At 38.6% G+C, this 72,089-nt stretch overlaps 2 protein-coding genes across 4 annotated transcripts in view; one reads left to right on the top strand and one right to left on the bottom strand.

Annotated features, from left to right (window-relative positions):
* LOC148015523 (pentatricopeptide repeat-containing protein At5g39350-like) overlaps positions 1-4,118 on the bottom strand; it is a 4,646-nt gene extending 528 nt beyond the window's left edge. Inside the window, exons 1-3 of one of the 3 annotated variants that reach the window (XR_015688379.1) lie at positions 862-4,118; positions 728-785; positions 1-561 (exon numbers count right to left, since the gene is read on the bottom strand). The exon at positions 1-561 is cut by the window's left edge and continues 528 nt beyond it. Coding sequence is in view for 1 of the 3 variants with exons in the window: in XM_087665574.1 (XP_087521700.1) it covers positions 900-3,812 (2,913 nt within the window). In the remaining 2 variants the exon portion in view is untranslated. The other 2 variants (XR_015688378.1, XM_087665574.1) reach the window with 2 other exon arrangements.
* A 32,365-nt stretch (positions 4,119-36,483) lies between these two features.
* On the top strand, positions 36,484-52,921 carry LOC148015522 (uncharacterized). Its single transcript, XM_087665997.1, has 7 exons — positions 36,484-39,420; positions 39,713-39,948; positions 40,028-41,048; positions 41,514-42,561; positions 42,713-43,931; positions 49,649-49,779; positions 49,972-52,921. Exons 1-7 carry the CDS (start codon positions 36,921-36,923, stop codon positions 52,808-52,810), a joined length of 8,994 nt encoding a protein of 2,997 aa, XP_087522123.1. The 5' UTR covers positions 36,484-36,920; the 3' UTR covers positions 52,811-52,921.
* The last annotated feature ends 19,168 nt before the right edge of the window (positions 52,922-72,089 follow it).

Below are 72,089 nucleotides of genomic sequence, written 5' to 3'. Positions count from 1 at the left end.
TGCATCTATGCATCACACACTTAATCATGCGCCAAGATGTTTCTTCTCCTAATGCTATCCATCTTCAACACAGTAGTAGCTTGCAATGGTGCACCATGATCTACATCACTACTATGAGGAGTCATCATTGCAGTATGGACCGCTAAAGGGAGCTGAGAAGCCATAGAAATGTGTTTGATTGCTTTCTAAGGAAAATTCGAGTTGTGTCAAAAGGGGAGTCACTGTAGGATGGCATTCAAAGGGGTGTTCTCAGTGAAGCAGCATTGGTGGGAGTAGTTTATGATGGCCTTGAGGGTTTTGTATATCCATCTTTCTTCAACAAGGAGTCACCTCCACAATTGCTTCGTCTCTCACACTTCCTTGTTGCTCTTCCCTTCTCTGCTTTGTCTTATCCCCCCAGTTATTGTGCAGGGTCTCTTTGGCACCATAAGTGACCCAACGGTCCAAAAAGACTCAAAAGCTAATATTAGTCCTTGTAATGCTTACAACTCCAAGGTGTCAACATTTTATACCTTTGCTGGTGAGACACCTATAGAAGCTAGGAAGTTCAATCCCTGTCACCTGCAATGGCGATCAGATTTTGATATGAATCATATCCATAGAGCAAAATAGCATACAGTAACAATTTAACATGGGTTGTATGTGTTATTTTAAGGTAGTAATGGGACAAGAATGAATAGGATACCCTCACAATACTTATAATAGAGAATAGTACCCTCATAATTACCTGCAAGTATACTAACCCTGGTCAGCAGCCACAGATTCGGCCCAAGGATGGCATTGTCCTGCAATCAATAGAAGTTTGCAATCATAGAATGATAATTGCCTCAATCCACAGGTCTGAGTTGAATCCACATTTACCTCAATGCTGTTTGACTGCCCATGGGTTCAACAGACATCTAGCCAGGCGTCATGTCGAGCACTTTCTTTGTGCCCTCCTGCAGACCAGCAGCAGCATAGATGTTTGACATCAGAGTGTATATGGTCCCATCCTTAGGCTGTAAACTTTCTGCAGAATCAAAAGCCGCTTGTGCAAGTTCCACATTGCCATGTGTACGACATGCAGCAAGAAGGCGCAACCAAGTGGACATATCTGGTTGCATTGGCATTTGCAATAACATACATTGCAGGCTCTCAAAGTCCCCTGCACGCCCAAACAAGTCTACCATAACTATGTAATGCTTCAGTTCTGGAAATAAGAAATATTTTTTGCACATGGACTCAAGATACTGAATGCCTTCACTCACAAGCCCAGTATGGCTGCATGTCGAGAGAAGAGATAGAAATGTAACTTCATTTGGTGAAACAACTGACAGTTGCATCCCCTCCAACATAAGCATGCTATCTAGCAAGTCTCCTTTTTGTGCATAACCATCAATGCATGCATTCCAGGACACAACATCGGGATCATACAGCTCAGCAAAGACTACTAAAGCATCACTTCTGCTTGCACAAGTGCCATACGCATGAATAAGAGAATTCACTAGGACAGGATCCCTGTCATAGCCTGCAAAGACAGCAAAAAAGTGGAGGTCCCTACAGATTTCTACCATCCCCATTTCACTGCAGGCTTTCAAAAAGCGCATTATGGTTGTCTCAGTCAGAGTTGCGCATTCCACTAGCCAAGCTTTGTAAAGTTGAGAAGCCTTCTCTGAATACCCCTGCTCCACAAGTGCTGAGAGCATCGTATTCCATGATACGACGTCTCGCTGAGACAAGTTCTCAAAAATGTTCTCTAACTCCAAAATGCTTCCACATTTGGCATGCATACTTAAGAGTGTGTTACCATAAAAGATCCCAGAAAAACCCTGTTTTGATGCATCAGCATGTATAGCTTTCCCAATCGCCACAGCCATCACTTTCAGTTGATCCTCCTCTGCTGAAACTCTATTATCTTTCTCTAAGAGGGCACTGCATGCTTGAAGAGTTATCACAAACGTCTGCTCTTGGTTTGAACTCACCCCTTCTTTTTGCATTTGCATGTAAAACTGCAAAGCTTTCTCATGATCCACTTGCTCAAAATATGCAGAGATCATAGCAGTCCATGTCACCACATTGCGATGAGTCAATCCATCAAAGACAAAAGCTGCCTCGCCAATTCTTCTGCATTTTCCATACAAACACACAAGGTTGTTGGCTACAAACACATCTGACACAAAGTCCTTTCGCCGAGCATCAGCATGCAATGCTTGTCCAATTTCTAAAGACATCACCTCTGTAGGCAAGCCCCATACAAGCACACTTTGCTCCCTCTCAAGAAGGGAGTGACATGCATGAATGGCAGCTGCGAAAGTCTGCTTATCTGGCTTGACGGCTTCCTCTAGCATCTGCCTAAACAACAGTAAGGTCTTTACTTGTTGGCCTTGCTCTATATATGCTGAGAGCATTGCACTCCAACACACAACATCACGGCCTGACAAGCCATTGAACACATTCTCTGCCTCCACAATGTTTCCACACTTTCCATACACATTCACAAGAATACTACCGATAAAAACATCTGAATCAAATCCATTCCTCCAAGCATCAGCATGTAATGCCAATCCAATTTCCAATGATCTTACTTTCAGGCACTGTCCCTCCTCAAAAGTAGATTGTTCCTTCTCTACAAAATTAGCACATGCTTGAAGGATAATTGTACATGTTTGCCGGTTTGAGCTCACTCCTTCCCATTGCATCTGTGTGTAGCATAGTAGAGCTCTATCTCCTTGGCCCTGCTCAAGGTATGCAGACAGCACTGCATTCCATGAAACTGTATCGAGTTGGGATAGTTCAGTAAACATGCTTTCTGCCTCCACAATGTTTCCACACTTGCCATACATACCCACTAAGACATTACCAATAAAAGCATCAGAACTAAAACCCTTTCTCTGAGCATCACAATGAAGAGCTTTCCCAATATGTATGGACATCTGCCTGACTGTTTGCCCCTTGACAGCAGCAACTTCTTCATTCTCTGCAAGTGCAATACATGCTTGAAGTGTTATCAAGAACGTCTGTTCATTTGAGTTCAACCCATCTACTTGCATTTGCCGGTACAACAGCAATACCTTACCTCCCTGCTTGTGCTCAACATATGCTGTAAGCATTGCATTCCAACAGACAACATTACGGTTGGACAACTTTTTGAACACACTTTCAGCATCCGCAATGCTCCCACACTTGCCATACGTGGTAACAAGAGTGCTCCCAATAAAAACGTCAAAATCAAATCCTTCAATAAGGACATCGGTATGAAGTTTCCTGGCCTCCCTAAGGTCACCTAAGCTGGCACAAGCTTTAAGGAGACTTAAAAAGATGCTGCGATTGCGAATCACACCATCTTCTTCCATGCTTTTATACATTTTCAATGCCTCGCGACCAAGTCCAGACCTGACAAAATTAGAGATCAGAGCTGCCCACAAATAAGCAGTGCGACATTTTAAGCAAAGCAGGACATGCCATGCGCCATCCAGGTCGCCACAATCTAACAGAGTGATCAGAAGGTGATGCCCGAGGGGTCCTGTGAGCTCTACATGGTGTCGGGAAAGATGTGCATGGATCTGCTGTGCACCTGCGAGGGCCTGTCGCATGCCGCATGTCGTCAGCAGAGCAATGTACACATGCGTGGGGGCACTTAACCCGAGCCGGTCCATGTGGTACAGGACATGGAGGGCCTTGTCCAGCTGCCCTTTCTGGCATAAGGCTGGAATTTCCCTTTCAAGGTGGGAGGCCCATTCTGTGGTACTGTGCTGGAGGGCCTGAGCAACCCTAGCCGAAGACCTTGTGTGTGTCCCTTCTGTATTGCTGTGCGGGAGGGCCCGATCAACCATTGTCGAAGACCTTATGCGTGCAGGAGATGCTGATGTGAAGGATCTCCCAGCTTGGATGTTCCATGGCTTTCCTCGAGCGATGGCTTTCTGCTGATCGGCTACATCCTCGCGGGCAGACGTCTTCCATGCATCTCTTCATGAGCCTATGATTGCGTACTGGACAATGCAGTCTGGTTTTATGCGATTGAGGGTGCTTATAGGGCTTCTCGAAGACCTACTAGCTGGCCTGTGGCCGGCCACGCTGGCTATCATGCTTCGCAAGGATTTTGGCGAGCCAAAAAACGAAAGCAACCACATGATTCCATGAATTGCATTCCACACCCTTGAAATGCATGCATGGCTACATGCTCTTTAAATTTCTTTCCCCATCGATCAAGATTTTGCTCTAATCCTTAACAGTACTCTTATTTTGATTCCAACCGATAAGAAAGAATTTGTAAGAAGGGTAAGTCATGCAAGCAGTGAATCACTGATTTGCAGAGGTAACCCATTTTCCTTATTGATCATGCATATCATGAAAGGCCCAATCCTCAATTTGTAAATGCATATCATGCTCGTTGTTTAATAATAAATGTCTGTCATGTATATTTCGGGTAATGAAAAGCCCCATGCCAGGCAAGGTGGCAAGACAAAAGAGAGGTGACCCCCCCCTTGCCATCAAAGACCTTGAAGGGGTGCACAACCCGGCCCGGGGCAGGGGGGAACTTTGCCCACCTCCCGGTGATCCGGAGCCCAGAAGTTCTTGCAGGTGCAAGTACACTTGAATGAATAGCCCGAGCCCTGATCATTTACATCCACAACCTTGTACATGTATTGTCGCTTTCTCTTTGCTCATTCATGCCTTTTATATCTTTATTTTTATGAAACCTTTACATGATGCATCCATTCATATCACATCCTTAACAATGTTTGTGGCGGTATGGAAGTTAGCACTCCTATCTTCCATTAAAACTTTGATTGAAGTACAATGTAAAGTTCACCATGGGAGAAAACCAGTGTTTTGAGTTGAACCTAGATCCATCAATGTTTGATCTTAAGACTTATTAATTGTCATTGCAAAAGATAATTGTATGGGAAATTGTCTTCTTCTCATTACAAATAGCAATCCTATTGATATTGGAATAAATGTGACCTTAACTATGAAGAGAATTTCACCTATATTCGTATATGCAATAATTTCAGCCTCCAAGACCTTTCCATGGAATTATTTGCATATGAACATGGTACCATTGTACAAGCCCATTGCAAGGTTCAAGTTTCTCAAGAGTATCACAGGAGCTTTTTTTTTCAACACCAAGCAATGAGGAGGAAAACCACCACCAACATCAATGGAGTTAAGATGCTCAGTGGAGTAAAGGAATGAATTTGCATCATTCTTAGCTATGGAGTCGATATTATAGCAAAAATGAGAATCATCAAGCATTGTCTACAAAGTAGCAATATTCAAGAAACCAACATTCTTGTTTCTCAAGGCCAAATCTACATAACCATAGAAAAAATGACACATAGTCAAGCATAGAACGCATATTCATATAAACATAAGATATAAGATCATCCATGGTAGCACCATGCAAACTCATGTCTATAGGAATCACAACACAATTACTATCAACCAAGTAGTTTTGACCGTTGCCAAGAGATAGAAGCCAATTTACAAAGTTCATATTCACATAATCATCTCCTTGCATGGACACGAACATATTTTGAGATAATTGCAAAATGTGCATATGTTTCCACAAGGGAGAACAACAAAGTGCAACATCAACTATCTCTTCATGGCTCCCCTTTGGGATCACATGTAAAATCTAATGAAAATCTCCTCCAAAAAGAATTGCCTTTCCTCCAAATGGACTATTGCAGCCTATGATGTACCTGAATGGACCTTCCTCCAAATGACGATGAAGGTTGGGCTTTTCATTGCACCACTTGTATTGTACATGAAGAAAACACAACATAAATTAGCACTCAAAACAAAAGGTAAGAGGTTAGTTCATTTTAGTTTTGGATAGTAGAGTTTAGAAGTGGACCTAATAGGGAAGGAATGGGGTTGCAAAGTCGAAGCATCCATGCATGCTTCATCTTATAGGGCAAGGGTAACAACTCATCAAGCAAATTACACGTGGAAAGGCATTAATTCTGTAGTGGCTCTAGCTCTAATAAGTGCTATATTATTGTACTATCTCCTTAAAAAGGAAAATGTTTGAGAAACTTAATGTTCTCATCTTTTGTTTTTTTGTCCTTTATTGTTGCAAAATATGAAATCAAAGGCTTTTCTTCAAAAATTTTGATTTCATCAAATGATGTTGGAATCTTTTATGTTTTTCTTTTTTTTTTAATCTATTCACAATGAGTCTGATTTGGTGAAGTTTGGGAGCAATCCTATAGTTCCCACATAGGATCTGTATAAAGACTTGTGGAATTCGTGCATTGTAGATTCTCAAGGGGAATTTAGAATACAAATCAATTGTCACCCATATATCTATCATATTTGTTTAGAGCGAGACATCAATATCTATTTTTAGTCTCTTATATTATATCTTTTTGTAAAATATATTTTTGACATTGTATATATATTTTTGTAAAAAAAAAGCCTCTTATATTCGTGATTATGACATTCTTTGCATTAACAATATGCAGTCTCCGTCACTTTTATTAATGATATGTTTGGATTAATGATAATAACATGTTTAATCTAAATTCAAATTAGTAAAAAGCTTGGCACTTATTTTTTCCCTCCTTTCTTTTATCCCTCTTGTGTTTTTCCCTCCTTTGTGGTAACTTAGCTCTCTCTCTCTCTCTCTCTCTCTCTCTCTCTCTCTCTCTCTCTCTCTTTGTGCCATGGATACAAAAATTCGACCTTCAACAAGGCATCCGAATCACATCCATATCAGTATTTAACTCATTCCAAAAATATGGAAGATGGATTCCTACAATCATTAGCAAAGGCAGTTGGATCGCCATACAACAAGCAAAACATAGGAAAAGGTGAAGATATGAGAGCTTGTTCATCTTTACTTAGAAGGGTAGAATCTGAGATTTCAAGCTTGGAGTAAATAAGAATAGCATAAAACAGGTATTGGTGCAACATGTGTTTATGCATAGAGAGCTATATTTGGAACCTGAAACTTCAAATCTTCCAATTCATAGACCAAATTATAAGGATTTGATTCTTAAAGTCTTTCTTTTCTTGAACTTGGTTTAAGGTTTTCCGTTATAACATTTATTCGTTTGTCTTATAGATGTCTATCCCTCTAATCTTGAGGAATGGCAACCAATTGAGTCTGTTGTTGATCTTATTGATGTGATACATGGTTCAATTGGAGAAGAGATGTACAAAGGTAGAAAGAAAATAGAGCTTGCAAAGAATTGAATATTCTTCTATGACCATTCTTATATTGTCCCCATATAGCGCAACCAATGGGGATCAATATCCCCTCTTCCTTTGCTTGATTTTTCGAGCTTTGAGTGGCCTTTGCCAAGTCTAGCTACTAGTAAGGGCTATAGATGTAAAATATTTTATAAGATACAGAGAGCATTAAAACCTGATATCTCAAGTAGGCTAAGCAAAGTTACTTTGTTCATGCTTATTAATATATTTGTTGACTTCTTTTCTAATGCTAAGATAAGGAAATCAAAGGCCATACTTTCAGTGAAGAGACTAACATATGATCATGTCACACAATTTGTTGATGAGGGATGGGACACTAGGACAAAAGGAAAAATTATATGTAATATAGATCAAAGCTCTATAGCTTGTAAATATATGATTGCTATTCAAAATTTCATCCTTAGCTTTTATTATAGTAGATAGCATTATGTTGGTGGTAGTCTGGTTGCTTAGCCCAAAATTTTGATAATTTTAGCAAAGATCTTATAGTGGATCTTGATGTTTGGTTCAATGAAGACATTATTGCAATCCTAAAGGTTAGATTATCATGTACGCTAAGTCAAGTGAGGATGGATTTTTAGAATGAAGATATTGAACTACTATGCTTATTTGTGTTTCAACTTAATAACAAACAATTAAGGTTTAATATCATATTATATCCACTTAGATATATATCTTATTTCACTTCTTGATTAATATACATTTGTAACATGTTTAAGATTACTGCTTGGCAATCCTTGTAGCATGGGGTCAAAATGATAAGAATTTTATAAGTTATGAATAGAAATTGCTAGTAAGTATTGATATTGAGGGAGAGAATTTTCAAGACTTCTCTGTAGCCTTGCATTCATGTATTAATCAAATCGTGGAATATGAAAAGGAGATATACCTACAAAGGAAAAGTTCTTACAAATTTAGTAAAGACTTGGTATTGATAACATGGGGTATGAAGAGAAAATGAAGTCTCCATTAGAGGAGAAATCAAAAAGTTCAATAAATATTTACGATGATATTCTTCTTAAAGAAGATGAAAACCCTAAGGTATGAAGGATAATTCTAAGATATCCATTGTGGTTTATATTAGAGTATGTTATGCATTATATACAAATATTATTGGATATTTATCTACTGATATCTTATACTATTGTGCTTTATTATGCATATAGAAATTGAAGATGTAGACAACTTTCATGGAAGAGCCAAGGGCTCAAGGCCATTGAAGCTTGGTAAAATTTAAGGCCTTGGTCATTATATTGGAAGCTTAAATAATCAAATAATTGCAATTTATCTTAGCAAGTTGTCAAGCTCTCCAAGCTTGCCAATGATGGCTTTGAAAGCTATCTCCAAGGTGATTGGATCCCAAGTTTTCAATAGAGATTCAAACAATATAATTTTGGTGAAGAAGGAAGAAGATGTAAGAGTTTTTGGCTTCATGCCTAGATATAGTGGATCTAGGGCAATATACTTTAGAGTTCATAGCTCTTATTTGCTCTCCCATGTAGGAGATGCCAAGAAATTGAAGCTCCTTCCAAGTTGCTATAGGAAACAAGAGTTCTTGAAATGTAGATATCTCATTGAGTGGGATGAAACAAAAGTAATGCAAAGCTCTAATGGAACAAGATCTCATGAATGTTCATTGATTTTCGTGCCTTTCTCTTATTTTGTGTAGTAATTCTTTTAGTTTGATTTAGTCTTACATATTTTATTGTAAATTCTCATGTAGATATGTAGTTTGCCTACAATAATTTTGCAACCCTTTAATATTCAAGGTTAGAATTAGGGATGTAATGATAGCTTAGTTTTAATATGACTTGAAATATGTTTTTTGAATATGTTTGTGATGTGACATGGGTGGTTGTGAACAATTTTTCATGGATTATTCACATATCATGATGCACATGAATAGTCTTGATTCATGGCACCTTAACTAACTCCTTTTTCTTTACCCAATATGCTTGGTAAAGATGTTTCATGGCCTTAGCTAATCTATTCTAGATATTATTGAGAGTATTGCCTTGGGGATCTAGAACTAATGAGAAGGCTCCTAAGCCTATGTGGCACAAGAAGAAGCAATTTAGTAGTGAAGAAATAAAGATGGTTTTTTCTTGAAGGGTGAGTGGGAGTCATATTCATTTTCTATCATTTTTCCTACCCAATAGAACACACTTACACACACACTCTCTCTCTCTCTCTCTCTCTCTCTCTCTCTCTCTCTCTCTCTCTCTCTCTCTCTCTCTCTCTCTCTCTCTCTCTCTCTCTCTCTATATATATATATATATATATATCTATATATACATATACATATATATGTGTGTGTGTGTGTGTGTGTGTGTACATATATGAATTTTCTTATTTAATTAGCCATATGAAATCAATTTATATTTTAATAGTTGAACAAGTATATGCAATGTATACATACTCTAAAATTATCCACAAATTCACATATACTATTTAAAAGATAGTTGAATTTATTTTTTATTGAACATTATAGAATGGGATAATAATTTTTATTGTTAAGCATGTTTATGGAATGTGTACATACTCTAAAAATATCACAAATGCACATAGACTATAAAAAGATATGAACAACACACACACACACACACACACACACAAATACATACACATGTATGTATATATGCCTACATACTCATACATATGTAAATATATATGAGTGAAAAAAATGGAGAGAGAGAGAGAGAGAGAGAGAGAGAGAGAGAGAGAGAGAGAGAAAGAGAGAGTACATATGTAAACATACATATCCACAAATATATATATATGCAAGGCATATAAACATGTGAATATACATATATACATGTGTATACATGCATACATATGAGGTCAAGTAAGATGAGATATAATAGGTAGAAAAAGAAAGAAGAGAAAATAAAAATGATAAGAGAGATAGAGAGGGCACACATGTACAAGACCACAAAAATAAATTCACAAATATTAAACACACACACACATATATACATACGCATATGTATATACACATATATGCACATGCACGCACACACACACACTTATTTCAACAAGCTCCTTTTGTATCTCTATAAGTATGATATAGTCAGGACAATAGGCCATTAAGGCTAGAGGAGAGGCCAGTGACTAATAAGGGCGAGATTATGATAAAAAACCAATCCAATAGAGGGAGCCTTTCTTGCCTAATTGAGGAAAAGGTGGGTTCTTTGACAGGACCAGAAGCCCAGAAGAGCGAGGATTTTCTATCAAAATATCCCTGGTAAAGGGCACGCCGGCTGGCCAATGGGAGGACTGGCCCATAGAACGTCTAGTGGATGAGGCCAAAATCATATTGCAAAGGGATTACTCTATCATGGATAAGGTAGAGGAGGTATATGAATCTATAGCAAAATTGCATACCGTCAGCATTTAGCTACCACCCACGCTGGGTCTTTCAACCACCATGGATGGGTTAAACTACCTGCTGGCCCCAGCCTTAGAGCAATCTATTGACCAATTAAAGGTATCTCAATCGCAATTTCAAAGCCTTTTCGACCTAATAAATAGGGTAGCCTCCCCAATAGTTGACACTGTTTATATGCTATTTAGGCTATTTAGGAGGCAAGGCAGCACTTATTTTAATCGTTGGTGCCCTATTAAGAGGCTATTTGCCACCTCTTACACACAACTAGGGGGGTATCCAAGACTAATTCCCCAAGGTGTGGACGGGGCTGGTGTTGAGAATCTGTCAATCACACCTTGTGTATGCCCCTTTGTATGGAACAACTAGGCTAGGAAGATGCAGTTCATTCTAGGAAGAGAGACAGATCCCATAGGCACAGTGATGAAATGTGCTACCAAGCAATCCTATATAATGATGTACTTGACTATCACTTTCATATGATGATAATGCAATAGTACTTGTCTCTTTGTGTCAAGTCTCTGTGTCATTGTCAGTCCTACACAAGATTGTGTTTATGAGTTCAAGTCTCAATCTTGAAACCTAATTCACTTGTGTAACAATCTTGTCTTCTTTGTCTATGTCATCATGAGGTTTATCTCTACCTTCCAACCTCCATAGCTTTTGCCATGCTCTAGATCCCGCATTTCTAACTTGGTATCAGAGCGCAGCTGAGCATGGCTTAGCATGTTTCAGGTCCTCTCTCTGCTCCCTCAGTCTCTCATAATCTCTATCCAGCTCAGCTCAAGTGTTTGACTTAATCTCCAACTCCATTTTCACTCTCTATCCCTTGGCAGCCATAGCCAACCTGCAACCTACCTCTGTTGGAGGAGCTGGATCTCCACTTACAGGGCATATCTTCACTTGCTTCCTTCTGGGAAAGTGTTCCCCTACTTCCAGAGCTTCTTCTTGACACATCAATCACTGACATTGGGCTCCTATAGCTTTAGCATTGTCATTCTTCTGTGGTTCTGTCCTGTGGCCACCATAGCCAGCCTGGACATACCTCTGATAGAGGGCTGAGATCTCCCTCTACAGACCTTATCTCCTCACGCTTTCTTCTGAGAATATCTTCTACAGTTCTAGGCGCAACTTCCCAGCATGAAAAACGTCAACATTGTGCGCAGTATGGCGTGCCATTGCTGATCTCCCCAATCTGGCGCAGATTTTCGCAGCTGCCTAAACGACCTGCTGTAGCTCAGCATAGGGGCAGCCATTGAAGGGGCTTTTATGGGGCTTTAGTAGGCCATATAGTGGGCCAACTCCAGCTAAGAGGGTTCTTAAAAATTTTATTCCTACGTGCTGCTACAGTGAAAAGAACAGTCGGATCTAGGAACCTTAAACTCAGGCAGCCATAGCTTTGAGCTTCAAGCTCAGAAATTCGTCAGTTACTCTCTCCTCAGGACTCAAACAAAGCTCTTGCCACTCAGATCTGACTAAACACTGAAGATTCTAACAAGGATTACTCATCAAATCACATCAAGGAGGGGAGATTTGTGCTTGGAAGATTTGAAAGAGTTGAAGAAATCAAGCAGCTCAAGCAACAACCACATCAAGCTCCTCTTCCAACTCATACTTCTCACTCAATTGAAGGTTTTGCTACACTTATCTACTCCAAAACTCAGTCTTCAGCAAGAAATCAAAACATCAAAATCAACAAGAAGAAGGTTCAAGAAGATCCAGCATCAACATCAGGCTCATCAAGAACAGTATCTATTGATACTTATCAAGTGTTATTTGACACTATTCTTCTTGTATCCTTTGATACACTTGAGTACAACACTCTTACTGATTTATATCAGATTTGAAGCTGATTCTTGGTCATATCAATGAAAATCAGGAACATTTCTATGTGGATACACTTCATGAAGAGTAACATGACTTGTGTTGCTTATCTACATGACATAGAAGATGTTCTTACTCTACTTGCAGAAGGAAATGGAGCTACCTACACCAAAGAGAAATCAATGAATCCATTTGAAGATTCTGAAGACATGTCTACCACTTTGCTTGAGGGGGACAACTGGAAGAGCAAACTCAAAAATGCTACAAGCAAAGTCAATAAAGGAACAGACCAAGAAGATCATGAAGAAGAGAAGAAAGATAAGAAGATTTTCCATGATGCTGACAAAGAAATAGCATATGCTGAAAAAGACCACAAGGGCCTATCGGTCCTTGTCTCTCATTTTCTGTTTTAAAAGCATTGTACCTGCCTTAATGTTCCTTTCATAAGCTTTGTAAACTCCTCATGTAGCCTTGTACTACAGCCTCTGTACACTTTGTGAGGCCCCTGTTACAGCCTCTGGATGTCCACCATGTTTATGGTACCCACACTTAGCCTTTTCTGCGACAGCCTCTGGTGTTTTGCCACGTTTGTGGTATGCCCACACTTTGCAGGTGCTGCTCTCACTAAAGCCTCTACACACTTTGTACTTTCAGGTTGTGATTGAGGAGGGGTGTTGAGAATCTGTCAATCACACCTTGTGTATGCCCCTTTGTATGGAACAACTAGGCTAGGAAGATGCAGTTCGTTCTAGGAAGAGAGACAGATCCCATAGGCACAGTGATGAAATGTGCTACCAAGCAATCCTATATAATGATGTACTTGACTATCACTTTCATATGATGATAATGCAATAGTACTTGTCTCTTTGTGTCAAGTCTCTGTGTCATTGTCAGTCCTACACAAGATTGTGTTTATGAGTTCAAGTCTCAATCTTGAAACCTAATTCACTTGTGTAACAATCTTGTCTTCTTTGTCTATGTCATCATGAGGTTTATCTCTACCTTCCAACCTCCATAGCTTTTGCCATGCTCTAGATCCCGCATTTCTAACTGCTGGCACTATCTCTTGTCTAAAAAGGGAGTGTAAGAAGGTTCTCAAAGAACTCCTACAAGGAATAGTCATTCCGCCTCATCTGGCTATTGAGGAGCTAGATATGGTGGCCTGTCACACGGGTATCTATGCGGGTCTTATAGGGAGGGGTTTAGCACCCAATACATTAGAGGCCTACAAGACTGGCCATTTTTGGTCCTTCATTATGTCCAAATGGGGAGACGATACCCCTAAAAAACTGTTGAAGTCTCTTCTTTATGCCTGTTTGAATGGAGCCAGTCTTACAGGAGCGGGGGCCATACGAGAGCAAGTAATGGATTTCTGTATGGATTTAGACGAGCCTGAAAAGGATGTTTATCTACAAAGGGTTTTACGCCATCCCATTCTTCAGGAACTTTCTCTATTTCAGTCGTCGTTAAACAGGAGAGAAAATATCTATCTACCCTCTCGTGTACTGCCATACTACGGGAAGGTAGAAGAAGAGCTAAGCGGGAAGCATGGGAGCAGTCAGTATCACGGGGGGTTGCTTTTCTCCCGTGTTTTAGCCACTCACGAGATAGTACTTCTTGCCTACTTGATAGAGGCGATCTATCAAAAGAGGCAATGTATTCCCCTTTCTCTAGAAAACGATGGTCTCTTAATTCTTACCCAAGCAAGCCAACGAGATTTGGTGTTTGATCAACTAGATAGTTTCTTAAAGCAACAAAGCACTAGCTTCTTAGGAGTCAATATCTCATTAGAGAGAAAGGATATGGGCACTTAGCCACTTGAAATTGGGATAGAGCTAAGTGGCAAGAGGAGGAATAACCGTTATGGTTGTCATAGTCGACATGGTTGTCATATATATATATATTTTTCTTTTATGGAATCTCAAATTTGGTCCTGCTTTTTCAATTTGGCTCTTCCTTACCTATTTCACTAATATCTTTAATAAGCGAAGGATCTTATGAACCACCTGGCCACCTTACTTGGTACCTTCGGGGTAATGAAATACGTTTTTAATCAGGTTTTAGTGCAATGCCCCCTTATTTTCAAGAATCCGTCCGCGATTCTTTAAAACAAATTAAAAAACTCTCCTCTGATGAGAAGCACCTTATTGCAATGGATTGAAATTGCAATTGAGATACCTTTAATTGGTCAATAGATTGCTCTAAGGCTGGGGCCAGCGGGTAGTTTAACCCATCCATGGTGGTTGAAAGACCCAGCGTGGGTGGTAGCTGAATGCTGACGGTATGCAATTTTGCTATAGATCCATATACCTCCTCTACCTTATCCATGATAGAGTAATCCCTTTGTAATATGATTTTGGCCTCATCCACTAGACGTTCTATGAGCCAGTCCTCCCATTGGCCAGCCAGCGCACACTTTAACCAGGGATATTTTGATAGAAAATCCTTAGTCTTTTGGGCTTCTAGTCCCGTCAAAGAACCCATCTTTTCCTCAATTAGGCAGAAAAGGCTCCCTCTATTGGATTGGTTTTTTATCATAATCTCGCCCTTATTAGTCACTGGCCTCTCCCGTAGCCTTAATGCCCTATTGTCTTGTCCCTCCACCTTTTCCTCATTGTCTGCCTCAAGTGAATTGATTATGGCCATCTAATTCCTTCTACTATATATATTGTCGCCTGATTCCTTAAGGCCGTCGTGGTCGTCATAGTCGTCATGCTCGTCATAGTCGTATTTCTCTCCTCATTGGGCTCCTCTAAGGGTGAATCCTCAAAGAATCCTTCCCAGGGTTCCCTCTCCATCAAGCACTTAACAGTGTCTGACCCTGCTGGCTCCTTCTTATAGGCTCTCCCTCTTCTAAGCTGATTCCTTTTACCATTCTTCCATTCATTTTCTTTTTTATGACGATATCCCTATATCCCAGTGATCTTAGAGAGTCGTTGAGCACTTCTCCAAATGAAAGGTAAATGACTGGCTCAATCCCATTTGCTTCTGTGTACTGGATGTATGAATTGTACAGCCCACCTGGTATAGGTATCTTTCTAGCGCCTAGCGGCATTTCACTAGGGGGGTGATAATTTACGCAACTAAACAACCATTCCAGAACACCTGATACATCTCGCCCCCCTCCGCTTAGGTCATTTTTCTACACTCTGCCCTATTCGAGCCCATTTAGCTGGTATATCAAGTGCCCAGTTAACCAATCCGCTCGCATCCCTTTTTAGTTTTGTAAGTAAATACGGGTCTCTTCGTATAGCCGCCCTGGGCATAAGTAGGTATAGTATATGCCACCTAAACCTGCTGGTTTGGTCCTAAGCCATCCATATAGTGTTGGATGTCACTAGCAGTAAACCTGTCACGGGTGCGACATAAATGCCCCCGTTTTTTATTTCCACCACAAGCTTATCGCCCGATATCATCTTTTTTATAATGGAACACTGGGCGTCGTTTACCTTTGTAGGTATATTTGGGAGCGCAATGAATATCTTATCCTGTATTATCTTCATTTCAAAGAGATTAATCAATCTAAGTAAATCCAAGGAACATGCTGCATCCCCTAATATATGCTCCAAAAGCTACACAAAGGTAGACTTCCTGGTCTCCCCTAGCCCCCATAGGTATAAACAAAATTGTTTGCGGTTATCATTTGTAAAGAGTAATCACAAAAAGGCCCTGATCACATTAAGCTTAAGTGGATCTCCTCCTGTCAAACTAAGTAGAAACTTTTTGTGCGTATCAAACAATGGTGTACACAAATCTAGCTTTATGCCGCCTCGATGGAATAACCATAAGCTTGGATTGGGGGGCTGCAACATCTTATGGTCGTTTTTTACGACTAACATGCCATTAGTAAAATGTACCCCCCTTAGAGGATGAACGACTTTGTGCAGCTCTATCTTTAGGCACTCTTCCATAAGTTGGTGTACACACACACACACACACACACACACACACACACACACACACACACACACACACACACACACACACACACACACACACACACACACACACACTTACATAAAGCATAGAAAAAACAAGAATAAGCAAAAAGAAAAAATGTGTGCAGGTGTATATGCGTGTGTATCATTCATACACACACCCACACTCACATCCATATCCACATACATACACATTGATTACATGTTAGTCATTAACTATTAACTCTTATTATGTAAGTTTATACTTACTTATAATCAGTATGTATACTTATAGTTGATATTTATATTACATATTTAATCTAAATTATTATGTATTGTTATCATTACTTTATTATCTAAATTAATTGTAATTAAAATATATAATAATTAATATGTATATATTAATCAATATATTATTATTATTATTATCATATATATAATTATTTATTATTTAATAAGTAGTAACATATTAATTAATTAGTTATAAAAGATACATTTTATATGTGTATATAATAATTAATAAATAAGTTACTGTATATATGTGTTATGTGTTATGTATTGTGTATATACATGAATCTATAACTATAGTCCATAATATTAATTAACATATTATTATTTTAACTAATAGTTTACACTTATCATTTATTACTATTTATATTAATGATAATTATAATATGTATACTATAATTATTAGTAATTTTATGTAATTGATAAGATATTAATAATTAATACATCAATTAATTATATATTTTAATTAAGATATTATATATAGATATTACTAATGATTAATTATAAGAAGAGAAAGAATAAAAAAGAAGTAATTTTGAATATAGTTTATGGGTTGTAAAATTAATGTGATGTTATTGGCTTAGTGTGTGAGGATAATATCATGCCATATTATAAGCTCAATGTGAATAGAAATCATGATTAAATGTGTTTCTCTTTGAGAAACTTTGAGAAACGAGCATAAGGTTTCATTGGAGATATAGTTTAGGCTTGATCCCGTTAATGTTGGTCTTTTTCTCCATATATATTAGTGAGGGCCACATCCCCATACATTGCATTTTCATGCACTGTATAAAGTCTAAGTTGCCAAAGTTTTTGAAGTTTGGATTTTGTTTCTTATATCAATCTCCCATGAACCCTCTTGTCACATGAAATGTGCTTTCAAACCCCGATGTGAAGCATCAGGAGAACACTAGCTTGAGCATCGTGAGAATCTTTATATGGAGTGCCTAGTGTAACTTATCCCAGAGCATTTGGTGGGGGTAAATTGAAGATCTTTCTCTTCCTAGTTGTTACCAAAATTTTGACATTGAAACGAAATTTATATTACATTGAAGGCATTGTTATACTTACCGTCGAGGAAGATGTTTATAAGATTGCTTAAGGGTTATGTACTTGGCTTATGCCTTTGTGATAGACCACAAAAAAGTAGGCATCGATCCCTTATTAAAGACTCTCCACAAAGGATCTTAACCTAAGGTTCAATGAAGCTAATATATTTACATAGGCATGTATTTCCATATACTTTGGATACAAGAATAAGCAAATGGAAATGGGTCATGATCAATTAGGAGGCTTGATACAAGCTTTCCATGGTGGATTGGTTACTAGGAAGGTTTTCCTAAACACTTCATTTATATGCTTTATTTATTCTATATATTAGTTAGAGATTTGCTATGGAGATCTAAAACCAACCAAAAGGCTCCAAAGCTTATGCAGTGCAAGGAGAGAAGTTTAGTATTCAAGAAATAAAGAAGGCTTTTCTTGAAAGGTGAGTGGGGGTTATATATATATATATATATATATATATATATATATATATATATATATATATATATATCTCTCTCTCTCTCTCTCTCTCTCTCACACAATTAAACATATGATATTTTAAATGCACATGCACTATAAAAAATAGCTTTATTTTTATTTTTATTGAACATAACCACGATGAACTTTTAAATTGATCCTCCTCCAATTCCTTTTGAGGCACCTATAGACTTGTTGAGGAACTACAAGAATTTGGCTTTCATTTACGATGAATGAGAACATTCAATCCCCACAACAATTATATCATGAAACATTGCCACCAATCTTGTAGTTGAAATTGATCTCTTTCAATATACTATAAAATATCACCCCCTTTAAAAAGTCCTTAAAATAAAGAAAATTTGCAACTCTTGTAGAGGAACTGTGGTACTAACCTCGCAATCTTGTAATTCTTGTTGAGGAATAGTATCTTATTCTTGCAAGTACAAATCATTCCAACTAATTTCTATCACAAATGCATCACAGATCAAGTAAAAACCTCACATTTCTCCACTCATCTTCCTTACAAACCACATTAAGAAACACATGATCTTACAAATTTGCTTTAAATTTTGGAGGAAAAACTTGAACTAGATTGATGTGCACATCCTATTTTACCTCTCCATTTGACTTACGGTCATCATAATTAGGTTGAACTAATTTCTTAAGTCTAAAACCATTTATTACGAGTTTAATAACCTCTTCTTTTGCAATGTAGCTAAAATGAAAGTTTCCTAACCCAACATCCTCTACAATATCATAAGGCCCAATGTACCTAAGCTTCAACTTGTCTAAATGTTTACCAAGTTTAGAATTGTAAATCATAACAAGGTCACCTTCTTTAAAGATTTTATTTTTGATATGCCTATTCACCCATTCTTGTCTTCTTACTTACACCACCCCTAACAAATAAGTTGCAATAATCTAGCCCTCTCCAAGGTGCATAAGTTTTTGCAATCTCTTGTGTAGAAACTATTTAGGAGAAAGTATATGAGTTGTTGCCACCCTTAAAACTAGGAAGAATGCATTCCATTGAAATGATAGCTTCTACTCCATAGACAAATTTGAATGGTATCAATCTAGTTGTCACTTTGAATGTTGATCTCAAAGATCACAAAGTAAAATTCAATTTAGTATCCCAATCTTTCCTATGAATAACAATCTTCTTTATGATAAAAAACAATATCTTATCGAAACTTTTTAACTATCCATTGCTTGAGGATGATAGGATGTGGGCTTCTTACAAAGATAGGATGTGGGCTTCTTACAAAGAATTATATGCTTTGCAATTAACTCCTTGATCACGCCATTCAAATAATGCTTTTCCTATCATCAACCAGTTTTATTAGATAGCCAAAATCTAGTCATAATGTTAGAATAAAGAAAACAAGCTACACTTGCACCATTGTTGTCCTTCAATGCTTTTGCTCCAACCCATTTGGTACAATAATCAATACAAATTAAAATATACTTTTTCTTAGTTTGATATGTTGTTAATTTGACTGGCCCCACAAAGTTAATCCTCTATTTTTGAAAGGGTTCCAAAAGCAAAATATTGGATAAAATTGCATTTTGTCTCTTGATTGTGGTTGAGACCTTCTAAGATACATATAACACATTCTTTAGCATACTAATATGCATCCTTGAGAACACTTGGCTACCACAAACCTTCTTATACTAATGTCATAACATTAACATTAGCAAAGTTAATACATTAATTTTTTATTCAAACTTAAAATCTTCACGATGTCATCTACATTTGTCGTGTTAATATTAGCATCGTCATCATCGTCATCTTGCCCTCAGCCCCTAAGTGTCAACCACCCCGTCATCACTATCACACTAACATCGTAGCCTCATAATCATTCCAAAAGCACCATTGGGTAATCATCATCCTTGTCATCATGCTTGTTGCAAAAGGTACATCCATGATCAGATTTATTAGTCCATAAAGGTGGGATGCTGATACCAATTCGATTTGGTAGATAAAAGCTCGCACACATAGGAGCAAAGTGTCATTCCTAGGCCTCAAGCTGAAGGCTATATAAGCCTTGAACTACTAAGGCTTGAGACTATTTGTTTTCATTCTTTCACACACACACACACACACACACAGGAACTATAGAGGGGGAGATAGATAATAAGAAGAGATAGTAAGGAGAAAGGGAGGCAGAGATAGGGATAGTGAGAGAGTGTGGTGAGAGAGAGAGAGAGAGAGAGAGAGAGAGAGAGAGAGAGAGAGATTGAGTATTGTGTGTTGGGTTTGTGCTTGTAGTCTGGAGATTGCCATTGTATCAAATTCCCTTGCCCATAACTCAAATTCACCTACTCCAAGGTCAAATCCATACACCCATCTTCTTCATAAATACCTTATACACTATCTATCCATTGTTATTATGCCCACTCTCCATACTTATGTTGTAGCACCCATCTCTCTCTAACCTAACCTACAAATCACCCATCAAAGATCTTCAGAAATGATATGCCCTAATACAACTGTATTGAACTTTTTGTTTACATGTGTAAATAGTGTTTGGAAACGATTATTAGATCATTTTAAGTGTTTTGACAAATGTCGGTCATGGCAAAATTTTTATCAATTTTTTTCTATCTTTTAGGCATAATACCTATCTTCAAACCTAGTTTGTAGTCAAATGGAGTAGAATTTGATCAAAGTTCCTCTCACAAAGTTTGAAGAGAAGATTGAGGAGAAAGTTTTATTGTCTCATAGTCTTGGTCCAATTCTTCACAGCTTTGGAGATATGAGCCTTCGAAAATAAAAAATAAAAAATTTTCAACAACAAAAAAGTATCATGTTGTCAGTGCTTTCTTTCCATTTTTGGCAAGTCTATATATGTAAGCATCAAGGAAGATCGCATCAATTTTGGTACGTGGTTTTCTTGGAAAACACGTCATTCTTGAAAAAGTATATTTTGTGCATCTGAAGCCATTCTAGCAAGAAGCTAAGCGAATAATCATCTTTCACTTCTTCTCCTTCCAAAATCCGAGATTGAGACTATGAATGTGATTACGATTGAGATTGTGAGGGAGAGTGAGATTGCAATTATTTATGCTATCAGCTCAGGGGTGATTGGGAGGTTCGAGCTCCACATTAGAGTGCATATTCTAAGTGTGCTATTTGCTACTCCTTTATTTTCTTCAAATTATAATCCAGATCTCTCTCTCTCTCTCTCTCTCTCTCTCTCTCTCTCTCTCTCTCTCTCTCTCTCTCTCTCTCTCTCTCTCTCTCTCTCTCTCTCTACTTTATGTCTATCTATTAAAAATCACGTTGATTTTTATTAGATTATAACTAGTCGTGTTGCAAGTGGTATTAGAGTCATTCTAATCTACAAAGATAAAAAGCTTGGAGCAAAGAATCAAGGAGCAAAAAGAACTTATTCAATATCTTCTTGTTCACTTGAGAAAGGAAGAAGCTGCAAAGATACCAAAGATTGTTGTGGATCTAGAAGGTGAAGCGAATACAGCTGACATGGGCAGATCGCAACTGGGCATCTGCCTCGGCAACCTTGATCACCACAATAGGCAAAGAGAAGAGAAATACCTGTTGAAGATGTTGTTGGAGAATCTACTATTAAGTAGGTATTTAAGAAGGTAAATTTGAACGAGTTTGATTGGAAAAAAGAAGATAAGAGAATATCTAGAAGCATAGCTTGAAAGCTTGAAGATTTATTCGGACAACATGAATTTTATGAAGAATCGAAAGCCAAGATTGCAATTCTACAACTAGGCAATGTGGCAAAGCTATGATGGAAGTCCTATATGCAAACTAGGACTCAAGTTGGCCTATCACATGAGAGGAGTTTTATGCGTAGGTGGAGAAGAGGTATTATTCTCCTCATTACAATATGGAAAAGAAGATGGAATTTTATAGTTTCAAGTTGAAGAAGATTTAAAGCATGATCTTTCTCTTAATGAGTATAAATAAAATTTCTTACGGCTCCTGAAGTATGCTCCTAAAGTGACTGGAGATTCCCTAAAGGCAAGTTCATTGAAGGACTGAAGGATGACTTGAGATATCAAGTCCATGGATTATGATGTACTGATTTTCTTTATGCTATTGTAAAGGCGGAGAATTAAGTCCAGGAATCATGATGTATTGATTTTGTTTATGCTATTGAAAAGACAGAGAATTAAGAAAATATGAAAAAATCTAATGAAAAAAAAGCAATGATGTTCTCTAGTCTACGGATTATCTCCATGGGTCATCATCCACAAAGTTCCTATTCTACTACCTCAGAAAAAACCAGACTAGAATCTCTTCAACAGTAGAAGCCAGAATACTATGCAAAGAGGGCCTATATAACATTCTCAAAAAGCACCATTCTAGAATCAGAAAATCTCCAACAACAACGATCAAAAGAAGAGATAGCCTCTTCAATGGCATTAAGATCCGAAATTCCTTGAATGAGCAAGAAGAGTGGGACTATGCTACTACTACTACAAGGAGCAAGGCAATCATACTTTCGAATGTCTAAATAAAGCAATAAATACTCCATTGCAAGTTAAGAAGATTGAGATGAACACAATGATCAAGGAAATAGATGAACAAGTAAGTATCTAAAATCTCCCATCAGATGCATGATTTCTTCTACTCAACACCTTAGAGCTTCCATTATCTAATTTTCTAGTGAATTTGGCAACCAGAAGCTAAACTTTCTTATTAATTTTGAAAGTACACATTGTTTTGTGTCCCTCAAGCTTCTTAAATATCAAAACCTAAAATTTGATTTAAAAATAAAGTGAGCAGTGGAATTAGCTAATGGGGAAAACCATTTTACTAAGGACTGGATTCAAAACTTAACCTTTATGTTAAAAAATAAAACATGTAAAGGAGATTTTTATGTACTTGACATGGGGGAAAGAGATATAATAATTGAAATGGGTTAGTTAAATTTGTGCCTTAATTGATTGTGAAGAGATAACTTTAATTTTCAAAGAAAAAAAAACAAATTTCATAAAATTTAGGGAAGGGAGAGAGAATACAAATCCTTAATCGTTTCAACCACAAAATTTTAAAGGGGAATCAGACAAGGATGTGAGATCTTTTTAATCTTTGCTTGAGAGTTGGAGTTAGAGGAGATGGAGAGGAATCCTAAATACATAGAGAAATTACTACATGAATACAATGATATTTTTCCCGATACTCTACTAGGTATGCCTCCTCCTAGATTAATTGACAAATCAAGTATAGAACCCTACTCTAAAGCACCCTATCTATTCAATATAGAAGAGTTGAAGGAGCTCAAACTACAACTTGATAATCTCTTGAAAAAGGGATTTATCGAACCCAATGTATCTCCTTGGGGTGCTCTTGTATTGTTCTAGAAGAAGAAGGATGGAGCATATAGACTTTATATTGATTACAAAGGTCTTTATAAGAAAACCATAAAGAACAAATATCCCCTTCTACACATTGATGATTTATTGAGCCAATTGAGTGGTGCAAAGGTATTTTCAAAAATAGACTCATGATCAATTACCATCAAATCCATATAAAGTCTAAGGATATTCCAAAGTCTAATTTTCGAACTAGGTATGGTTGATATGAATTCACAGTTCTAGCTTTTGGATTGACTAATGCACTAGCCACATTCATGTGTTTGATAAACAACATTTTTCATCCACATATTGATAAATTAAATCTTATATTCTTTGATGATATATTTACATATTCTAAATATATCAAGAATATGAGATACATCTTAGAAAAACTCTTTGGATTTTGAGGGAACATAAAATTTATGCCAAATGGAGTGAATAATTCCTTGCAAAAGATAAGATTATGTGTCAAAGATGAGTTATTTCCAAAGGGGAAATTCATATAGATCCAAAGAAGGTAAAGATTACTATTGATTAGCTTGTACCAAAATGTGTGAAAGATGTGAGAAGCTTATTAGGATTAGCTTAGCATGAATAACTTATATTTAAGATTTTTCTAAGATAGCTAGATCTTTGAGTGAATTGACTATGAAAAATAAGCCTTTTGTTTAGTCACATGCATGTCAAGAAGCCCTTGAAACATTAAAACAGAAAGTGGTTGAAAATTGCGCATTAAAAATCCTTGAGATGAAAAAACCTTTTGTATTATCTTGTGATTCTAGTGACAAGCAATTAGGATGTGTGTTGACACAAGAAGGGAGAGCAATTGCTTATAGAGCTTAAAATTTAAGGAGATATGAGATGAACTATCCTATGCATGACTTAAAACTTGTTGTAGTTCATGCTCTAAAACATTGGAGATATTTGTTACTTGGTGTAAAATTTGAGTTTAAGAACCAATCATCAAAGTCTAAAATACACTTTCACTCAACCTTTGTTAAATAATCGACAAAAGAGATGGTTACAATTGCTATGTGAATATGACTTTGATATCAAACATGTATCTGGAAAGGAAAACAAAGTTGCTAATGCTTTAAGTTATAAACCTATGTGCAATAGTTTATCTATTATACAAACTAACTTGATTGATGTTGTGTGACTTAAAGTGTAAGATGATCCCATGTATTCTAAAATTTTGTTATTTTTAAACAAAAACTTGGGAGAAATATGTGATGGAAATTTTTGAATACTTAAGAGAAATCTTTATTGTTTGAATTGCTTGTGTATTCTTATTGCCTCAAAATTCAAGAAAGAAATTCTTAAGGAATGCCATAAATTTCCTTTCTTTGGTCATCTTGGATTTTCAAAGACTTACAACAAAGTCAAGAACTCATTCTTTTGGCCAAGGATGAAGAAGGATATTAGAACATATGTGAAGAAATCATTTGTTTGCATGGTATGCCCAAAAGTATTGTTTCTAATAGAGATTCAAAATTTGCATCTAACTTTTAGCAAGGCATATTTAAGGCCATTGGAACTAAATTAAGGATGAGTACTACATTTCATCTGCAAACTAATGGAGAGACAGAGAGAGCGAACCAGATTTTAGAAGACATGCTTAGGATATATGTGAATGAAAAACAAAACAACTAGACCAAATATTTGAACCCCATGGAACTAACTTGTTGCTTGGGAAAGATAGAAGGTTATCTCCACGTTTTGGAACTAACTTGTTGCTTAGGAAAGATAGTTGAACCCCATGGAACCAACTTGTTGCTTGGGAAAGATAGAAGGTATTCTCCATGTTTTGCAGGACCATTCAAAATTCTAAAGAAGATTAGTTCACTTGCATATAAACTCAAACTGCCATCTCATGTCAAGGTTCATCTTGTTTTTCATGTGAGTTTCTTGAAAAAGTATGCTACTAACTCTGATCATCTTTTGCAAGACAAGTTTAGATTACAAGAAGATGGAACATTGAAGGTGGAACCGTAGTTAGTATTAAATTGCAAAGTTAGACATCTTAGAGGTAGAGATATTGTAGAGGTATTGGTGAAATGAGATACATATCCTGTAGGGGACGCAACTTGGATTCATCTAGATAATTTGCAACAAGGATATCCATCTTTCTAGCCATGAGGATAGAGTTTTTAGGAGAAGGGGAGAATGTGATATGCCCTAATAAAGCCATATCTTTTTTAAAAAATATGTGTAAATAGTGTTTGAAAATGACTTTTTAAAGTCATTTTGAGTGTTTTGATAAATTTTTGCTATGGCAAATTTTTTGTAAAAAATTTTCCAACTTTAGGCACAACTCATTTTTAAATCTGATTTGTGATCAAATGGAGTAGAATTTGGTCAAAGTTCCTCTCACAGAGTTTGAAGAGGAGATTGGGGAGAATATTTTATTGTCTCACTGTCTTAGTCCAATTCCTCGTTGTTTTGGAGATGCGAGTCTTCAATAAAATAAAATAAAAAATATTCAATACTTTTTAAAAATATATCATGCGATTTCTTTCTATTTTTGGTAGGTCTACATGTGAGTGCTAATTTAGGAAGATCGCATCAATTTTGATATGTGCTTTTCTTAGAAAACAATAGTTCTTAGAAAAGCCTATTCTGGATGTGTGAAGCCATTTTGGCAAAAACTGAGTGAATTATTATCTTTCTCTCCTTCCTCTTCTTCCAAAATCTGGGATTAAGATTGTGAATGTGATTGCGATTGAGATTATGAGCAAGAGTGAGATTGCAATTCTTCATGTACATGATATCAGCTCGAGATTGGTTGAGAGGTTCGAGCTCCACATCGAAGTGCATGTTCTGATTTTGTTATCTACTACTTTGTTTCCTTCAAACTATAATATCGATTTTTCTTTCTCTCTTTCTACTTTGTGTCTCTCTATCAAAAATCGTGTTGATTTGTATCAGTTTGTGACTAGTCGTGTTACATCAATCCCTTTGCTTTACTATCATGGTTTCAAGGGCGAGCAAGTGCTCAAGGATATGCAAGGACTTGAGAAAGAAAGTATAACAAAGAAAACCCTAGGAGAATTCGTATGAGAAGAATAGTCCCTAAGCCAAAGAATGTCAAAGTTGGACAAGAAGTGGTGCACATAAACGATATCCTTGTTGCTCCAACTCAAGTCCAAGTGGCCTCTTTGTGTTTAAAAGTATCATTTAAATATAGTAAAGGAGTGATTATGCATGATGAAGTATTGCATCAAAGCTCTATGATATAGGAAAGGCTCAAGATACGTTATCTTGATTTGTAAGGGATTGTTATATATGCCTCTTATACATATAAATTGATTGTCTCCCCTTTGTGGAATATTACAAGAGATTATTTGATTATCGTTACATTTTAAAGAGGTTCATACCTGTTAGGGAAAAGGGAATGTCGATGCATGAAGAGTCTTCTTTGAAGTGTTAAGAAGCTATGTTATTAGATATGGAAAGAGATGCTTTCCTAGATGAGATAGATTGTTTACCTTATTTTCTATTGAATCTTACAAAATTTCTTAAAGCGGTGAGTTGACTAACCTGAAGTCTCTCATTGGAATCCCCTCGCTAGAAACCACTTTTGTCCTAGATGCCAAGACTAGTGCCAATGATGGAGGTCTCTCCATAGAAATCAACTCTACTTTTGAGGCACAAGGGAACTAATAGAGCTCTAGTTGTAATTCCCATTTTTGTGCTCAATACTAGATTGGGATACTATATAAACCCTATGAGCCCAAGAAAGTTCTCCTAGAAGGCACCAACACTAGGAAAGGGTAGATTAGTGGATTGTGTCCATGGTGATCGGACACAAGTTTCCAAGTATTTTGAGAAGGAGTCCTGCTACAAGGAATAGAATGTGGCATTGCACCTTGAAGAAGTTATAGATAAATACTATATTGCAACTATTTTCAAAAGATTGTTTGAAATTGTATTCATGTCTGTGCCTAACTCACATGAAAGAACATTGTCTAAAAGGGTTAATTAATGAAGTTGATTTCTATATGTCTAACTAAGCTATATTAGATGAATTGGAAAACTAAAGAAACTCATCGAGAGAAGAGGGTGGTTAGATCCTCAATGGATGTTTTCAATGGTTTAGCAGGGTGGCCTTGGTTAGTGGAGAGGCTTCCATCATAACTCAAATGTTAGATTGGGCAAAGTTAGGGAGAGTTAAATGTTGACTCTCCTAGTGTATCATCTTCAAACCCAACTAATGCCATGTTAGGGGGTTGAAGTTGAGGCTATACCTCATGGGTAAAGGGGTTGATGCACATTTCTCCCCCTCATTTCTCATACTATTTGAACCAAGTGCAACAATGGTTCACTATAGCTTGAGGGATGATAACAATGTAGTCACCTCAAAAGTTGACACTAGATGGCTTATAGGAGACTATAGTATTTAAATTAGGTCCCCATTTTTGAGTCTATCCTTGTGGATTGAGGTAGAGCTTCCCCTAAGGTGGACTCAAGTAGTTCAAGCTTATGATTGTTTGGTTATTCTAAGGTGTTATGAATGGTTGTTGCCTTGATTACTTCTTGATGGGCTACTAAATATATGCTTTCAAATTTTATTAAATAGGCATGTTACACATTGTATCAAAGTGAATAAAATTTTCAATTTGAAATTGGATATTATTTGCAAACTATCAAAATGAAACAAGAGTTACTTAAAAGAAATTATTTATACTACTAATACTTGATGAATTTGGACCAAAGTGATGAATCCTAGCAAAGATTCTTAGTATTTCAGGATATGTTCACATCAGCCATGCACTCTTTGAACTTTGATAAGAGAGATTGATTCATGCTTGCTCTAGATCAAATTTATAACATGTCTTCACTATACAATGGAAGATACTGGTGCGAAAGACACTAGACGCACGAAGGCATATACTGCCTCATCAATGCCGATCACGTAAAGATGAGTACCTAGACTTCCTTCCAAATATAGAATCCTATAAGTTTTTTATGAGCCTCCTTCAATCATACTATCAATGTATCATATTTCCATGGGTTAATCTTCATAGTAGAGCCTTCACCATGATTTAATGCCTCATTTGAATGAAAGTCTATTTTTTCATTGTGTGCAACAACTATAGTCTTTAGAGAAAATCTTAAGATAAAACATGATAAGTTCATGATGTATTAAACTAGTTCATTTTGCATTGTAAAATTGGGATATTCTAGCTGTCATTAATTATATTGAACTAAAGGAGAATAAATCTCTTGTCAATAAAATAAAACTCCAAAATTTGATAGGAAGGGTAAGGAGGTGGAAACAAATGTTGAAGTCTAGATTGAATCCATATAAGAGTATTTTCAAGATCCAAGAATCTTTGGTGGCACTCTCCTTAGAGCCAAAGCTTTTGATCAATTTAAATAGAGGCCAACTTCTTGAAGATAATTACCTCTCAATATACTCCATGGAAGACTCTGATGATCCAAAGGACCATGGAAATAATACCACAAGTTTGAAGAATTAGGGCAGATCATGCAGAGATGTCCTACTTACCAATACTTCTATTGGAATGAGCCAAGGCACATCCAAGCTAATTGCCTAAAACTCGATCAAGAAAATAAGAGACTAGCATAGAAATGAAGCCCTACAAGTTCAACATTTAGTACACTATAAGAATCAGATAATAATGAAGATCTAGCACCCATTATACCCTTTGAAGATGAGTAGAAGCCCTAAAAGATACAATAAGCCTTATACTTGTAATGGGTCATTCTCTTCTAACAATTTTATCCATAACATATTGCGATTAACCTACCTTTGAGCTTGCAATATCACATTGAAGTTTGAGTGCATGTAGCATGCTAAAAGCACGGTGGATTCTAACCCACATGTTATATGATGCAACTTACCATAGAAAAACAACATCCCAGTTTCTCTTAAGATGAGGACATATCGATTCCTCTAAGGGGGAGAGGATGTAATAACTTAGCATTAGTAAGGTCAATAATTTGATTTTTTAAACCACTTAAATGCTTATTGCCACCATCTGCACCTATTGTTAATATGAGTATCGTTATTGTTGTCTTGTCATTAGCCCTAAAGTATTCGCCACACCGTCATCACCATCACGCTAGTATCGTAGCCTTACAATCATTTGAAAAGCATTCCAAAAGCACCATTGGATAATTATCATCCTTGTCATCAAGCTTATTACTCACATAAGATATGTTGATGATCAAACTTATCAATTCATGAAGGTGGGATGTCGATTCTAATTCAAATTGACTTAGAAAAGCTCACACATGTAGGAGCAAAGTGCATAGCCTATAACTCAAGCCAAAGGCTATATACGCCTTGAACTATTAAGACTACTGTTTTCATTCTCTTTAATATTTAATGCTACATTGTTAGAGAGAGAGAGAGAGAGAGTAGGAGAGTAGGATATAAATAGTAAGGAGAATGAGAGATAGAGAGAGGAATAGTGAGAGAGAGTAAAAAGGTGTGATAAGAGAGATCAAGAGAGTAAGGGTCATGTGTTGGGTTCATGCTTGTGGTTTGGAGATTGCCATCACACCAAGTTCCCTTGCCCACAACTCAAATTCACCTACTCCAAGCCCATACATCCATCTTCTTTATTAATACCTCATCCATCATCTATCCATATATATTATGTCTACTCTCCACACTTATCTTATGTCGCCCCTCTCTCTAACCTAACTTACAAACTACCCATCAAAGATCTTTAGTGCCTCCACTTTACTAAGTCACATTTTCAAGGGCAATCAAGCACTTTAGAATCAACAAGGATTTAAGAAAGAAAGTATAACTCCAACTCAAGTCTAGGTGCCCTGTTTGTCTTTGAAAGTATAATTTAAATATAATAAAGGAGTGATTGTGCATGATAAAGTACTAGATCAAAACCCTATGATATAGGAAATGCTCAATATATGTTATCTTGATTTACAAGGGATTATTATATATGCCTCTTATACTTGATAAACTAATTGTCTCCCCTTTGTGGAATATCATAAAGGATTGTTTGATTGTCCTTACATTTAAAGAGCATTTGTACTTCTTATGGAAAAGGGAGCATTGATGCATGGAGAGACTTGTTTGAAGTATTAAGAAGCTATGTTATTGGATTTGGAAAGAGATACTTTCCTAGATGAGATAGGCTATTTGCCTTGTTTTTGATAGAATATTGGAAATTTTCCTAAGGCGATGAGTTTATGAACCCTAAGTCTCTCACCGGGATTCTCTCACTAAGAATCAATTTTGTCATTGATGCTAGGATTGGCACCAATGATGAGAGATCTCTTTCTAGTGGTCGAATCTACTCTCGAGACACATGGGAGCTAGTGGAGTTCAGGTTGTAAATTCCATTGTGTGCTTGATAGTGGACTGGAATAGAGTAGGAACCCTATGCGCTTGGGATAAGCTTTCCTGGAAGGCCCCGACGCTAGCTAAGGGTAGATTGGTGGATTGTGTCCATGGCAATTGGACACGAGTATTCAAATACTTTGAATATGGGTCCTATTGTAAGGATAGAATGCTAATGGCATTGCACCTCAAAGAAGATGCAAATAAAACTTTGTTTGCAATTGTTTTCAAAAGAACGTTTGAAACTATATTCGTGTCCATGCCTAATTTATGTGAATGAACATAGTTTAAAAAGGTTAATTAATGAAGCTAATTTCTATATCTCTAATTAAGTTGTGTTAGATTAATTAGAAAACTAAAGAAACTCTTCAAGGAAAGTGGGTGGTTCAATCCTTAATGGATCTTTCCAATGGTGGTTAGTGGAGAGGGTTCCATCATAACTCAAATGTTAGATTAGGCAAAGTTAGGGATATCTGAACCTTGATTGTCCTAGTGTGTCATATTGATGTCATATTAAAGCCCAACTAATGTCATTTTAGGGGGTTGGAGTTGAGATTATACCTCATGGGTAGAGGGGTTGATGCACACCACTCCCCCTCATGCTCATTCTATTTGAACCAAGTGTAGCAATGGTTTGCTTTGGCTTGAGGGATGATAGCAATGTAGTCATCTTAGAAGCTAACACTAGATGGCTGATGTGAGACAATAGTATTTAAATTAGCTCCCATTTTCAAGTCTATCCTTGTGGGTTGACGTAGAGCTTCCCCTATGAGGTAGACTCAAGTAGTTGAAGGTTATGAACGTTGGGTTATTCTAAGGATTTTTGAACAGTAGTGACCTTGATTATGTCTTAATGGGCTACTAAAATATGCACTATTGAAATCCACTTAATAAACACATCACAACTACTTTCCTTCCCATAAGCTCACCAAAGAAGCGACCTCATGCCAATCCTTTTCATATAAAACTATAGGTTACTCTTGTCGAGGAACACATCTACCCAATATTTGGTCAATACCTCCCATATACAAAACTCCCATAACGACTTGAAAGTTCCTGCTTGTCAAAGCCGATCTTCTTTTCTAATCCCTTTATAAAATAATTGACATAACATCATCCACAACAAAAATTCATCATTGGTCATAGTAAGAATCGAACTCATATACCTGAACTTCAAATAAATCTCAATTAGCTAACTAATCAATCACTCCTTGTACAATATTTGTAGAATCAATCCTACTTAGGAAATTCACAACTATATGCTTTTTTTTTTGGAGGTATGTACAATTGTAATCAAAATCTTGCAACAAAAGCATCCATTTGGTCAACTTGCATGTAAGTTAAGGCTTGTTAATGAGATATAGGAGAGCTTTATTATCTATATGAATTTACAAAATTTTCCAACAAGTAACATCGATTAGGATTGAAGTTCAAAAACCAATTTATGAGTCTTCTTCTAGCTTTTAGCTCCATGATCATTTGGTTACTTTCAAGAAGCGGGAGAATGTCAATGTCTTGTTTCTTGTTAAGGACAAGACATATTAAGTAAGATCTGATGTAACTCTCTTGAGTCTATAGAAGCTCTTCTAAGGTCTAGCCTCATTGAATTTAATCTCCCGACATGAAACAATACTAGATCAAATGTGCACTCTAAATGGTCACATTACATAAAGAAAAATACATATTTGTTTAGTTTAATTTCTAATAACATAATAGATAATGATTTATCAAGGTTGACCAATTGCATTGACTTTCAAAATGCACATTGATAGTTTTGGTTTCAATCACAAAAGTAAAGACTTTTGTCAACCTTTAGGGAAACATTCAAAAAGCACATAAAGAGCAACCCAAAACTTTAATGATTTTAGGACTTTTAATGGATTGATATCATAATTAAACCTCTAGAGTTTGTTTCTAAAGTATAGATTGATTTTATTGAAACTCCATTTCAATGTACATATGTGTCATAATCAAGTTGCTCAATCTTATTTCTAAAGTATGATGTTGGGTTAACAAAACACCATTTGAAAGATATAAAATGGTTGGAAAGAAAATTGTATTAACATTATCAAGTTGCACTTACAGCCACTTCAAAAATGGATGTTAGATTTGATCCATCATAGAGAGTTTCTAAACCATCGAGCTGTATATCAACATCCCTCCACCTTTTGTGTTAACACATCACCTCAACTTGAAAACCCAAGAGATGGATAAGTTGATATCTAAAGGAGGTCCCAAGTAGAAAGAAGGCTAGAATAGTTTTAATAGATCATACAATTACTTTGGCAAACTTCATGACGTAAACATTAATATTCGTGTAGCTTTCTCAATATTCAAAATGCTTTAGTTGCACTCTTATGCAAACCCTTACTTTGCAATCTCTTTGATGTCACTCTTTGTACCTCAAATATTGAAATTGGATCTCACAATAGTACGTCTCTTTCACTTCAACTACCTTTGATATGCATGATAATCAATGAAACCTTATTGAAATGATCACTTTGACGAGTGATGTCTATATTGATCTCTCCTGCACTAGGTCCTCGAGCATTCACAAAGTGGCTATGTGAGGATTGTGTATTAAGCTTGTTTGTTATGTTATTTCTTGCACAACCAAATCAGCTTCCTTTCTTCATTGCCTCCAAAAATCATTCCTTATGTTCTTCCTCATTTGAAGATGCCTAGAAGATCATGAAAAAGGTTTGAAAAGTGCCTCAGGTAAGTTTTGATCCTTTTAAGGATGCTATAAATGCTTAACTCCTTCTATCAATATAGTTGTCTATATTTAAATTTTTTTCGCTTCAGCCCTCTCCGCACTTCTTACATAGACATGCACATAAAGGTCTCTATAGCAATGCGTGTACCAACATATAAGGATATTCAAGCATGATTTGTACATTTACTTTGGTCTCAACACATGTGTGAGTGTTTCATAATAATGCAATTCAAGCATCTTAATAATTAGCAATTTGTGGCATACCTTAGTTTCGAAGCTTATGACCTCTCCATATAGAAAATATACCACACGATCAAAATTGAGCTAATGAACTTCACATTACAATCTAAGGTTATTCACTTTTGGATGTTGAGAAAATAATCATGTGGAACTTGTGGTAGAAAGCTTAACAATAGTTCGATCACAATGTGAATTTCTCACATTCTTATTTGAAGCATTAGGACATTCATTTGCAAACATGAGGGTATTTGTGAGATTTTTCCCAACAAGGGATCATTGTAAGCCCAATATGAGGAATTTGCCCACAACTTGAAAGGTCACCTCTAAAATTGGGTTCCCAACATTATTGACCATGAAGGTATGTGTATACTAGTCAAAAATGAGTTAATTGCATATAAATGGGTCGCTAATTTATAATTAGATCCACATCTCTAGCAATTTGTCCACACAGGTTGAGGGATTCTCACTATCAATGATGAATAAAATGATAATTAAACCAAGTGGTTGGGAGAGACAATGAGAGGCTTATGATAGCAAATATTTTTGGACAATTGGCACTTTGTGGTTATTAAGTGAAGAAAACATGCAAGATTAACCAAACTTCATGTGCACACATTGAGGTAGAAGTGATAACGGATTTACCTTCCATGCAATGCACCTTGAGAAGCTAATATTGAACTCCATCAAGGAGAGCCCTTTAGTACATGCCACCTGGGTGGACCTTTAGTCTTCCATTATTTGCTTCCTTCAAGGGCAGCGGGGGATTTTTTGACATGGAAAGGAGCTTTGATAGCTATTCATTCACATTGGTGTCGCCATAGCATGCTCTTCACATTACATGATGGTGACCCCTAGTGGTGTAGACATTCATTAACATTAATGTGTCAATGCTAATGTGTTAACATTAATACATTAATCAATATTAATATGTGAATGCATGAAATTGTAGTTAGTAGCATACTAACTAGAATTAATGTGATTAGTACATGAACTAATATGCTAATCATACTAATGTACTAATTAATACATCAATCGTTCATTAATACAACAAGTGAAACGTTGACACATTTATTAATGTATTAATATGTCAATTAATGAGTTATAATATAAGCATCCATATTGATCATCTTAATAACCACATTAATATCTTAACATGTAAAGTACGTTATTTACATTGTAAAAGGACACATGACCAATATCCTTAAGCACATTAGTTGTTTAATATTATCAATTACCATAGATATTGTATATTTTAAGTGTTTAACATCAATAATATAGTAAAACATCAAAACATATGCTAACAAAATATTTAATTATATTAAAATCAATACACTTAATGATATAGTTAACATATCTAGTTATATTAATATACTAGCATTACTACTTCTAATATATTAATAGTAAATATACATTACACCTCAATAGTAAATCTATCTCAAAACATGAAGGCATCTGTGTAGGAAGTCTATATGGCACGAAGTTCGATGTATTAAGTGTCTTTTAGTGCATGTGCCACAACATTAGAATATGATGCCTATGTGTAGACTATGTATAACCAACAACACTCAATGTGAAGTGTGGCTTAGGGTGCACTTTGTTTTGTAATGTATGTGCATCTAGTAGCTAAACTCAAGGAAGATTGATAGCTAGATGGTTGAAATGCCTAAATGTGCGTTGCAGTACATAAAGAGACACATAAATCTATGCATTTTATGCGTTGTCATTTGGTATATTTACACAAAAAATTGCGCCTTGAATCCATTGACCATAACTATTGCTTTTTAAGGTAAAGCTACGAGACCCAACCCATCGTTTCTAGATTTTTAGTGAATTGTTGAGCAATAACACATGAGAAACACCTCGTAGTGATTGTTGTAACATTTCAAAAAAAAAAAAATCTCACTTGAAGAAGGCTAGACACTTATAGTTTTATGTACCATGTAAGAAGTGCAGCCCAAGGTTTGAACTCATGCCCTCATGAAAGTAAAACCAATTGAGCTATGACCTCATTGGCTCACTCGAGGTAGGTTTTTATTAAAACATGTTTTTAGTTTGAGTTGGTATGAAGCCCAATTGCTCGAGGGCCTTTCAACCTGAAGGTTGAAATCACCCATAGGTATTATATTTCAGAGGGATCGAGCTGAGGATTCTGACTATTGCCCTCCACCTCTGCATACATCCAGTGCATTCAGAATGCAAGGAAGAGGTTGAACCCTAGCCGAAATGCCAATTTTTATCAAGATAAACTTCAACTTCAATTGGTTGTTTTGAAATCTTGCTAAGAAAAAATACACTAAAAGACAATTATCTGTGAACATTGCACGCACCCGTCTTTGGTAGCTGCTCATGGGCACACTGAAGAAGGTTAGTAAGACGGTTTCTTTCCATATGCACATCGAAGAAGGTTAGTAAGACGGTTTCTTTTCATATGCACGATTTACTGCAGCGAGATAATGTTGGGGTGGAAATTGGAATATTCTATATTATTTCTAAATTTTTTTGAATAGGGCGGCAAAGGGGGATGTCTAGGTTTAAGGTGAAGCGCGGGCAAGAAAGCGAATTAAGGTTAAGGTATAACCTTAGGTTAATATGTGTCGAGCAGGAGAGCCGAAAAAGGAGCACGAATTAAGGGTAAGGTGAACCTTAGGCTAATAATTGTCGCGCATCAGAGCCACCCGCGACTGGCACTGCATCATCATCATCATCATCCTCATCATCCTGTACCTTTTTTGCGCTGTTCGTGGCTTGGGAGCTTCCAAGCGCCATAGCTCTAGTGCATAGGGCCGTATGTCCTCTTCCCCCCCTCTCTCTCTCTCTCTCTCTCTCTCTCTCTCTCTCATATCTCTTGTTTCTCTACTCTTCTCCATTCCCTCACACCTTCGCCCTCCTCCTGACGCATGTTAGGGTTTCGAAGCTGTCTCTCGGGACGCGGCTGCGCGCAGCTGCTACATTCCTGCCTGCAAGCGGAGCAATGGATTAGCTTCGTTCTTTTAGACACGTCTCCGAGCAGGTAGCCTTTAACATTCTCTCTCTCTCTCTCTCTCTCTGTCTCGCTCTCTCTCTATACAAGGATCCCTCTTCCACCAGTCAGAAATGTCCCAGCAGCCGGACATGGTCCTCCAGTGACCGAACCCGCACACATTCGTCATGCCAAAACGACCAGCATCCCTCAAGCCTTCCTCCAAGCCTTTCTCCAGGCGAGGCCACAGTCTCTCCAGCAAGTGCAATGCTCTTCAACGTTCCCTTCCTTCCCCGACTTCTCCTTCCACCCTCCCTTCTTGGCCGTCTCTCTCTTTCCCTCCATTATCGCCTTCTTTCCCATCATGCTCCACGGCCTCATTCTCTTGCACGTCTGAAATTCTACCTTTGGATCTTCCAAAGGCCGATTCTAGTGCCAATCACTCTTCTCGCTCCGGTTTCTCTACAACAGTTTGCTCATCTTCATCGTCCTCTTGGTCCGTTTCCCCTTCGTTTGCATCGTTAGCAGTGACTTGCTTAGAAATGGCAGCTTCGGAAACTTCCTGCAGCATTTCTTACTGCCATGTTGGACATGAGGACGTGCTCTCTGAGTATGTGAAAGGCCTCCAGGAAGCTAATAAGGCCTTAGATGTAGATGTAGCTGAACGAGTTCTGCAGGAGCTTGCAGACTCCTTAACTTCCCCTGCAGCTGCTGCGCTCGTGGTTTCTTCAGGTGGTGCACGACTGATTGCATCATCTGTGAAACAGTTCAAGTCTCATGGTGGCCAGAAAAGCTCACAGAGCAAAGGAAAGGTATCAAGGCCAGCAGGCAAGGCTTCTTCAAGTTTTAGGAATACTAAAACAGAAAATGGAATTGGAGGAGGAATGCAGGATTCAGGGTCTACAGATGCGTGTTCAATCTGTCTTCCAGTAGAAGATGCAGGACAGCCCATGGTAGTGGGGGCTTCGAATGAGGCCAGGAGAAAGAGACAGAGAATATCAGGAGAGCTAGCTGATTTTGAAGATGTGAAAGATCACTCTGCATGTGAAATCAGAACTGGAAATCATGATGTGCCATTACCTGGGGGGCAGAATGGAAATACATGTTCTTTAGTGGCAGACATTAAGTTACTGAACTCAGGCAAGGATGCTTCAAATGCAGATGAACGGTGCAGCTTGTCAGAGCTAAATAACTTTGCAGTTTCAACTATGCGATCGTGCCACGTCAGCAGGTGTTGCAATCGACATGTAAAAGGCAGTTCTGCACCTAACAGCAGGGATATGAATGCTGAGAAATCAGATGCCATCTCAATTAAATCCCCAGACTGCATTTGTCTGCCATCAAAAGAATCATTTGATGAATTAAGCAGACAGGACTGTGGGAACTCTAGCGTCAAGAGTTGTCTCAAAATGAATGGTAATCATGTCAATGATCAGGAGGTTAAAGATAGTGCTCAAGAGGTTGTGACTGCATCTTGTCTACCAAAGTCGGGAGTGTGTTTTACGACATCCTCTTCTAAGAAAAGAGAGTCTGCTAAGGTTCCAAAGCAAGGGGTGAAAGTTTCATATGGGCTTTGCAGAGAGAATGGAAAAGGAAAGACTCTGAACACGACGACCAATGTTGTGGCAGCTGGAATAAAGGAGAATGAGGTAACAAAGGCAGCTGGCTCATGCACTTTATCAGATAGTTCAAAACCTCGAACTTGCAGTGAAACTACCAGTAGAGCTAAAGTAACACCAAATCAGGTAGCTGGCAAGTATGTGGCAGGCTCAAGGGTTGACAAAGTCCCTGAAGATGAGTCTGCTACATCTGATTTGTTGTGTAGTGACAAGGTGAGAACTGGCGCTGTGTCAGAGGCTAAGGTAAACTCATCTGACAATGCCAAAAGCATGAAAGCCAAAGAGGAAAAGCATCTGGGAGAGGATAAGGATGACTTTCCAATGAGCATTCTCGATCTGGCTAAAGAAGCAGGATTACCTGATGTAGTTGCTGCAGCTTGTAATGCTCTGGACAAATTGGTTAGTGCTGCTCTGCAAGGAAAAGGTGCTTCTCCTGTTATGAAATGTGCAGGCTTGGTTAGCTCATCCAGCAGAAGAGGAAAACCATTGCCTGCTGAAATTTATGTTGCACTAACAGAGGCACTGGTGGAAATTGTCCAGGTTCTTAAAGACCAAGTTGAGCTGCTCTGCTGGTCTTTAGATTGCTTAGGGAGCATTTTACCTCCAACAAGTCGCTTGACTTGTGATGGAGCTATAAGCTCAGGTTGCAGTAGTCTTGATTCCCTTTTGTCCAGTAAGGAGCTGCTGCATGTGGCTGGATGCCGAGATAATAAAGCAGATAGCACAGCAGCTGGAAAACAGTCAGATCTGCAGAGCATGCAGCCTCTGAAACCATCTCTACCTATTTTGAAAGATGAAGCAGTTTCCAAAGAAGCACCAAAATCATTCTCTGGTGCTGTAGCTTCAGGATGCACGAAAGATGCTTGTGACATTTGCCCTATTCAGGGCTCCACTGGGCTAGGGTCTTCACTGTGTAGCAGTATTTCCAACAATACTGCTGCAAGTTCTATTTCTGCATTAGCTGCTGTAGCTTACATGGCGACTGTGCCAATGCTCGCAGAGAAAGCTGTCAAGGCTGTCCTAAGTGCTATGCAACCATGTGACATTGAACCACATTCAACACAGGCTGGTGAGTCAAATGCATGTTCTTTTGGTGTCAACTGTGTGCAGTCTCTTGTTTCTTTTCTGTTCACAAAGTGCCTTTTCAGTTGTTACTATTCTATCATTTTGTTATTCCTCTTTTGTCATGCTGTAGGAATAATAAACCTATGGGGCTTCTGTATAACCTGGGTTTGTTCAGTTAGCACTGATAATTATTATGCTTTTTATGGATCTGCACAGTATCATGACATTCCAAATGCTCTTTTACTGAAAAATGTTATTTTTTCTGTGCTGAATGTTATCTTTGGTATTTGGAACAGCATTGTGTGCTCTTTCGGCCCATTTGTCATCTACAAACTCCAAATATGTATGTGATGATGCGATAGCTTTCATAATTGCAGCAATGAGAGAGTTTAAAACTGATGCTGAAATGCAGACTAAAAGTTGTATGGCACTCGCGTCTCTGAATAAGGCCATAAGCTCAGCCACAGGGCACTGTGCCTGGTCAACTGTGATTGACACTATGGTTAAACATCGGACAAACATTCTTGTGCAGGTAAAATCTATTGGATGAATCGTCATGTTTTAGATGGTGAATGGGAAATGTTCTGAACGTTCTTCTTAATATTTGACAGAGGGCAGGTTGTTGTGCACTTCAAGTGCTCTGCACTAGAGCTGGTTTGGGTATTCCTGAATGGGGCAGTGGAAAGAGACCTTTGAGAGCTGCAAAAGACACTGATCGAGAAGGGGGTGTTGGGGCACTTGTTTCTGCCATGCTATCATTTCCTGATGATGTTCGAATCCAGTGGCATGGGTGTAGTGCTCTTTGGACTCTGGTACATAGTGCTGGGGTTCGTAGTGTTGCAAACATGGTTTACTGTGGTGCACTATGTGCAGTCATGGGTGCCATGCTTGTTTGTAGAACAAATGAGACAATTCAGCAGGAGGGTTGTAATGTGATTGGTACCATGGCGAGGACTTTGGCAGAGAATGGCTATGACTTTGGTCCACAATTTCCGTCTGATACAGAGAGGTGTGGAACATCTTTCAAGTATGCTGAAAAACACTCAGATATTGACATGAGGCACTGCAAAACTTCCATACATGGTGACCATGACACAGAAGAAACAGGACTGAGCTCAGCTGATGACTGGTGGGAAGCCATGAAGGTGGTGGTTGCAGCAATGAGAGCCTTTCCAAAGTCAAAGTCGGTCCAAAGCAATGGGATTTTTGCCTTAGGTTGTATCCTGAAAGGCTCAGTGGAAACTACACATCCAGATTCAGCCTGCTTTCATGCTGATGTGTCAGGCTTACCTGTGGCCAGTAAGAAGACATTCAAAGCTAGTCCTATGGGAACCGATGTTGACATCGATGCATCAAATTGCAAACAGAGTTTGAAGGGATCAGTGCCAATGGTAGGTGGAAACAGCTCTGCTGAGCAGTCTGTGGCTAAACATGCAGAAACTCTTGCTTGCCTAGCAAAAGATCTGATTGATGACATTGAGAGACTGAATGAAGCAGTAGAAGTTACTATGACTGCAATGCCAGAATTTCCAAAAGTAGAGATGGTACAACTTTGGGGTTGTGCGGTGCTTCAACAGGCGTTCCTAGCTTATGTTCACTATTCCAAAAGGATGAGACCTCTTTCACCTCATGGTATATCAGCAGGCTACCCTGGTCTTACCTATACTTTGGTTTGTTCAGAATATTTTAGAGGGTTTTATAATGCCAATGTTACAATGGTAACCGTCCCTTCATAATTTTAAAATATGATGAAGGTGCATGCATTGACCTTTGGAATTTTTTACATGCCTCTTATGCATACATGTCTATCTCTTATCAATCATAATTATCAAATTGAGTGCTGCATACATGCTGCTAGCTTTTTTCTGTCATTGTTAAAAAAAAAGCAAGCTTTTCTGCTTTTATTTTGTCATATATGCTGCTGAACACCCATCTGGTAAGGTGTTTTATATTGATGCATGTTGGAGTCTACAGGCACTTTTTGGATGAATTTTCTGCAGAAAAATGGTCTAGCTCTAGGAGTAGAATTGTCGAATCATGAGTCTGTTTCAGGTACTGGCTGACTTGAGATAGGCATGCTTGCATGTTTGTTTTCAGGCTCTGCAATTGATTGTAGATCGTCACAGGGCAGCAAACATGTGGCACAGGTGGCCTCTGGCTCTACAATTCCATCACCCGATAGTGCTTTGGCTAATCTTGTGCTTTCTCAAGCCACTTCAGCCATGTTTATGATTTCTGGTATGATGGCTTTGTCGTACAGTGGAAGTAGTGGCAACGGAGGCCAGCAGATACAAGAGAAAGCAGGTCCCAGCACTCTCTCAAGAACACCAGCAAAAGCCAAATCTTCAGGTGCAAAGTCTCAGGCTTCTACAGGAAATCAATCCTATGTCTCTGTCAGACAGAGCTGGTGTGCTGCTTTGGGTGCGATTGGAGATGTCTTTGGATATCTTGCTCAAAACAATGAAGTTCCCATTGGAAAGAGCTTGCCAAGTGTTGCAGGTGCTCTTAGTGTCACTTGGCTTAATGGTGCAAGTTCTTCAAATGGGTTTCTTGTGTCAGGTGATAGGAGTCTGTGGATGTCCGAACAGATTAATAGCCATCATCAGGAAACAGGTCATCAGTCTGCAGATGATCAAAGCTGGAGATTTTGCCTACCTCCAGGACCAACTATGGAGCAAACATGTATAAAGGAAAGCAAGTTAACTGCCAGCAAGAAGGCCAGCAGTACCAATGTTGCTCACTTATTGCGTGAATTATCTGCAGAGGAGGACAGGAAAAGGGAGTTTCTGCATGATAAACACATCACAAAGAAGGTTCTGAAATGCTCTGAACAGAAGCAGCAAGACCTGTCAAATGCAGAGTGGACAGGCATGGATACTGCTTCACAGCAGCAAGTAATTAAAGATATCAAGGCTTGGCAAGAGGCCACTGAGTCACTGGCTAAGATTGCTGAGAGAGTGGGATTCCCCATGTCTGTGAAAAATGCCATCTTGGCCATAAGAACCGTTCTCTATAAGCTGGAAGATGCAGAGACTGTTATTTGGGCTTGCCATGCGCTTGTCAGTTTGTATTTGGCATGGGAGAATGTGCACTTATCTAAGCCAGGATTGGAAAGTGAGGGTGAAGATTTTCATGCGAAGATATGGTACAGAAATTTGTTTTTCATCTGCTATTTTTGGCCTAGCAAGTTAACTCTTCTCGAAGTTCTTTAAGAACCAAACCTCGCTAGTGTTTTTCTGGTATGTAGTTTGTTTGCTTTATTGTTCTTGCCTTCTGATGTTGTATTAGTCTTACAGGGGTGAAGGTGATGTTGGGGTCAGACAACTGGTACATTTAGTAAGTCACTGGACTAAGCAAAACAGGGCAGATGTGACGAGTCTTGCCCTTCAGGCCTTGTACAGTGCTTGTGTCTTTGCAGCCCCAGTTCGGGAAATTGAAGAAGTTTTTGCCCCTGCTGATTGTGGTACAGAGGCTGTGCTGGGGGCAATGCAGAAAGCTCTTACTTCTACAGGAAGTGTATCTCAACGCAAGGAGGTCATCCAGCAGGCTTGCTTTTTGCTTACAGTAGTTTGTAGCTACAGCATCCCTGTGCAGGTGGGTTTTGCTACTGCAGGCGGAGCAGATATCGTACTTGCTTCATTAGAACGTTATGATGAAGACAATGAAGTGCTGGTGAATTGCCTTCAAACACTTGGTGTGGACTTTAGGTTGCAGGCAGACTTTGATGACCTTTGGAATGCTGCTGTCTATAGGAACAGTCCAAGCACTGGGGGTAAAGGGAGCAAAAAGAAAAAGAGTGGGGCATCTTCTGGGTCTGTTGTAGTAGGGCTTTCTCAGATTTTTAAGGAGGGAGCTGGAGCTTCATCAAATACAGAGATCACTGGAAGTGACACCAGTCTTAGCAATCTGGCAGCTACTGGAGGAGATGCAGAAATGCTTAGTAAACCCAAGTGGATGCCTCAACTTGAGAGACTAGTGTTTGGTGGCAAGGGTCAAACAGGCCGCTTTTTGACTTGGCTAATTGCTAGCCCAGGATGTGGTGGGCCTTCCTTTGCTGTTGAAGTTCTTAGAAAGCTGAACACAAAATTTCAGAGTCATACTTCCTTTGCTGAGATGCAAGCACATGTTTGCCTAGTGATTGGCTATATGTCTGCACACAACTCAAAGTGGCGACAGGGTTTCCTTGATGCAGGTGCCCTTCAGGCTGTTCTTGCCTGTATGCAAGGTGCTTACAGCTGGAAAGGGGGGAAACCTCCAGGTTATTCTGTGGTTACAAACGGGGTTGAGAAAACATTTTGTTCTGAACAGTATGAACCCGGAACTGAATCATTCATATCCCAAAGCAAGTCAAAAAAAGGTGCAAGTCACAACGTGCAGAAGGAAGACAAACTGAGGGATTTGAATATGGCCTATAACTCAGAAGCTCCTTTTCAGTGTGCAGCATGCTGGTCCCTGGCTGGTTTAGTAAAAGATCACAAGGGTTCTTTCCCTGTTTCAATCAATCTACTAATTCAGGTAAATATGAAATGTCTTGATCATACATCTGCCTCAAGAGTCAAGTCTTTGATTAGTGTCAGACAGGCAGATCTCTTTATCCTGGTGCTAATGAAGTGTTGAAAGGTGTTCCTTATTCATCACATGGTTTGTTGCCGCTCTTGTAAGAATCAAATTCTGAGACTTATTTGGCTGACAATGGCATGTAATATTGGTGATGCTTTGCACATGGTACTCTACACCTGAGAGTAGACTAGACCTTGGCTTATTGTAGAATCTATAAGACTTATGAGGTTTGCATTGCACATCCCTTGTGTACATCTGTTGAGCAGTTGGCTTGAACAATGAACCCGTCACCTACCAAATTTTGGTTACCACATTCTTAGCTGAGGCTGAAAATAATGGTGCATTTGACTGAACTGATGTTATATTTGATGGTGATCTGCATAGAGAAGCTTGAATGGTCAGATTCACCACTTGATTTAAAATGAAATTAAATGAAACAAGAGAGGAGTTAGACATTGCTTAAGCCATCATGAATGATTGTTGGAAAATAAGGACTTTATTTTTGGATCAAAAGAGCAATTATGATAGCAATTACATCAATATACACTTGATGGGTTGGACTCTACTTGGTCAGCCTTGGACTCATTCAACAACATGGAGAGCTTAGACTTTGGTTGTGGTACGGCATATTGTAGACTAGTGAAACCAGCCTTCCTCTTCGGATAGAGTGGTCAAACTTGATCGCATAAACTGAAATGCACACATTACCTTAACAATCTTGGATATTGGATAGAGTCAGTTGGCCCTAAAATTAGAACCCCTTGCGATATTTCTTTAATTTTTATTGCAAATGGATGAAGTACAATTGAGATTCTCTGACCTTTTCCACTAATCCAGGTGTCTCTTGCTGTCAAAATTGACCATCAAGCCTTCAAATCATTTTGCCCCTTGGTTTGCTTAGAGATTGGTTTTTACCTTGCTCTTTGAAAGACAAATTTAGTCTCAAATTTGATATTGGATGGTTGGTTTGTTGAATCTTCTTGAAATTCCTTAATTTCAATCGTTGGAATTCAAGTCTTAGGCTCTCTATTTTGAGCATGCATCTTGAAGTGTTTGTTAAAATCCTAATTTGTGTTGTAAATTAGGGTTTACAGTAGAGATTGATTAAAATCTCTTTTTTTGATAGCTCAATGTGTTGAAAAATGCTAAGATAACTTGAGAGATGGTTGGGGGATGAGAGAGAATGCTGCAGAGAGAGATTTTAGAGTTTCATCACGAGAAATTCTAAAAAAATTGTTGATGTCGTGCTCAAACAGCTATTGAAACTGTTACCTATAGCTGAAGACCATTAGAAAGAGTGTCGCCCTCTCTTATATGTTGTCATTTGTACCAGAAGGATCTTAGGCTATTGTCACTTGCTCTTGGAGGGCTCTAAATTACTGTCACATGCTATAGAATTAATCCGTAGTGGTTGCAAATGACATTAATAGTATTTTCTTGCTCTCTAACAACTTCCCTCTCTCTCAAAATGACTGGAATAGACTTTTATCAATTTCCAAAAACATTTTTTTCACTTGCATGGATAAGTTTTGCTAAGTGACAGTCTTCTAAGTCCATTTTAAGTATTATCTAGCTTATTGAATTAATTTTTAGAATATCGTTTGTGAAGTTGATTTTAAAAATTAATTTAATAATTATTTTAGTGCTTAAAAAATTAATTTCACTAGTCAATAATTAAATTGGCTAGGTTAATTTTTATTTCAAGTGTCCTTGAGCAATTATTAGCCTTTAGATTGGTATTAATTAATTAATTAATGTTTAGTCTTTAATGTCACCATTGACATTAGTGGCCAATAAATTGGTTTAGGTCCAAATTTGATACTCGATATCACTTACTACATTGTAGATATAACTTATTGCAACTTTTGCCTTTGATATCCATCGCATCCTTAGAGTCCTTAGTTTGTTACTATGAAATAATTGCCATGTGCATCACATGTGCTAAATATCTTGTATATCTAATCAGTAACTTAATCACATACTATTGGCAAGATTAAAGCATCTCAAAATTTCATGTTCGCGTAACAAGTAGTGCTTTGTGGTTTTGACTTATTTCATTTGAGAGCATCGAAGACTATGGTCTTAAGTGCTTTGTCATGAGGACGTGAAATTTTGTACTTTTGCTTAGTATTTGATTAGAAGATAATCAAATGTGCAAATGCGACTTGTACATATTAAGTGTAGGTAAGTTATTTCACAATGTGAGACCTAGGATCATGAGATATTAGTTGGTTCCATAAGCAAAACTTATAACAAGTTATATTGGAGAGAGACTGTGTGATCCCTAGTATTAGAATTTGGTCTAAAATATTTATTCAACCTAAAGTGTTTATAGTAATGCTAGGGAATTAGCTTTAATTAAGTAATTAATGCCAATTTTAGAGCTAATGAGTGCTTAGGATTACATGAGTGATAAATTGACCTAGCTAATTTAATTGTTAGCCAATTAGACTAAATTTTTAGCAAAATATAATTATTAAATTAATTATCAAAATTAATATTTTGAAAGTTACTTTAATAATGTAAAAAGTGTTGGAAAATGGATTAGAAAGGTTGCTACTTGTTAAAACTTGTCTATGCAAGTGAGGAGAGAAGAAGGTTATTGGAGATTTAAGAGAGGGTCTTTTTAGCCTTGTAAGTGCGCGCGCGCGCACACGCACACGCACACACACACACACACACACATACATACAAGAGAGAGAGAGAGAGAGAGAGAGAGAGAGAGAGAGAGAGAGAGAGAGAGAGAGAGATTATACACGATGGCTTAGAGCCCTCGTCTATCTTGTAATCATGTAAACTTGTACCTTTTTTTCGTAATTAATACAAGAGAGAGAGATATATATACGAAGAGAGAGAGAGAGAGAGAGAGAGAGAGAGAGAGAGAGAGAGAGAGAGAGAGAGATTATGGTTAAAAAAGAGAGAGGGAGGAGATTGCCATTGTTGTTGTAGTAGTTGACATGCCATTTTTAGCCAGTAGGAGACTCTCTAGGAGTTGGTGACTTGCCCAAAAGAGATTATAATAGTAGGTGATAATCGGGTAATATTGCTTTGTAACAGGCAACATTATTTTGGATTGTAGACAGCTCATTTAGGGTTTCTAGGTAGTAGCCAATAGTAGTAAATGTCCTTTGGAACATGGCAACGATTGATTTGAGGAATTTTTTGTGATGAATGTGAAATTTCTCTCATGCTCCAATCTATTCTCATTCTTTCTCAAGAATTTTTACATGATTTAGGCACTAGAGGTGAGATTTTGGTGATTCTTTGTTATAAACCCTAATTTAGAGCAGAAGTTACAGTCTAACAGCCACCTTGAGAAGTGTACTCAAAATTTATTGTCTAGAGACTTCGATTTTAGTTATTGAACTTAGGGCAATTTTAGGAGATTCAAGTGGCCATTTAGCCAACAAATACTTGGGGTTGAATTTATTACCCAAGGAGCATAATTGAAGGCCAATCCCTAAGCAAACCAAGGAGCCAATTGGTTTGAAGGCTTGTTGGTCATTTATGACAACAAGAGATGCTTGGGTCAGCAGAGGAGATTGAAATCAGTATATTTCATTCATTTGCAATAAACGATAAAGAAATACTACGAGGGGCTCCAATTTTGGGGCCAATAGGTTGTCCATTGTCCAAGATTAAGTGGTAAATTGTGCATATCAATTTATGTGCAATAATTACTTCTTGTAATTATGCATTAATCAAGTTATTACCACCCTCTCCGAGGAGGTTTCACACTTTGTAGCTCTTCTAACCAAGATACAATATCCAAGGTGATGATTGCATTGTGCAAGCTGCCCTTCTATTAGAAAGTATCAATGATGTTCTCATGCAAAGCATTAAATATGATTTTTCACTAAGAGTGAAGATTTGCAAAGTATATGACTCATGCATAGCTGGAAAACCTAAGAGGATAACGATAGTCAACATGATAGCTAAAGGTATGCAAAACTTGACCTTGGAGAGAAGCCAATAGCTTTTGTCTCCATTTTGTTAACAATTTGAAGGCGTGCTTAATCTTGGGCCTTGAGAGAGAGGAGAATATACTTGTCTTCATGTTGGACAAAGTGGGAAGGTGCGATCACCAAGGCATGGCTGAAATTTGAGGGCTCCAATGTAGGTGAAACTTGTAGATCTCGGTACAACAAGGGAAGAGAAAGTAGGCCAATGATCTTCACTATAGCTTGTAGATGTTCGCATGTGGAGGGAGCAAAATGCAGTCCTTAAATGAATGGTCATGATGGATTGTGACCTCCTTTGAATTCTCATTTGGTGGAGGTGGTGAATTTAAACAATTATCAATGAAGACCTTCACAAAATTAGAGTAGGACGTAATATCCGCCTAAAAAACCAAGGAAAGTATCTAGGATTGGTGCAACTATGGGAAAGGGAGCAAGCATCTACCAAAGGTGGCCTTTTGATACTGAATAGCAGAGGGGGGGGGGGTATCGGAAATAATCTCCTTGATGCTTGTGTGGTGAAATTTGTGTTAGTGTAGCTATACAAGGGATTCAAGATGTGCAGCTCCTATGGAGCTATGGGTAGTTGACAGAAAGGGAGTGGACTGTGGAATTGAGGGTTTCCTACAGCCTCTCTCTCTTGGTGGAGTGGGCTATGGATCTAAGGGTTGTGGAAGCGACAAAACCAGAAGGTGCTGGAGTAGTTGGAAGATGCTGTGGAAGCTGCATTTGGGTAGCAACAGCAATACTAGCAATTTGTTGATGATGTGGTGGTAGAAATGTTGCTGAGGGCTGCAGCATCATAGTGATCGGTGATGTGGCTCTAAAGATCAATAATTGGGGGGTAGAATCTGTATGGAATAATGGGGATCAGGATTCGAGATCAGCAATTGCTTTCCTTGACCCCCTTTATATAGAGGTGGGTGGGTGTATGACTGTCCAAAGGGATCCTTTTGAAGTTGGTTTAATTTGGTCTTTTTGGGATTATTCTAGAACTGAATAAATTTGGCAATTAATTAACATTTGTTTTTGACCGATTTAGCCTCGGGGACACCTTTTGTAGAAGATAATATAAGACTTTAGACAAGTAAAACCAGTATGAATATAAATCAGTCAGCGTCTTTGATTGGTTTGCATACAGAACCACTCCTATGGGGTTGTAGACTGGTCTACAAGGTGGTAGTTGAGCTGTGTTTACTTGCATTACCAATGGCATACTCCAAAGACTTGCCATAATTATACAGGTAAAGAAGGCTAAGGTAGATGGCTGTTTAAGTATCTGAGTATCCTTGTACACTATCCAAAGCCTTCCCCTCTTCTGCAGCTTGATGTATGCCTGTGTTTATCTGCAGTTGGACTCTTAATTTTAGAGATTCTTTACTCTGATATTGCAAAGCTGTCCCTTACCAATTAAGAATTTTTACCAAATCTTTACTCAAATCTGGTGAAGGTTTGCAATTTAACTTTATTATGAAATCACTAAATAGTTGGCAGTTGTTAAGCTGCCACGTACCAAGGAAGACCTTTTACCAAATCTGTTTTCAAATCTGGTTGGCAGTTGGTCTATCTATATTTAACCTCCTGATAGGAATTCTATAACACAGACATACTGTGGATGATATCATGCCTTTTTCTTTCAGGTTATGTGCATGTTATTGCTGAAATGCAAGATATCTTAACGGTCATTGATTGTTGTAAACTTTTCAATCTCAGGTTTTAATAATGGCACTTTATCGGTATGGTGGTTTGCCTAATTTGAAACTGCTTTCTATGAGGACTGGAAAACTACAGTCAGAAGTGTGTGCACCTTCAAGACTAGCTCTCTCAAGGCTTGGTGTCTCTAGGTGAGCTATCATTGTCAGAACGACAGGGTCAAATTAATATGGTAGCTTTAATCTTCTTTACGCTTGTCAACTTTGAGATGGTTGGTGGCTGAATATCACATTGTAGTATCGCTTTACGAATGTTCTTGGTTCATGTGCAATTTGTTCATTTAAGTATGATGAAACCTATTAACTGAAGCTTTTGCGCCACAGGATTGGTGATGGTAAAGGAAAGCAAATGGTACATGCTGCAGCTGAAGCAGGAGATTTGACTTCGCTGGAAGCTCTTGCCAAGAAAGGGGTTGATCTTACTGCTATTGATGATAATGGTCACTCCCCTCTTTGGTATGCTGAGCAGGGTGGCCACACAAAGGTTGTCCTTTTTTTGAAGGGGCAGGTGCAGCTTTGTGGGCGAAGAAAACCTCGAGAAAAAGTGAAGGCAAAATGTAAACAAGCTACTGGGAAGGATGAACTGGAATGGCCAGAGAAAGATGTATTGGAATCAGCTGTGACTAAGGAACAGGCAGACTTATCCCAAGATGTCTGTAAAATTGCCAGCTTAACTCCAGGTCAGACTAGTCATCCTGGTCTGGTTCCAATCAGTAAGAAACTTGAACTTCTTAATGATAACTGCAATACTGTGAGCTCAACTTCAAGGCAGGGTGATCATCCTGGCCACATTTTGTTTGGCGCTGAGGATGTAGGGATGGCCTGTGAAGAAATTATAGCTCCATCTTCTACAGCTTCTAGCACCAAAAGTCTTAAAGTAGTGTCTCCTAGTGATAATGGAGGTCCCAATGTGCCCAAATCAGGTAACAAAAAAAAGAGCAAAGGCATTCGGAGATCACAGCTAAAAGACCAACATCTGCCAAAGGATTTGCCAAGTTTTACTGCAAAAGATTCAGTGGCAAACAGTGTGAAACCTGAGATTCTTACAGCTCCTACAGTCCTCACTGGAAAAATTGGCAATTCAGGTGTCCTGGAACAGATCAATAATGACAATAACAGCAAGCCTAGCATGAAGTCTGGGGAGGAAGCCAGAGAAATTTGTGTCTCGGAGCTTTCAAATGGGCAGACTCATGTTTTGCGTACTGAGCATTTGGTACCTGATGAAGTTGCTATTTGTTCTGAGACAGATCTAAAGGAGAGCAAGTTAGTTGGGTGCAATTTTGCGGCTGATGAGAATGGTGCAACTCAAACTGCTGAACAGGTGAATCAGCTCCTTCGTGAAGCCTTGGTTTCTGGTGCTGTGGAAAATTTGCAGTCAGCTCTAGAACTAGGTGAGAAGCCAGGCTCTAATGCTGAAGGATTGTTATTGAAAAAGGTTAGAGCAGCATTGGCCAAACGGTTGAAGCGCTTAGAAAAATCAGTTGCTTTGGAAGAGGGGCTTTCTTCTGCTGTGGAATCAGGCACAAGTAGCCAACTACAAGCTGCAATTATGGCGATTGAGAAAGTGCCTAGGTTTGCCACAGCTCTAAGTGAGAAACTTGCAGCAGCCAAACAGTACCTGTCTGAGATTGAAAAGCAGGAAAGGATATTGAAAAAGGAAGAGTCAGTGGTGTCTTCTAAATGCGACCAGTTGGATGATGTTCCAGTTTATCCTGAGGACTGTCTGACTGGTGGGATAGAAATTGCTAGCACCCTTAGGCAAGAGGGGAGTGTTCTCCAAGATGTTAATTCAAGCCCCTGGATGGATGTATGTACAGGCAGACGGTCAAAGGAGAGAGAAGCAAAGGAAGACATTCACACTAGGGATTCTGAGTTGGCTCAGAATGAGATTCCTGTGGCTAGAAGTCGATCTAGAAGAAGCAGGGGAAGGATGAAGGTTTTTTCTGCCCACAAACATCAAGCATCTGGAACACAGGGTTCTATTGTCGATGCTGCGCATGGAACTGCCAGAGCAACAAAAACCAGAGGGTTGTGTCCTCCAGGAAATGTTGAACCCCCTGAGTTGGTGGTTTCTGCGGTGCAGCAGGACATGCCTCCATTGCTTCCTACTCCGCAGCCTCCCCAGAAATTTGACTCGTTTGCATGTCGAATAGCACGGTCTGTGATTCAGCCACCTCGGCAAAAAGATCACTTTACATCTTTGGAGCATGGTCCGATTACTCCACAGCTCTTTCCAGCTCCACATGGCTCATCCTTAAGCTATAGTTGCCATGATAGTTCTTATGAAAGAGAGACAAACAATGGAAGGGCAAATTCTGTCCTTTCTAGAAACTCAGTTGTGCAGCAAGATTCTGAATCTGGCCTTCTCCATATATCTCAACTCTTTCCTCCTTGTTCATCTCCTCAGTTATTTTCTCATCAAAACCCTAATCCTCAGAATTCCCAGCCCTCTGCAGAATTTGGAAGTTTTTATCGGGGAGTGCAGGGATCTTTGCTTCCTACTATCCTTCCCTCTCACATGATAGGGGCTCCTGTTTCTTCTTTTTCAACTTTTTCCACTTTACCTTTCAATAGTCAGCAAGTTTCTCTTTCTTCACATGATACTGAAGTTCCCCACGGAGTTCATGAGAGACAAGAGACTTTTCTACCCTCACTCAATGTCAATGCCCAACCATTTTTACCCACTTTGGAACCTAACATCAGCACACTTCCAGCCTTTGTACAACAGGCCCTTTCATGCACTTGTGATGAGGATAGTTATGAAGAGCAGCTTGGATCGCCAAGTAGTCCGCTGATGGTTGGATCTCCTGGATCTTGTATTTTAAGGGAAGCATTTGATGATTTTCAAACTGCAAACTGTGAGCTCAAAGCCATACCGTCAAAGAATGGGCTTGCAGATGAAGGATGCAAGCTAACTACAGGGCTGAGCTCCCTTCATCACGAGTTTCACCACCTGTCCCAAGTACATCTGCAACAGGCCGCTGTTTTGGATGCCTCCTTGGAGGATTCGTGCTGTATCTGCTTTGATAAGCCAAAGGATGCTGCTCTTATCTCATGTGGGCACAGAATGTGCAAGGGTTGTGCAGAAGAGATGCACAGAATACGAAGACTCTGTCCTGTTTGTAATCGTATAATTGAAGCAGTTCTTGCTCTTTATGGATAAGCTAGAGATTTTCGCTTCTATTTTTGTGAAGCTGGCCTCTTTTGGGGTAATTTATTAATTGAAAATTTTTGCGTCCTTTCACAAGGTTGCCTCTCACATAAGGTCTGCTAGTTCCATTGTTCAGTCACATCTTGAGTGCATGCAGCTCGTCTGCAGAGGCAGTGGAATCGACAGAAGCGACAGAAATCGGACTACTAGTTCACTCACATCTGAAGGCAAATAGTCCAGGGACAGTTTAATGTACTCAGAGCATGTAGTTTGGGAATAATAACATAGCCGTAGTTGGGGAATAATAGCATAGCCTGCTTTATTTTTTGCATTTCGCTGAGCTTGTAACAAGCTCTATTTGGCCCTTCGGTCGATTCTCAAATTTGACCTTTTCGGCAGTTCTTGGCCATTCAAAAGCTAGGCCACCTTTTTTTAAGGGGAAACTGAAGTCTGTTGCCTAGGGGTGATTAGCGGGGTCTTTCCTGGTAAGGAGAGTGCGACTTTAGATGGGCTCTGGCCATAGAAAAGGCGAGAGGAAAGCAGGTGAAGTTGTTTTGTTAGTCATAAAAATGCCATGGATCCTGGTAAGGAGAGTGCGGCTTTAGATGGGCTCTGGCCATAGAAAAGGCGAGAGGAAAGCAGGTGAAGTTGTTTTGTTAGTCATAAAAATGCCATGGATTCATAATATACACCTGCAAACCACTCTAGATACAAAGTTGAAGCCAAATTTCTGCATTGAGTCATACTATTTATTTGCTTTTGTGATTGTATTGTCCATCCTTCTAAGTGTGGAGCAGCTACTTTTGTTTTCGTTGGTAAACACATGCATAAAGAACTTTTATATCTTTTTTCATATGCTTATTCTTAAGGTGTCGAAGGCCCCATATATGGCGAGGCAAATTGAGCTTGGCCTGTCCCTGGGATTGAACCTTGCCCTTCATGCACACACTGTGTTTTAACAGATGTCGTTGGCAAGGATGCTCTCTTAAAGAGGGACCAAAATGCATCCATATATGGAAAGCACCTGTAATCTCGATTATAAATAGCGGATCTTAGAATCCACGGAAAGGCAGAAAGAGAATTGGCCTATCCAAAGCTTCCCCTAGTGCTGAATGCACAATAAGTTGAAAACCCTTTTGGGATAATCATAATCATGTACACTCCTCACAGCGGAGAACAACAATAATGGAGCCCGGCTTCAAAACAGGTAAACCAGTTGCAGGCCCAGTTTCAGACAACGCTGCAGGCACTGCAGGTAGAGGTGGTCAAACATGAGAAAACCCAGAAAGCAACGTATGCAGACCTGGAGGGGTCCCCAGCACATCCATTGTTGTATGCAATCACAACTGAGTCGGAAGCTCTACAGTGGTTCTCTCCACCCGTGTACCAAGCTCTCGAGGAGCCAATAGATCAAGAACTCTCAAGAGTATTGGACAAAAGCTCCGCGAGTGGGGCAGGCAAGTGTTGGAAAACAAGGGCACTTTGAATCACTCATGTCTGTCTTTGCGATGGCGCATAAGAACGATCCTTGCCAGTGTTGCTGATGCCTCAGTCGCCTTTGCATCAAAGGAATTAAGAGTTTTGTAATCCCTCCCGATGGACATATTATTAGCCTCTGTGTGGAAGGGCTTGCTTTCTCCTCAGAATAGTGGGTGGATCATCAAAACAGGCAGATAAGCATCTTCCTTGGTAGTAATCAAAGGCAAAGGCTCAACACAGACTTGGCGAGAGTCGACGAGAGAGAGAGAGAACTGGCACTCCCTTTCGTCTTTAAGACGCCTGGTTCCATGCTGGCTGCCTCATCATGGCGCAAGAATGTGACACGTGCTGACCGTGCATGCATGCAGGAAGGACCTGCAAAACGCAAACGAACTGAGGACATGAGTTCAGACCTGCAGAATGAGAAGCAAGATTGCAGACAGGCTCTGAAATCCAATGCGGTGGATATGGCGGAAGTGGAGAGGACGCTGCGCTATGACCAGTCCAGAAGAAGCGCTGATTGCAAGGCCAAGATCAAACAAGGAGCTAAAGTCCACAAAGCAATCGTCTCCCTGTCCTTTGACAGGATCAAGCAAAGGTACTCTGATCTGCTCTCTACTGCTGCTTACCTGTGCTTTCTGGGGAGACCCCCCCGCTGGAGGAAGAGTTCACCCAATGGTTTGAAGGTGCATACCAAGGCAAGGCCACTCGTCTTCAGTTCCGCTTCGTTGGAAAAGGATTCTATCTTGTCATCCTTGCCTCCAAGCTAGAGCGAGATTGGCTGCTTGGCTCGTCCGTTAGCTACCATGGTAACCTGGTCTACACATTGCCGTGGTCACCCACGTTCTCCCCTGAAGGAGTACGCCTTCAGGAATGCCCTGTCTAGGTTAATGTTATGGACCTACCTCCTTGGCTGGACGGAGAGTTGGCTTCCATTGCCTCATCACTTGGGAAGGTGCTCTATACCCCAACCACTGTCAATGCATGGGGACTCCTCCGCAACGACCCCTTGCACTTAAGTTCTCGGCATTCCCCGACTCATGCTATTTACGTCATGGGAGTGGGCACTTCGCCAAAATGTGCCCCCATCGTCACACTGAGGGGAAAAGTGAGGACAAGAAGGACAACGCACCCCAAAACCCCAATGCTCAGCTACAAACAGACAGCAAAGGGAAAGCTTCAAGTCCAAACCCCGGCAAGCAAAAGCAAGATGAGCCCCCTATTGGTGCCCAGGCCCTTGGCAAGGACAAGCCTAGTTCCTCGAAGGCGGTATCAAAACCCATTAATCATACCTCGACACAAAATAAGGAGAACTTTATGTCAAGCAAGAAGGGCAATAACAAGAAGAATGGCAAACCTTCCATTAAGCAGCTTGCTCGTCAGCCTCTGGTGGATCGCAACTTCTACGCTCCCATCGATGACCACGAGCTCATGGACTCCCTTGATGTATTGTGCTGAACAGAGCAAGTGGTCACCTAGGCTGAAAGTGATCTCCTGGAATGTAAGAGGTTTCAGTTCAGACCTGCGCAAACCAGTGTGCTATGGAATAATGAGAAAATACAAACCGCATGTGATAGCATTACAGGAAGTGAAAATGGATGAGGAGGCTGTCATCACTATGACTATCAATGATTTCATTGTCATGCACGACCTCAAAGGCAGAGGCAAAGGTGGTACTATCCTGTTAATACACAACTCACTCAAACCTTGACACAAATGGAAGTTCGGAGATGGAAGCGCAGTGGCAGCCAGAATAGACGCCATCGGTGCAGAACTCACACTCATCGCTGTGTATGCAGCCAACAATTCTGCCCAGCGTGCCAAGCAGTGGCGACTAATGAAGGAGCATATTGGGGATGTGCTTGCACTGTTAGCTGGAGATTGGAATATGATGGCCCTCCCCACCGACCGCTCTCATGGCACACGGTGTATGCACCAAGAGGAACTGGAAGCATGGCGTATGCTTGAGACCTCGTGCGAGCTGAGCGATGTGGCCACACTTGCCTTAGGCACAACTGAAGTTCCCTATACTTGGCATAATCGCCATGTGGGCGACACGAGATAACTGCGTCTGACCACCTTTTGATTCTAATTTCTTGCCGCCTTGTCTTGACAAGGCGCATGCAGAATGGTCCGCTGCCATTTCGCTTCAACACATCATTTCTGAAGGATAAAGCCTTTATGGGCAGACTGCAAAAGTCTTGGGAGATGGCCCGAGACTCCTCCCTAGCACTAGAGTTCAGATGGCAAGAATGCCTAAAAGCTACCATCAAAACTGCGAAAGAGCACGATCGTATGATCGCAGTAAGAAGGTGGATGGACGTCCAAGCTGCTGTAAATGCTAGGGAACACCTCCTGCGGGTTCTAGCAATGGTCCCTGGAGACCTTACTGCTCAGAGCCATCTAAGGCAGACAGAGCACTTCTTGAAAACACAGGAGGAATACTCAATTTAGATTGCCAAAACCCTGCTTAGGGGCTAGTGGGAAAGGTTTGGTGATGCACCTAATGCCTTCTTCTTCGCATCACTCGAAGCCAAGCAGAACAAAGAGACCATTACAAGGATTGAGGATGAACATGGAACACTCCACACTGATGAGCACAACATCTCGAGACTCTTCGAGAAGCATCTGGCCTCCATAGTAGGGGCGGAGCTTGAGCTACCCCTTGTTTATGACCAACAGACTGCTAGATTCCTAGAAGTTGTGATTCCCATCGCACCAGTTGACTTTCTTGCCTTAGATAGGCCGTTCACTCTAGAGGAAGTCCAGCAAGCTGTCTTCAAGATGAAGAAGGGCAAAGCTCCTGGTCCTGATGGCCTGCCATATGAGCTCTTCCAAGCCCTTTGGACATCTTGCGGGGAAGACCTGCTGGACATGATGAACAACATTTGGAAGTCTGGATGCGTCACTCGAGAAATCAATCAAGGCCTAATCAAGCTGGTGCCTAAGTCTCCTATGAGAAATAAGGTAAACAACTGGCATCCTCTCACCATGCTTAATTTCAACTATAAGATAATGTCTAAAGCCCTTGCCCTTAGAGTCAAAAATCTAATGGGCAAGATTGTACACCCGAGGCAATACGGATTTGTGAATGGAAGGAAAATCTAGGATGCAGTGTTAAACCTTTTGTTCTCTGTGGACCTTGCCTTGACACACAAGTCTAATTTTGTCTTGATTAATGTCGACCTAGACAAAGCATATGATAGAATGAACTGGCATTTTATCAGGAAGGTCATGGAAGCATTCAAATTTGGTGTTGTCTTCATAAATATGATCACTGCTCTGTTCACCAATGCTACGGCCTCCATAAGCATTAATGGCTTAGTGACTCGGTCTTTCTCCCTCAGGAGATCGATTTGCCAAGGGTGCCATGTGGCCGTGCTTTTGTTTGCATTAGTTACTGATCCGCTCCTTCGCAACATAGACAAGAGAGTGCAGGATGGTACCATCCGAGGGATGCCCTTGTCTGAGGGATCATGCTCACCATCCCAGTTCTTTGCAGATGATAGTGGATCTTTGGTTACTGTAGAGAAAAGATCAGTGAATGAACTGATGGATGCGTTCAATGCCTTTGCACTACTCTCCTCTTCGGCCATAAGCAGAAGTAAGACTGAATTCATCCCTCTTTCTCTGGGGGACCCACAAAACTGGATGCTCGATTATGGATTTAAGGTGGTAAGGCTAGGGAAAATTGAACGGTACCTCGGAGCTCCAATAGGGGTTGGCATAACGCCTAGTCAAAGGTTTAAATGGTATTTGGAGAAGATCCAACAGAAAATGGCCAAGTGGATGAATTCATCCTTGACGTTGGCAGGGCGAATCACCGTGATCAAGAATGTTCTCTCTTCACTGACGGTGTACATGGCATCCCTCTTTGTATTTGGGGAGACAGCCTGGGGGCAAGTCCAAAAGATGTTCAAACAATTTTCGTGGAAGAAGAAGGAAGGCCTTGCAATGCACCAAATCTCATGGGACCTAATCACCTCAAGAAGTGATGAAGGGGGTGCTGGTATAGAAGCCCTAGCAGACAAGGCCAATTGATTGGCATTTAGAGTTCTCACAAGGTTGAATGACAACCAACCATGGTCAGCGGTATTGAAGACATGGATCATGGCCTCCAAGGAAGCTGAACGAGCGTGGACTTAGGCAGCCTGGACTGACGTGGTCTGTAAATACCAGAAAATGATTAACATCTCGCAATCAACAGCCCAAAGTCTAGTAAGAAGCTGGCAAGCTATCATCTCACAATCTAATTGGTCTCCTAAATTTAGCAAGCAGGGAGATGCGGCTCTATCCTCGACAATCTGGCTTAATCTCTTTCCATTTGATCCTCCAGGCTCACATGTACTTCGCAATAGATCTCTTGCAAAAGCATTAGCTACTAAAGGCTTAAGATTGTCAAGATTGTGGGAGAGAAGGAAGGAGTCTCACTTGTAGCTTTCTTGCTTGCACAATGGGGGAATAAACACAAAGGTGGAGGTTGAAAACAATTTTCCTCTTCTTAGTTGTGTAAGCCAAAAAGAACTCAAGTACATAGAAATAGAAGAACCCTATATATGGGTCTCAAACCAAACTCAACTAACTAAGGTGGCATACTAATCGAGCCACGAACTAGAGTAGATAAGGATAGTTGTTATCTAGCTATTATTCATGGGCGGTGTACCAACCGCATCTGCAACTGACAAGTCGGTGACATAAATGCACAACGGTCACCTTGGCATATCACGAGTGGAGCTCGATATCTCAACACTCTCTCTCGAGCTCAATCCCAATTTCTGCACACCAAGCAGGTCTTTGAACTTGCGCAGCTTCTCTGCGCCCAATGCCTTCGTGAATATGTGAGCTACTTGATTCTCTGTGCTGACATAAACTAGATCAATAAGACCTAGTAAAACTCTCTCGCATATAGTGATAATGTACCTCAATGTGCTTTGTTTTAGCATGATAGAGTGGGTTATTTGCCAAGTGTATATTACTCATGTTGTCACAATAAATGACAACTGGTCCATCTGTAGACTGATGCATATCATAAAGTAGCTTATGCAACCAAGCTACCTCACATGCAGCCATTGTTGCGTCCTTGTACTCAGTCTCTGTGCTTGGCAAGGCAACTGTAGGTTGTTTCTTGTTGCTCCAAGTGACTGCAATACTCCCAAAAGAGAACACATATCCATTGGTAGATCGTCTATTGGAAATACTACTAGTCCAATCAGCATCAGTGTATCCATACAACTGTATCTGAACCCTAGTCTCATAAAGTAGTCCATATTGCAATGTGGACTTCACATATCTGAGTATGCGTCTAGCCGCATCCAAATGCGGTTTTCTTGGAGCTTGTATAAACTGACTTACCAATCCAACAACATAGCTCAAATCTGGTCTGGTAATAGTCATATAAATCAAACTTTCTACTATTTGTCTGTATATAGTAGGGTCTTTCAGAAGCTCACCTGCATCTGCGCTCAGTTTCACATTCTGCTCCAAAGGAACTGAAATAGGCTTACAGTCTATCATTCCATATTTGGACAGCATGTCCAATCCATAGTGCCTCTGCAAGAGCCGTATCCCACTTGGTGATCTAATCACCTCAATGCCCAAGAAATAACGCAGCTCTCTCAAATCCTTTATCTCAAACTTCTGCTTCAATAGCATTTTTACATGAAGAATATCTTCATCACTGTCACCTGTCATAGTCAAATCAACATAAATGACAAGTAGCATAATATATTTCTGTTTTTCTCACATAAAGTGAGAAATCTGCCTTGGAAATCTGAAAGCCAATAGTGATAAGATACTGTCTTATATTGTCAAACCATGCTTTAGGTGCTTGCTTCAAGCCATACAAGGTTTTCTTTAACCTGCAAACAAACTCAGGATGAACAACATGCACATAACCTGGTGGCTGCTCCATATATATATCTTCTTGCAAATCACCATGCAAGAAGGCATTCTTTATATCCATCTGATGTAAAGATCACCATTTCTTTGATGTAGCCATAGCAATGACTGCTCTTACGATTACCATCCTTGTAACCGGATTGAATGTTTTTCCATAATCAATGCCATATGTTTGTGTTTATCCCTTGACTACTAATCTTGCCTTGTATCTGTTCACAGAACCATCTGCATTGTGCTTCACCTTATAAACCTACTTACAACCAATTGCATTCTTACCTTTAGGCAAAGATACCAATTCCCATGTAGCATTTATTTTCAAGGCATCCATTTTTTCATCCATGGCTTTCATCTATTTTTCTTTTCCCATGGCTTGCTTAAAAGAAGTGGGTTTTGGTTTTTGTATCACTTTGATCATATAAGCATAGTGAATGGCTGTAAATCCATCATATTTTAGCATGTCCACAGGATACCCAGCTCTGGTAGATCTACGCAAAGTAGGTTCACTCCCAGGTGCTCTCAAAACATCCATGGTCTTCCTTATTTCAGGTGTAACAATAGAAGAAATATCCAACTCATCATCAATGCTCTGTTCTGAGACACTGGATTCACCATCCACATAAGAGTGACCTGCATTCACATCAAATATGGGCTGATCTATCTTCTCTTTTCCTTTTCGTGAAACCTGCATACCACTATCTGCATTGTTTTGAGGAGATTCTCCCGATCTCAATCTGCCTGTCCATGGCGAAGAATGTGAACCACTGTTAGAGGATGCTCCAGGTCCACTAATATCTTGTGACTGCTGCTGTGAATTTTGTGTAGCATTACCATTTTGTGCATCTATATTATCAATCACATTTACTGGTTTATATCAATTATTTTTTTTATTAAAAACATCTTTGCTCACTGTAAACTTACGAGTAGAAGGGTTATAGCATCTATATCCTTTTTGCTGCAGAGTAATCAATAAAGATGCACTTCTCAGCTTTTGGATCCAACTTGGATCTCAACTCATTTGGCACATGAATATAGGCAATGCAACAAAAAATTTTCAAATGAGAAATATCTGGTTTCTTATCAGTATACCTCTTCTCTAGAGTCATGCCATGTATTGCTGCAGTGGAAGTCCTGTTCATTATGTAAACTGCTGTAACAACTGCCTCAGCCCAATAAAAATCTGACAGGTCTTTTTCATTGAGCATGGCATGAGATACCTCTCCAATATGTCTATTTTTTCTTTCTGCAATTCCATTTTGTTGTGGGGTATGACTACATAAATATTGCTGCTTTATGCTATGCATCTGCAAGAACCTTGCAAACTCATTTGAGAGGTACTATTCTCCTCCATCTGACCTTAGGTATTTTATTTGCAGGCATGTTTCTTTTTCAACCATAGCTTTAAGAGTTTTGAAATGTTCAAAAACTTCACTTTTCCTTTTTATAAAATACATCAAAACTTTTTTGCTATAATCATCAATAAAAGTGACAATAATGACAACCTTTAAGAGATGCAGCTTTAGTAGTCCACACATCAGAGTGGATTAATTCCAATGGCTTTTTACTCTCTTGAACATGTCTAGGAAATGGTTTCCTTGTCTGTTTTCCAAATTGATAGGCTTCACATACCTTATTCATTTCTGCAACCTTGAATTTAGGTAATCTTGCAATAATATTTTGGGCTTGCATTGATTTAAGTCGCTGTACATTAATATGACCAATGCGTTTATGCTAGATATCAATATCTACAAAATACACCGGTTCCATGTGCAAACATTATTGCACTCAATTCAGGCATGTCTGCATCCAACGTAAACAATATGCCATTCTTATTTCCTTTTGCTATCAAGCGACCTTTATTTTTCATATCCTCAACAAAGCATCCATGAGAATTAAATTTGATCTGTAAGCCTTGCTCAATCTTTTGATCAACATAAACCAGATTCTTGGTGATATTCGGGACATGAAATACATTCGACAGGTATTTTTTTTTCTAGCTTGCATAGACAAATGAATTATTTCAATCTGCACAATAGTATGTGCAATATTATCACCAGTCTCCATAAATCCTGATTTTTCCATTATCCTTGCATCTTGCATCCATTTTGCATGACCTGTCATGTGGTTTGATGCACCTGAGTCAACATACCACACATCGTTTCTTTCTTCTGTACTTGTCACAGAATTGGTCATGTGTTGCATTATAAACAAATGCTCATTTCTGTCATCACCCTGTCTACTAGAAGATGCATAATTTTCTTGTTGCAATTTTCCATTCATGATGTCATTCTGCTTTTTATAGCAGTCTTTAGTCATATGACCCATTTTACCACAGTAGTAGCATTCAACATTGCTATTTGCATTTTGGCTTCTTTGCCATCCACCACGACCTCTTTGGCTCCCCCTACCTCTAGAGTTACCACGTCCTTCATAAGACTGGTTTTCTTGAGTTTGCTGTATATTCTGATTTCTACCACGGCCTTCAGATTGGTCTTCTCTATCTTTGCCTCTACCTCTTCCAGCATTTGAGTAGAAAACAGCTTTTTTTGAAGTTCCTCCTGAAGAAGATGCACCACCATTTCTTTGCTCTTAAGAAATTAGAAGAGCAATCAACTTCTCAAAATTAGGAAATCTTTCACGGACGGAAATGGATGTTCGGAACTGTGCATAATCATTTCCTAGACCATTCAAGGTCACAGAAACTAAATCATCTTCCATTGGCGACCCAATGGAAGCAAGTGCATCTGCAATCTTCTTCACCTTCATGTGGTAGTCATTGATGCTCATACTTTCTCTTTGTACATTGTGCAACTTTTGCTTGAGCTGCATTTTCTTGGCTTGCGTATTTGTGCTATACATTTTTGACAAAGTATCCTATGCCTCCTTTGGCGTACTTGCATCTTGAATATGCACAATTATAGAGTTTGAAATGTCAATAGATAGCTAGTACATAACTTTCTTGGCTCTCTTATGCCATGCTTTAAATGCCTGCATTTGTTGTTGATTGGGAATATTAGGAAGAATTGGTTCTTTTTCATTTCCTGCAACGAATTTTCAATATCATTTTTCCATAAGAAAATTCGTCATTCTGAACTTTCATGCTTGGAAGTTGTTCTTGTCAAGCTTTTCAGTGACAATCTGTGAAAGAGAATCAGACGCCATTACAGAACACTGCAAAAAATTCTGTCACTGCAAAGAACACAGCTTCAGCCTCACAAGGGCAAATCTGTAAAATTGACGAAAGTGGTATTTGACCACACAGCCACTTCTTAGTGACGATTTTGCATCAACAGGCAATAAGGATGATTCTGTAACTCCCAATGTCTCTACGCATAGGCATACGATGCAATTTCTATAGTAACTTTTCACCGATCTATAGAACAGTGGTCGCACAATATAAAACAAGGCCTTTTCTTGAGTGTGTACAGAAAACTTCCGTCTCCAAAATAGGCCCCGAAATGGCCTCAAATAAAAAAAACAGAGCAACCAAGGACTAAAGCCCATTCCCGCAACATATACTGCCCTCTTGCTACACCGCGAAGGGCGTCTCAATCTGATACAATACACTCTTGCACTTTTCGGCTGTGCTACTTGCAGAGACTTGCTTCCAAAACAGAAAAATGAAAGCAACACTGGTCTCTTATTAGAACACCACGAACTTGGTTTGCTTTCTTGAGCTCCTTACCACGAACAAGGCTTTGATACCATGTCAAGATTGTGGGAGAGAAGGAAGGAGTCTCACTTGTAGCTTTCTTGCTTGCACAATGGGGGAATACACACGAAGGTGGAGGGTGAAAACAATTTTCATCTTCTTAGTTGTGTAAGCCAAAAAGAACTCAAGTACATAGAAATAGAAGAACCCTATATATGGGTCTCAAACCAAACTCAACTAACTAAGGTGGCATATTAACAGAGCCACAAATTAGAGTAGATAAGGATAGCTGTCATCTAGCTATTATTCATGGGCGGTGTGTCAACCGCATTTGCAACTGACAAGTCGGTGACATAAATGCACAACGGTCACCGTGGCATATCACGAGTGGAGCTTGATATCTCAACAAAGATTCTGGTCACAGCCGTGGGATCCTATCCGCAATGATTGGTCTCCTTTTGACCTTGCAAGAACCAGCTTTGGCATGATAATCAGGGAGTTGCTATGGTTACAGAGTGTCCTTGCGCAGCTCAGAAATGATTGGCCCACTTCACCGGGGTCCAGGAACACACCGCCCCTGCTTGCCCTAACTAGCCAAGTGGGCAAACAACTTATCCAATGCAAGTCTTTGAAGGACTTTAGCCCTCCCTCTATGGCTATTCCCCTCACATTGAAGGACAAATGGAAGAAATGCAGCCCCTTGGCCACTCTTGCCACCTGGCAACGAAGGGTTAAGAGAGTATGGAAGAACACACCAATACATGGGCTCAATTGCTTTAGATGGAGACTCCTTATCAAGAAGCTCCCCTTAAGAGCAAGGCTGGCTAGAAAGATCCCTATCTCTCCACTTACTGCTGTGTAAGAGTCATGAAGAGGATGAAAAACACTTACTATGGGATTGCCCAGTAATCAAACCCCTTTGGCACAGAGTGAGGAAGTGGCTAAAGGGTGCAAACCTTAAAGCTTAGTTTGGCTTTGCCATGGTCTTCTTTGGCAACAAGGCCAACTTGGATGAAGCTATGTGGAGATTGATAGTGCTTATTTCAACAATAGTCATGAAGCATATATGGAGTAGAAGAAATAGTATACTTTTTAGAAGTGCCCAAGTCACCAACCCAGTCAACTGGTCTGAGTCCCTTCATGCTGAACTGGTTATGATACTTAGAACTGTAGAATCAAAGCACTGGATTTTCAAACTTGTTGGCAGAAAGCTAGGCTCAATGCCCTAATTTTGTATGTCGGTCAATGGCCAATGGCTTGAAATGCCTAAAAGGGTGATATAAATATTTCTTTGCTTACTTGAATGAAAAAAAAGTGCATTATAAAAAAAAAAGTGTTGGAAAACATGCCAACAATGAAGGCCATGCTGCAGGAAATAGAACGATATTGCTAAAGCAAAGGCTAGGCTCTGGCATCCTCGGACATGGAGACACCCCTCCTACGTGTAGCTTTCAAAACTTGACACGCGAGAAGTTTTAAACAAAATTCCCACGACAATTCTCACATTGTGAATTATGACAACAGGTTCTATGAGGGAGGGATTGCATACACAGGAGCGTGCGGTTTGTCCAAAGGGGGCTGCTGGCCTTGGATTGTGGATTACAATTGAAAGCAAACTAGAAGGTGAGGGAGATACTACTGGAAAAGCCTGGTCATGGGTGAAAGATGTGCACTTACCAAGCACAAACACCTTATTGGACGAGACATTACTTGCTTCCTGGTTTCTACATCCATTGTTGTGTTCCATTGATATCTCCTTCTTGTCTCTTACAATCCACAAACCACTTGGCCTGCACTTCCTAGTTCCATTTCCTTACATTGTCTAACACATTGTCAATAGATTCTACCATGGATTGACCATTGCAAATATGCTTTGCCCCAGTACATAGTCTTAAGACATTGTTGCTGCTTGGTTTACGCAACAATTTGATTCAATTTAAAAATAAAATAAAAATTGGCAACATGTTAAAACACAATTTATGAAGGCCTTGCACAATAGGATGACATAGAACAAATGTTACCGCAATTGAATAATTGTAGACGACTTGAAAATGGACTAGCTGCTCAATTCTTTTGTTAGATATAACCAGAATAGATGTTACGATGTCTAAAGCAATGAGATCACATATTGTGTAGTCTCACCATAGACATGCTTTGACACATGAGCCCAAGAGTAAGGATCAAAATCACTCCTGAGGTTGTTTAATCGCCCACCGACCTTGAGTCAAAGACTAAGGATGAAAATTGCAACATGAGCTTAATGCTCTAATTTTTAAATATTACCTCAAAGTGATAGCCAAAGGCATCCTAGATGTTTTAATTGCAATATGTTTGGTCATGCCGCCTTGATTGCACTATTTGTTAAATGCACCATGATCCCACACATTTGCTTATATGAGATAGCTAAAGAGGTATGGGATATCCTGCACATTTGTATCAATGAACAAAGGAGAGGTGTGTTGGTTATTAGGTAAGCAATTAGAGTGAACACATGGACGAAGGTGATGCTATGATTTTTCTTTCTAGATAAATATTAAATATCTTAAGGAGTAGTTGAGTGCTATGCAAATTTGATTTTTCCACATGATTCACTTGTACAAACCCTCCTTAATGGTCTTCTTGATTCTTATCAAAGTTTTTCATTTACTTATCTGGTGATAAAAAGAAATCTCAATGCTTTGTAACTTGAGGATGTACTTTTTATTTTATTGCAAGAAGAACAATCTTAGCAAAATAGGCACATTATGCATGTACACAATCAAGCTTTTTTGGCTAGCTAGTGAAAAGGGTTTAAAGAAAAGCTGCCTTTTTAATTAGTAAGCAAAAATCTATAAATATTGTTCAAACAAAGAAGGTTGATAAGGACGATAATAAAAATGAGTGAAAGATTTTATAAGTATTGTAAGGCAAGTGATCATGGTATTAAGGATTAGCCCATATTGGCTACAAAAGAGGTTAGTATGGCTATTGTAGATGCCCCTTCTTCTAATTCAAAATTTACAAATATTATGCAAGATAAAGAGTAAAAATTTAATGCAAAGTACAGTTAGAACCATTTTATACATGATCCACACATGCCTATTGTGGGTAGTCAAAAGGATTAAGGAAAAGCTACATTTTCTACTAGTAAGTAGAAATTTGCAACTACCGTTCAAATAAAGAAGGCTGATAAGAATGAGAAGAAAAATGAGAGTGAAACATTTTACAAGCAGGTTAGCTGTTGTGTTATTAAGGATTGTCCTAAATTGGCTATGAAAGAGGCTAAAAAGAGGAGGCTAGTATGGCTATTGTAGATGCCTCTTCTTCTAATCTAGAATTTGCAAATGTTAAGCGAGATAAAGAGTGGGCATTCGATATGCAATGTAGTTAGAACCATTTTATATATGATCCTTACATCTCTACTGTGGATTTAGATGTGTGGTGCTTTGATAGTGGTGCCATTATGCAGATCACTTTGCAACACAATTTGTTGCCTTCTCTTGAGTTTGCCCCTATGAGTAATACTATTACATGTGCCAACAACTCTTCATTCTTGTTAAAAGAGTTGGAAAAAATATGTTGGCTAGTAGTAATGACAATATTTTCAAACTTTCACATGCTTTTTATGTTAAGCTTATGGATAAAAGGTGCACTATACATGATCTCTCATGTGGGCCATAACACAACAAAAAAATTTTCATTTTTAATTAATTCACATGAATACTTATCCATTGCATTTTTTCTCTTTGTAATTAATAGATATCTAGCAAAGTGCAATTAGAGATGACCATTGATAAGTGGTCATATGTTATGAAGGAGTGGATTAGAAGAAATATAATATACACTTTCACTTTTATGATTCGATTGAGCCCTTGTGATAGAACTCAAGCATATTAAGATGTGACTCACACAACATTGAACGGATTAAGGCCTTGAAGTGTGGGCTAGATCCACCAAAATAACCAATAAAAAATTAGCAAGATGGCATGATTATGAAAAGTTCATAGCACTATATTTGTGATATACTCGCAAAGAGCTTTTACATGATACCCATATTGGGAAGATTTCTAAACTGATTTGTCAAAAAATGTGAATCCTAAGAACATAAGGTTGCTGTTTTGAAATTAATAAGTCTGTATTGCTTATTAAATTTGTTTTTTCTCCTTCTTACAGTTCTCAACCTAGAGTTCGATGCTTGTTACACAAGATCCAAGTGTCCTGCAACTTGTCTCATTTTTTGATATGTGGTCAGACATTTGTTTTGTAATGCTATACTTTTTCTCGTTGCACTAGGCCTCCCTTCTATTAAAAAAGCTCATTTCCTATCATTCTAGATTAGTTGTTGTAAACTCATATACAACAGTTGAAGATGGCCCCAAAATTGGGTCCCAACTATCGCCATCATCATTCTGCAGTTGATCATCAAATCCCTCAAATTTTCTCTTTTCCCATTGTTTCTTTATAGGATAGTGGGTCATACATTCATTACAATACATTTTTTTAGAGCTCTTCTTCCACTAAATTGCTGCTTTATAGGATAGTAGGTCATACATTCATTACAATACATTTTTTTAGAGCTCTTCTTCCACTAGATTAACAAAAAAGTTATGTTGATGTATAGCTAGTCAATGAAGAAAAAATGCCATTTTCTCTCTCTTTCTACTCTCAATGTGTAAAGAAATTAGTTATTTTATTGCATAGCAAGTATACATGTGATGTGTGTGTACACGTATATCCTTTGAATGATTTTGGGAGAGTGAGAAATACTTCTCCTTACTCTTAGATTGATTGTAAATGAGTTCATTCCTAAGAGACTTGGGTGAGTAGAAATACATTCCTTTAATGGGGGAGAGTTGCAGCTTTCCTATCTTCAGCCCTAGACTTATTTTCATTTCTCTTATGTATCAATGATTGTAATTTCCTAAATAATTGGTATATTTAGCTTCAAGTATTTGTTCTTTCTATTTTCTTGAACCATAATGTCTCGAAAATAAGGGAATATTATAATTGGGAGTTTACTATATTTTTTACAAGGTATAAACAATGATATCAAAGCTTTGGCTTGATTCTCACCCCAACATTGGAAGCACTTATAACTATAAGTTTGCTTGTTTTGAGTGTTTGAGCATATTTTCCTTAGAGTTTCCATGGAAGAGTTGAGTACTATCCTTCAAGCCATTGAAATTCTTAAAGAGGTGGAACCAAAAAAGGAACCAAACTACTTCAAGGAGATGGAATGGAAAAAGTGAAAGGACTCATTTTACTTTAAGACAATGAAAAATGTCACATCAAAGCCTATTCTTTTCAAAGTCATTTGGTGCTTTTTTGGATATGAATCTTTATCAAGTGAGAACGAGTCACACCCTTCTTGTTGAAGATTTCATCATTGACCAAGGTGTCAACATTCTTCACTCATATCTCCATCTCTATCCTCATCAACTACTTCATCTTCTTTAATCTCAAGATTAGTTATGGACAAAGACATAAAAAGAAGAAGACAAAGTCACTATCTTAGCTTGAAACAAAGATCAAACTTAGTACGTATGATGGTTTAGGAAATCACAATATTCTTCTTAGGCTTAATTTTCAATTTCAAATCTTGTATGGTAGTGACAAGGATAAATAAAAGCAAAGATTTGACTAACCTAGCCCACACGGTGGACAAGGTTGGAAGTTCGATCATGCTGCCCCATAAACATGGAGGTCCTTTGTTTGCATACTACAAGGCCAATTTCTTCTTGTTCATCTCAAAAGAAAGATCCGCTCTAGCAATGGAAAAATGAGCCATTTGATGAATATACAAAGAGATTTTGGGAGCTACCTTTGAAGAAACATTAGAAGAAAATCAATATCTTTGAAAAGCTAAGTTCCAAGGAGGTTTGTATTTCAAACCTCATACTACTCTTAATCATTATCATTGTTCTAATCTTGGGAAATGTGGACCATGTTGAGATATGTAAATGGAGCATAAGTGCAATAAGTCATTCCAAAAGAATGATAAGAAGAGAGTGGATGATCAAGTAAAGGGGATGAATCTAAATCTTTTGAATATATTGAAAGCTTATGTTAGTGAATATAAGTCAAAATGGGAAGAATATATTCCACTAGTGAAGTTTGCTTATAACAATCTTGTATACTTATCCACAAGAAACTCTCCAAATGAAGTAATATAGGGTAGAGTGATTCCTTCTCCAATCATTCACACTAAGAAAAGATACCAATGGATAAAGTTTGAGCCACTATCAAAGTTGACAACAAAAGAAGCAAGTGGATTATGAAAATGATTAATATGTCTTCCTAAAATTTGATAAAAGTAGGATGAAATAAGGTTCTTATCAAAATTCATCTTTTCAAAAGCTCTCATGTAGATACTTTAGACCCTTTAAAGCAATTGATAAAATAAATGAAGTTATCAACTTGAGATTTTTTCTCATTGAAAAATACACATTGCATAAGTTTGATTAAGACTTACATGGGACTGTAACAAAAGAAACACATTATTAAATATCTCCTAGAATTTGATTAATAAATAGAACAACTCGTGGAACATGAATATATTTTGTTTCACAAGGATTGAACCACAAGAGTGACATAAAGATACTTGCTAAAATTCAAAGATTTACCCACAATAAATGTAAAGTGGATAGATGAAAACTTATGAAGGATTACCATATATTCTTTGAGCTTATGAAGAATTATTTGAGTTGAGGACGTTGGAGGGCTCTCACAACATGATATAAAAAGAATTTATATTCTTTTTAACTCATTTGTATAATCAATTATCTATTGATTTTATTTCCATTGTAATTAATAAACATCTAGAGAAGTGTACTAAAGCTAGCTCCATTAAATAATGGTCACATGTTATGGTTATGGTGGACCCACACAATGGTATATAATTCCACCTATATGATATGATGAAACATTTGATTGGAATCCAAGTTTATTAGGGTCTTACTCCCACACTGAAAGGTTTAACACCTTGCACTATGGGCTAAATTCGTAAAGATAGACAATTATAATAAGCAAGATGGTATGATCATGAAAGTTTGTACAATGCGCATATATTAGGTTTACTTTGGACTCAAAAATATACATATTTTCTCTAGAAAGAAAGTGTTTACACTAGTTAAAAGAGAGCTACAAATGAACCATGTCATTTTTCAATATTTTAATACATTTCACAAATACAAAATACAAAAAAGGATTTACAATTCATATTTTATAGATAATAAATACAAAATAAATTCTTTTATTCTCTACATATTGATACTTCCTTCTAAATATGCTTACATATAGTGCTATTGTCTCATTTAATTGATATATTTGCCTTTTAAAGTGCAATTCTCTCATTTAGTAAAGAAATAACTTTCCCTTTAAAGAAGAGTAGTTTCTCTTCACTACTAATTCCACATTCTTTTGTGAGCTCTATTTGCTGCTTTTCTTTGTACTTTGGCTCTCTTTTCATACTTGTATGTTTTGTCTACTCTTCTACTAGTTATAGCAATGGAAACACCATGATCTACATGTCCATGCTCTTCTGATTACATTATATAATAGTTTTATAGAAAACTATAAGTGGATTCTTATGACAATCTTTATTGGAATATGGTTTGTGTTACATACCAAAAAGAGCAAAAGGAGTAGCACAAATGAGTTCATACATAGTTTCAAAGGTAGGGTAAACAGATTTTGAATGGTTGATAACAATAGTAGGCATGTAAAGAAAGTGTTGATACAAGATGCATACATACATTGTGAGCTACACTCGTGATAAAAACCATTGAAGGCACATGCCAAATAGTATGTTAGTACTTTATTTCTTCAACTTTGGTAATATATGTCACATTTTTATATTGTTACTTGTTTGAAATGTCTTTATGATTACATACACATACACACACATTTCTATGTGTGTGTGTGTACCTAAAGGGGGGTGTGTGTGCATGCGCATCAGACCTTGTGGATTGGTAATTAGAGGAGACTATTGTGGACATTATTGATGTATTTCATAGAATCATAGGAAAACCTCTTTACAATGCAAGGTTTGACAATCTCTAGCAAAGCAAGGGATGCTCTTTTAATGACAAATGTTATGTGGCACTTGAATGTACTATCGGCTATAACAATTTACAACTTGCTCCATTTCCTACAATTAATAGCCTAGAATGGGCACTACTACAGAATCAACTTATATCGAGACACACAAAAATGTCTACATCTAAACATTGCAAATTGTGCATTGAAGATATACTTGTTCATGCCTTTACATATATTCATTAACTT

The sequence above is a fragment of the Lygodium microphyllum genome, chromosome 24 (genome assembly GCF_053477565.2).
Source record: "Lygodium microphyllum isolate KBCC chromosome 24, Lygodium_microphyllum_v1.1.10, whole genome shotgun sequence".
NCBI classification, from domain to species: domain Eukaryota; kingdom Viridiplantae; phylum Streptophyta; class Polypodiopsida; order Schizaeales; family Lygodiaceae; genus Lygodium; species Lygodium microphyllum.
This window is presented reverse-complemented; position numbering and strand designations above follow the sequence as displayed.

Coding starts and splice junctions, on each gene's coding strand:
- LOC148015522 (XM_087665997.1), top strand. CDS start 36,921: ATGCCAAAACGACCAGCATCCCTCAAGCCTTCCTCCAAGCCTTTCTCC. Junction 41,049..41,513: donor GAGACCTCTTTCACCTCATG/GTATATCAGCAG, acceptor GTTTGTTTTCAG/GCTCTGCAATTGATTGTAGA. Junction 42,562..42,712: donor GATTTTCATGCGAAGATATG/GTACAGAAATTT, acceptor TTAGTCTTACAG/GGGTGAAGGTGATGTTGGGG.